This window comes from Canis lupus, chromosome 36 (assembly GCF_011100685.1).
Source record: "Canis lupus familiaris isolate Mischka breed German Shepherd chromosome 36, alternate assembly UU_Cfam_GSD_1.0, whole genome shotgun sequence".
Taxonomy (NCBI): domain Eukaryota; kingdom Metazoa; phylum Chordata; class Mammalia; order Carnivora; family Canidae; genus Canis; species Canis lupus.
The window spans coordinates 9,740,976-9,813,064 of record NC_049257.1 but is presented as its reverse complement, the minus strand read 5'-3'; positions in this window follow the sequence as shown (position 1 = coordinate 9,813,064).

Genomic DNA, 72,089 nt, shown 5'->3' with positions numbered 1-72,089 from the left:
AAGACAGATATGAAATAAGAATACAGACAGAATTTTACAAAGTATAAAGTGAAATACAATGATTTTATAGCACAATATCCATCTCCACCCCACCTATCACCTTTCTATCCACCTTGCTATCTACCATCAATCTTTATGTACAACTATTTGGTTAATTTAATTAATATTTCATGGAATATTAGAAACTAAATTTTTCTTTTTTAGGCCATAACGTTATATATGTATCACTGTGGTTTAATACATTTTTACATAGTATTTATTTTTCTGTATATTTGATCTATAAAAAGATCTGTGTTCAATACTCCTAAGACTTCAGTCTGATCAACTTTCTCCTGTATTTCAATTTTCCATGTTACATTAGTCAGCTTATGTGTTCATGAAATTGTGTATTCATTTTGGAAATAAACCTTTATTCATAAAAACTTATAACATTCTCATTCTTTTTAAATGACCTTCTGGAATTAGTTTTGAGGGTATTGGTGTTTGCCCTTATTTTCTTGCTTCCTTCCTTTCTTTTTTTCTTTTTCCTTTTCCTTTTCTTCTTTACCAACTGTTTCTTACCTCTCCTTCTCCCTCATTCCTTCCTTCTATCCTCCTTATCTCCTCTCTCCTTTCCTTCTTGCTATTTTTCTCCCTTTTTGGTGGGAAAGAAGATCTAATCTCAGTATTTTGCCTGTCTGTTTACTTTAATATTTTTTCACCTCATTTTGTTTAACTACAGTGAGCAGATAGAGTCGGTTTGTATTTTTTAGCCCATCTGAATGTGGTTGATTTTTAATTTTGGATTTTATTTTTTATCTCATTTACACTTACTGTGATAGTTGGTATGGTTTTTATTCAATTCTTATCTCTGAGATGAAAAGAATCTTAATAACTGCAAAGACAAACAAAATGCAAAATACTGTCTTTAGTTAAGTTTTCAAAACTTATTTAATTCTATGTTTTGCATTTTAAGTTCATTTCTTGACTATTCTCTCTGTCATGTATTTCTTGCTTTAAGTATAATTTAGACAATTAGACTGTTCAGATGACAATTAGTGTATTTACTTTTAAATTCCCATCACAAATCTTCGACGTAATATTCAGTCTTATAACTTTATTGAGATCACTTATTCTTTACATTTTAAAAAATGCTTTCAAATTCATTACAAGGTTTTTTTTTAATACAATGACTACTCCATATTTGATTTTCTTATATAAGCGTCATTTAAAAAGATATAATTTAAAGTAATACTTTTTTCATTCATGGCCTGAGAATGGGGAGAAACATGTTTTAGGCATGACATATGTTTTCAGGATATCATCTTTTTATTCATATATTTGTTCTACTTGCCCAATTATTGACAGCATTGTTTATTGATAAGAAAATGTAGTTTCCCCCCAAAGAGTAAGTTATTATTACTAGAAGAAAGAGGAAGATTGCTAAATAGGCTAAAAAGCAGATATCTCCTACATATATTGCATTGTTTGATCCCCAGTTACTGCCTATAAGGTAAACACTCATTAAAAATGCACTCAGTGGACACATTCTTTAAGAATTTTATCACATTTCAACAATCACTGACTTTCATTACCATAAAATTCAGAAAAAGTAGTATAATTTCTGATGAAATTGGAATCATATAATAGATGTGTCTGTGTGGCACCTTGGAAAAGCTTTATGTTCCATTTGTGTTTGTATTAGTAGTTGCTATTAATGGTGATTATAATCTACTTTCCAGGAAGGAAATAAGGAAGTAAAGTAAAATTCAAGTCCTCCAAACTCTTATAATTTATAAAAACTGGACAAATGAGGAGACACAGAATGAAAGTCACAGTTAATAGTCACAGTTAATAGTCACTAATAATAATAGATCATTATTATTAGTTTGTACAGAGAAAATATAATGCAATCCTAACTTCTCCAATTATTTTTTTCTTGGAGTTATGTAGCAGGGTTAGAAAAGACTGAACCCTAATTGTTTTTAAACATCTGTTTTTCTTGTCATATGATCCTCCAAAAAAAGGGCCATTAGATTAAAAAATGTTAAGGTGGTTTTCTTCAAATGAATTATTTCCTTTGCTTAAGGTACCATGAACGTAGCCTATTTTGATTGTAAAACCTTTGGTATATAAGAATTTTAACAGTTCTGAAACAAACAAAAAAGTTTCACTTATTCCAGAAACCCTGATGGGTTTTAAACTGTGTAGCTCACTTCTTTGTTCTATGTAACAAAAGAAACTTCTTTGGCTTTCTGACTGCACGGTTCTGGTTTGTGCCAGGTTACTACTGCCTTTTACAAGACAGAAAAACGTTCAGCACTTCTGACTCTGAGGGCTTATTCAAAGACCAGAGCCTTGAAAAGCATTGAGATGGCCTTAGAGCTAAATTTACATTATTTTTATGGTTTTGAGATTTATATTTTCAGTACTTCAACATTTACAACATTTGATAAAGGACAGTATTAGTTGTAGACAGAGGGAGCTTTAGAATATTTTCTATACTGTATGAATTGCTTAGCTACTCATCAGTGTCTTCCATATTCTTGGCCACTTATAGCATGAAGAGATTTCCACTAAGCCAATGAAAAGGTCAAATACTTTGAGAGTAAATAAAATACACAGTTGAAATTCCAACATTTTGTTTTATTGGCCAAGAATGTAAGGAGAACTGGAAAAGATAAATTCCTCCCTCCCTTCCTCTTTTTCCCTTCCTTCCTTCCTCCTTTTCTTCCTTTTTCTTCTCTTTCTAAGGGGGAGAGGGAGGGTGGAGGAGAGGAGGAGAGGGTGATGGAGTGGATGGGATTGAGGGAGGTGAGGGATGGCGGTAGTTCTGTGCTGGAGTGAGTGCGTGATGGTCAGTTTCTTTATTTCTTTATGTCTGTGAGTCTTTCTGCTTTCTTGCGTTCTGCTTGTCTTTCTGGTCTTAGGTTCTTTACCTTCCTTCCTTCCTTTCTTTCCTTTTTCTCTTCTCTTTCAATGTCCTCCTTTTTTTCCTTCTTTCCTTTCCTTCCTTCCTTTGCTACTTTTTAATTAAATTACAAAGAATTGGGTATGAGCCATAAGAAATGAAGTTAATTGGGGATCCCTGGGTGGCGCAGCGGTTTAGCGCCTGCCTTTGACCCAGGGCGCGATCCTGGGGACCCGGAATCGAATCCCACTTCGGGCTCCCGGTGCATGGAGCCTGCTTCTCCCTCTGTCTGTGTCTCTGCCTCTCTCTCTCTCTCTCTCTCTCTGTGACTATCATAAAAAGAAAGAAAAAAAAAAAAGAAATGAAGTTGATTGATGTCTGTTGTTTAAAATAGCAATATAACTATACCCTATATGTGTAATAAAATTTACAATATAACACATTACATAATATATTCTAATGTATGTAGTAGAGTTAATTCCGTTTTGAGGCATTTAGGTTTTTTGTACTATAAAGAATATTAAGTAACTTATACAGAAATCTTTGACAAGTTTCTGTTTTCTTCAATTAAATTTTTTAAAGTACATATACTAAGATAAAAAGTATGAATAACAAAAATGTGAACAAATTTTAAAAGATGTTTATTGCTGTTACAGAAAAACTATTGATTTATAATACTTATTTTGAACTGCCTTTATGATACTGCAATCATTTCAAGTAGTTTTCTTTTCAATTGTTTCTCTTATTGAAATGCCCAGTATCCTCCCCAACTTGGATTCCTGACACTGACAGCCAAGCTTACAACTCTGCATGCATGAGATAGGCTGATTCTATTCTGGGGAATTTGAGTAGCCAAAGAGAAAATTCGAAGTCATCCACATCCAACTTTCCTTAAAGAGATAGTCCTGCCAGCTGACCTATGGTCAAGCTCCCAGTTGACAATGACCATTCACCAATGCAGAGCTTTGAGTCAGCTTTTAGGTATTCCATCTTTCAATGTCAAAGGCCAAGGATATTTAGACACAAAAATCATAGACCAAAGAGACATACATTCCAAAAACCAAATGGCAGGTGTATCAAAAAGGGAGATCAGAGAAAGTAAAATGAATACAATTATCAAAGAAAGGATTCAGAACTTCATGTCATAGAAGGACATGAGTTTCTGTATTTAAAAATAAACAAAAAAAATTAAAAAAATAAAAAATAAAATAAAATAAATAAAAATAAACATATTAAATGGGAAAAATCGATCCACATTAAAGCCTATCATTATGATATATCAAAACACTGATATAAATGGGACAATTGCAAAAGGTCATTAAAAAAACAAGTAAACAAGGAAAAGTTCACATACAAAAAATCAAAAGTTCAAATGTTCATGGATTTCTCTACTGTGATACCAGAAACTAAAAGACAATGGAGCATGACATTTAAATATTGAGAGGAAAGGACACTTGGCCTAGAATTTTATACATAATTAATTATGTATAAAGTAGACAAGGATATTTTTAGATATTGGAATTCTCAAATTTGCCACTTATATAACATTTCTCAGGCACTGAAGGAGTGGGTAAACCAAGAAGAAAGAAATAATAGGATTCAGGAAATAATGGTTTTCACTCATGAAAAAGATATAGCTCTAGGATCATGGCAAAAGGGGTGGTCAGAGTGAGAGCTGTGCTCCAGACATAAAAAGCAGGTCAAAAAATTCCAAGGGATCTGTGTTCAAGATGAGGGGATTGATAGCTGCTGTGGGGTATTTGAACATATTGAGAAAATGTAGACAACTTGGGGAAGATTGGGGCTGAATTAGTGAGAAAGAGAACACAAAGGTATAAATAAGGTAAATATTTCCTTCAATGTAAACAAAATATTGTCCCTCCAAAAAAGCAATCTCCACTTGGTACATAGTTCACCCAGGAATACTGTTCACATAATAACAATAATCTAAGCATTGAATATTGATTCAACTAAAAGTATGATATAAAAATTTGAGAGGATGAGTAAACTTAGATATATTTCAAGGAGAAATAATTTTGGAAATATATAACTTGTTTATGTTTGGGGGTGAGTGATGTTCGACAGATGACTAAATTCTCATCTTCTGTACTAGAAAATCAATTAATAACTTCTAAAAGTAAAGAGATTTAAGAATTAGATGTAATGAATTTAACCAGGTCAAAGAGTTGAAAGCTGTTGCTTCTGGGGAATGGAAACAGAGAAAGGGATGGAAAAGATGATTATTTCATAATAAGTCTTATAGAACTCTTTAATATTTTAATCCATGTGAAGAAACTTCTCTGCTGAAATTAGTAACTTTTAAAAAATCACCAAAGTTCTGAATTTTATATAGGGCAAAACTGTGGTAAGATGTTTACTGCCCAGAGAATACATACAGAAGCAAAACAAAAGAAAAAAAAAAACATGAAATTAAGTTATAAAATAAAGAGTTTGTTACACAAAATTACTGTGCTTAATACTAGCTGCTAAGTTGTATCGACCCCATTAAACTGGGTGTCTTACCAAGCAGTCATATGTTTTTGAATAATTAATTATTGCTTACTGCGGTGATACATCATTAGCATAAGATAATGGCATTTTCAGATAGCCAAAGTCTCCTTAGGCAGACAGGGTCTTTGGCAAATAAATACTGTGTGTATGTAGACTCCAGAACAAAATAGAATTATGAATATTTTTAGGGATACTTACAGATCGCAAGAATTGGATAGCAGGTGCTTTTGTTTCAACTTAAAGTAACAGTTTGTTAATGACACATCCCATAATCAGATTTTTCTATCCGTGGATTTATTGGCTGAAACAGTTATTAATATGACAAATTTATTAGCCTGCAATGAAGAATGCCAACATTGAAGCACAGATGGTCTCCTCCAACAAGTGACAATTTGAAGCATCAGATTTATCATGAAACACATGAAACTGTTTAGAACTATGGTATTCTGGCCTATGAAGGAAAGAACAATAGGAATAGCAGCAATTAATTAGCAATAGTAGCTTTATAGTTTAGTCCGCATTTTAGGAAATCTTTGATAATGAACTTAAAAAAAACCTTTCAAAAAAGACTTTTTAAAAGTGCCATGTCAAGAATTTTACATCTTTATTGAACTGCAAACTAAAGCAGTTGTCATGGTTTGTACATTTGAATTATCTTATTTTTTTTGCAGAAATTTAGCAGTGTGTGTGTGTGTGCGTGTGCGTGTGTGCTACAACAAAGCTCATTTTTGAACACCCATCTAAGAAAATGCCAGCAGGAAAGTGTACCAGCACCTGTAGGAAATAGCAAAAAGAGCATTGTGGGTGATCCACCTTGTGGGGGTTGGTTGTTGGTGATAAAAATCAATTACATTCTTTATAAATACATTGGGGCTAGGGTGGGGTGGATGCATGATGGCAAGTAAAACACTACATTAGTGTCTTTAAATATAAATGATCCATTGAGTAAGCAGCACCAGCCACGACCCAGTTGTGGGACACAACTGAAAGATAAAATAAAAGATTGAATACATAAATGATAACCCTGGGAAAAATGATGACAACTAACTTAAGTGAAATTGTGCCAGAACTAGCCCCTTCATAAGCTGTTGTTTATTCCTTTCTCTTGCCCCATATTAATTGCCAGAAATCCGTTCCATGGTAGACTTGGATCTCAATAGTACTTGCAAAACTGGATTAAGACATGTCAGGTTTTAGTGTCAGTAGGAGAGGAACTGCTGTTCTAGCAGAAAGGGTTTACTTCTGTGGGTTACACTAGATTTCCAATATTATTCTACCTTAGTGAAGGAATTCAAAGGAGAATCCAAAAGAGAAGATAGTTTTGTACATCAACCACAGAAAACAGTCCCCGTGAAGTAGGAAAGCAAAAATCTGCAGTTTGATCTTGTGTGAATGAGTATGCTGATGGCCTACATGAAAAGAAGTGGCCTAAATCCTGTGTGATGAAAACACTGTTCACATATTTTAAGTTGAGTAATTGCTAGCATTTAATGAATATCTGGCTGTCTGTGTATCTATGTATCTGTCATCTATCTATATGTACCTATGTATCTATCATCTATAGATATATGAGCCTCTGATCTTTAAAAACAGTACAACGTTATTGCATTGTGTCCATTTTGAAGGTAGGGTAATGAAATGAGGAATTTGTGCTTTGAAAATATCCTTGTAAAAAAAAAAAAGAAAATATCCTTGTGGCTGCTCTCAAATTAGAAAAAGAAAAGAGGAGAGAGAGAGAGAGAGAGAGAGAGAGAGCGCACCAGAAAAAAAGGCTCTGACTATATCCAGATAAAGCATGATGGGTCTTGGGGAAGAGACATGCAGAGGGGAAGGAAAGTGGACATACAGTCTGTATTTCAGAAATAGAAATACATTTAGGTTTTTATAATATAAACGACTATCTATTACATAACATATACATATGTAATATATATTTATACATGTAACAAATACATATGTAAAATATATTTTAATATATATTGATTATATATTATATAATTAATAAATATATTAAGTTGAAAAGTTTCTCTCTTACTCCCATGGTTCAAAATCCCTGCTGCTTTGTTATCCTGAGCATTGCAGTTGCTAGGATTTTTTGTAATACCAGAATGATAGAAATATCCAAAAGACTGGTGGTAGTGGTGCTCTAATTGTTTCTTTTATGACATATGCTGCTTATAAGTTGCCTTGCTTAGGGAACAACAAGTGTTGGTGAGGATGTGGAGGAAAGGAACCCTTTTGTGCTGCTGGTAGGAATGCCGACTGGTAGAGCCACTGTAGAAAACAACATGGAGCTTTCTCAAAAAGTTAAAAAACATAAAGCTACCTTACGATCCAGCAATTGCACTGTTGGATATTCACCCAGAGAATAGAAAAACACTAATTCAAAGGGATACATGCACCCTTGTGTTTCTAGCAGCTTTATTTATAATAGCCAAAATATGGAAGCAGCTCAAGTGGTGTCCATTGATAGATGAATGGATAAAGAAGATGTGATATATATAGAATGTGATATATAATGGAATATTATATATTATTTTATAATATATAATATATAATAATGGAATATTATTCAGCCATAAAAATGAATGACATCTTGCCATTTGCAATGACATGGATGGCGCTTGAGGGAACAATACTAAGTGAAATAAGTCAGTTAGAGAAAGACAAATACCATTTGATTTCACTTATATGTGGAATTTAAAAAACTAAAAAAAATGAATAAAAGAAAAAAAGAAAGAGAGGCAAACTAAGAAACAGATTCTTAACTAAAGAGAACAAACAGATGGTTCCCAGAGGGGAGGTGGGTGGCAGGAATGGGAGAAGTAGGTGATGGGGTGTAAGAAGGGCACCGGTGATGAGCACCAAGTAAGGTAGGAATTGTGAAATCACTAAGCATACACCTAAACTAATGTACCATTGCATATTAACTGGAATGAAATTAAAAAAAATAAATAAGTTGCCTTGCTTAGTAAAATTCTTAGTTTTTCTGTATATGCCGACACAGTTTTACAAAAGATATTTGTCTTTATAAGTCCCTCACAATTGTACTTGTCCATTTTATGTTGAGGTTATAATAACTTTCAATTATATTTGGCAGCTTAATAGAAGTTTAAATTGGAGCTATATTTTTTAACTCTGAATTGCAGTTTAAGTCAAATAAGCTGGAATGTAGTGTTTAATTAGATTAACTTTTTCATTAAGTTTTTCATTTTAATTCCAGTATAGTTAACATACAGTGCTCTGTTGGTTTCAGGCGTACAATATAGTGACTCGACAATTCTTCACATTACTCAGTGCTCATCATGGGAAGTGGTTTCAAAATATGTACACGTCTGTGAGATTATTACGGATATCCAGGTAGTAAACATTTTCATCATCCCCCAAAGTCTCCTTGTGTCCCTTTATAATCTATCCCTCTCACCACCCCCATCCTCAAGCAACCAGTAAATTTACCTATTATAGCTCAGTTTGCATTTTTAGAACTTTAGGTTAATGCACTTACTATTTAATTTATTTTTTTGTCTGGCTTCTTTGCTTCACCATAATTATTTTGAGATTCTTCTATGTTATTATATGTAATATCTGTTTATTTTACTGTGTAAAATTGAGCAAATATGCCCCAGTTTGTTTATTCCCTTATCTGTTGATGAGCCTATGGGTTGTTTCCAGTTTGGAACTATGACAAAGTTTCAGTGAATATTCATATGCAAGTTTTTGCACAGATGTGTTTTCAATTTGCAGTCAATGCTGAGAAATAGTATGACTGAGTCCCCTTGTAGGTGGATGTTCAACTTTGTTAAGAAATGATCAAGCTGTTTTCCAAAGTGGTTATACCATTTTACGTTCTTATCAGCATTTTATGAGATTTCTAGCTGCTCTGTTTCCTCACTGAGATTATTTTGATCAACTCTCATGCTTATGTAATGGTGTCTCATTTTAACCAATTTGCATTTCTCTGGTGAATAATAATGTAAAATATCTTTTCATGTACGTATTGAGTATTCATATATATTCTTTTGTGTTAATTCTCATCAGATTGTTTTCTTATTATTGGGTTATAAGAATTTGTAATACTCTTTATACAAAATTTTTGTCTTATGTGTATTTTGAATGCTTTCCCTCAGTCTGTGGTTTGTTGTTTTATTTTTTATTTATTTGTTTATTTAGTTTTTAAAAGATTTTTTTTTTCATGAGCAACACAGAGAGAGGCAGAGACATAGGCAGAGGGAGAAGCAGGCTCCCTGTGGAGAGCCCAGTGTGGAACTTGATCCCAGAACCAAGGGATCATGACCTGAGTTGAAGGCAGAGGCTCAACCACTGACCCAACCAGGTGCCTCTGTTGTTTCATTTTTTAAATGGCATTTACCAGAGGACGAGGTTTATTATAATGATGAGGTCCAGTTATTAATTTTCTCAAGTTTGGTTCAAGTTTTCTATGTTCAGTTGTAAGACAACTTTGACTTTGCCAAAGTCACAAAGATTTTCTCCTATGCTTTTTTTCTAGGTATTTTATTATTTTAGGTCTTATATTTAGGTCCATAATCCATTTTCAGGCAATTTTGTGTTTGATGTGAGGTCTGTATTCACTCTTATGCGTGGATATCCAGTTATTGCAGCATAATTTGTAGAAAAGACTTTCTTATCTCCATTGAATTGCCTTGTTACTTTCATGAAAAATCAATTGGGCATATTATGTAGGCCCGTATCTGGAGTATTCTATTCCATTGATCTATATTTCTATGTGTTTCTTGTTCTGTTTTTGAAATACTAAGTTGTCTTGATTACTTTAGCTTTATAATAAGACCTAAAATCAAGTAGGGTTGGTTCTTATACTTTGTCATTATTCTCTAATTGCTTCTGTTAATTTGGGACTTTTGCATTTCCAAGCAACTTTTTAAAAAAAAATATTCTTTTAGGATTTATTTATTTATTTCAATGAAAGAGAGAGAGAGAAAGAGAGAGTGAGAGAGCAGTGGGGAGAGGCATAGGAGGAGGGAGAGAGAAACTCAAGCAGACTCCCCACTGAGCATGGAACCTGATGTCGGGCTCAATTTCACAATCCTGAGGTCAGACTTGAGCTAAAACCAAGAATCCAAGATTTAGCTGACTGTGCAAGCCAGGAACCCCTGAAACAAATTTTAAAATTGATTTGTCAAATTATAAAAAAAAGAGATGTGGAATTTTTATTGGAATTGCCTTGAATCTATAGACCAATTATCATGTATTAAAACCCAGGAACATGGTGTAAGTCTTCTTTAATTTCCCTCAGCATTTTTTTTTTGTAGTATTTAGTGTAGATGTCTTGAACATCTTTTAGTGGTATTTCATAATTTTTGATGCTACTGTAAATGGATTTTAAATTTTCATTTTCCACTAATTTTCTACTGGAATGTAAGAATAAATTATTTTAAGATGAATTTTGTGTCATATATCTTTGCTAAATTCATATATCAGTTTTAGTAGTTATTTTGTACATTCTCTGGTATTTTCTTTATAAAATATTATATCTACTAATATGTGGAATTTCACTTGTTCATTTTATATATTCATGACTTTTATTTTTTTCTCCTAGTTGTTATACTGCAATGGCTAGGTCATTCCGTGAAATAATGAGTTGAAGTGGTAAAAGTAAGCATCCTTACTTTGTTCCCAATCTCATGAGAAACCAATCTAGTTTTCACCATTAAGTATATTTTTTTAAAGAACCATTTATCAATTTAGGGAAATGCCTTACTATTCCTATTTTGCTGAGAGTTTTTATTGTTAAAGGATATTGAATTCTGTAAAAATTATGTAATTTTTCTCCTTTCTTGAGTTAATATGTAAATTACATTGACTGATTTCAGGGTGTTAAGCCAACTTTCTATTCTTGGAATAAAAGATATTTATTTGATCATGATGTATTGTCACTTTTTCTATGTTGCTTTATTCAATTCAATTAAATAATATTTTTAGGAACTTTTAATTTGTATTCATGAAGGGTATTCTATAATTTTTTTCCTACATTTTCTCAGGTTTGGGATTTGGTTTATGTTGGAATCATAAGATGAATTGGGCAATGAAACAGTCTCCCTTATTTTCTGGTAATTTTCCCGCTCTATTATGTTATTTGCATTTTCTGACGAATGAGAAGTTATTTAATTGATTTTAAATTAGCCCCCTTACAAGAGAACAATCTGAAAAAAATTATCTATAGTCACTCTCTCCAATATTTTCTCTCCCATTCTCTGTTGAATCTATTCAGATCTGGCTTTGTCTTCTTTGTACCAAACCTGTTCTTATTGAAGTCATCAAAGACTCCCATGTTGCTAAATCTATTAGTCTTTTTTTCAGCCTTTATTTTTATTTAACTAAGGCAATATTTTAAATAATTGATCCTTCTCTCTAAAGTCTCTCTTCACCTGGCTTCCAAGACAACACACTAATATGATTAATCTCCAACTTCTCTTGTGATTTCTTATGAGTATCCTTTGCAGTTTCTTCCTTAGCTTTCTCTCCCTTCTGAAAATGGAGTAGCCTAGGACTTTTCCTTGATCTTCTTATTTTTACCATTCATACTCTCATTCCAAGTGATTGCATCCAGTCTCAAGGCCTTAAATACCCAGAATATGCACAGGACTCTGAAATTATTATCTCTGTCCTAGACTACTTTTCTGAACTTCACACTCATATTCTACTGAAAGTCTCCACTTAGATACTTAAGAAGTATCACTTCATCTCCCTACTTTTTTCATCATACTCCTTTTTCTGGTGATACATTCAATCTTGAGAAGGCAGTAAAAAGAAGAAAAAGGGGGGCACTTGGGTGGCTCGGTAGTTGAGCATCTGCCTTTGGCTCAGGTCATGATCCTGGGGTCCTGGGACGAAGTCCTGCATCAGGTTCCATACAGGAAGCCTGCTTTTCCCTCTGCCTATGTGTCTGCCTCTCTCTGTGTGTCTCTCATGAATAAATAAATAAAATCTTTAAAAAACAAAAGAAGAAAAAGAGGCAAAGGTATGACATATCGAAAACAAAAACCAAGATGCTTGATTTAAATCTAACCATATTAATAAATTAAATTGTCAGTTGTCTAAATATACCAATTAAAAGGCAAAGATAGTTAGGATAAACTAGATTTCGGAGCCAAAAATAAGCAAAAACTGAGAGAATTTCTTGGAGAAATTGATAAACTTACAGTTATAGTTGGAGATTTCAACCTCTCTCTCTCTCTCTCTCAATAAATAACCCCTTGAAATAGATAATTGATAAGGGTATAGAAAACTTGAACACTACAACCAACTCATTTGAGGTAATTGGTATATTTATAAAACATAAAGTGCAAAATAGCAAAATAACATTTTAATACATTAACAAAAAATGAGAATACACTAACATTTTAAAAGATAGACTATATTCTGTGCCATAAATAAAACAAATATCAAACAATATACAAGGATCTAAGTCATAGAATATCTTTTATCTGACTATTGTGCAAATAACTTAGAAATAAATCAAAGAAAGGTATCTGGAAAGTAGCCAAATATTTGGAAATGAAAGAACACACTTCTAAATAATCCACAGTTAAATGAAGAAATAGAAGGGGAAATTAGAGAGAATTTTGAGACGAATAGAAATGAGATCATATCAAAATTTATGGGATGGTGCTAAAGCAGTACTTATTACAAAGAAATTTATAGCACTGAATGTCTACATTAGAAAACAGGACAGGTTTCAAGTTAATTACTTCAGTTTTAACTTTAAGTAACTAACAAGTACTAAGTAGCTAGAGAAAGAATAGAAAATTAAATACTAAGTGGCCAGGAAAAAACAAAGAGAAAATTAAATACTAAGTAAAGGGAGGAAATAAAAAATAAATACCAGAGTGAAAGTCAATAAAATAGAGAACAGAAAACAATAGAGAAAATCAATAAAAAATGTCTGGTATTTTGAGATAAGCAATATTGATAAACCTTTGAATTAACAGAGTGAATAAGAAAAAAGAGAGAGAACTCAGGTTTACCAACATCAGGAATTAAAGACACAGCATCACTACAAATATTAAAGATAATTAGGAAATTTATAAACAACTTTCTGCCAATAAACTTGATGACTTACATGAAATGGAAAAAGTTCTTGAAAGAAATAAACTATTAAAGCTTATTCAAGAAGAAATAAAAACACTAGTCCTGTATCTATGAAAGATATTGAATTTGTAGTTAAAATATGTTCCTGTGAAGAAAATTACAGGTCTAGATGGCTTCCCTAGGGAATTCTAACAAATATTTGTGGAAAAAATAATGTCACTTCTCCAGAAACACTTCAGAAAAAGAAAAAGAACATTTTCCCATTTATTCTATGAATCCAGCATTAACCCGATACTAAAACTACACATAGATATTACAATAAAACTACAGACTAATATCGCTCATGACCATACGTATAAAAATTCTAAATAAAATTCGAGCAAACTGAATCTAGCCATACATGAAAAGACTAATATGTCATCATCAAGTAGTGTGTATCTCAGAAATGCAAGACTAGTATAACATTCAAAAAACCTATTTGACTACATATGAGCCTAAAATGTTCCCATATATGCCAGGGTCTGTCTTTGAGCTTTCTTTTTTTATCATTTTATTTGTTGTTAATATTGCATCAATATCATCCTTTCTTATGGCTTTAAATATCTTATAAGTATTATATCTGGGAAGACAGGTAATGTCTTATTCCTCATTTATAAGGTTGGATTAATTTAATTTCCCCAGACCTTTATATACCCATGAAATTTTAGAGTAAGCTTTTTAGGTTACTCAAAAATATCCAACTGGAGGGGCACCTGGGTGGCTCAGTGGTTGAGCATCTGCCTTTGGCTCAGGTCATGATCCAGGAATCCTGGGATTAAGTCCTGCATCAGGCTCCCTGCAGGGAGCCTGCTTCTCCCTCTGTCTGTGTCTGCCTCTGTCTGTGTCTCTCATGAATAAATAAATGAAATCTTTTTTAAAAAAAGGCAAAAAAAATCCAACTGGAATTTTTTTTTTAAGATTTTATTTTATTTAGTCATTAGAGGAGCAGAGAGAGAGAGAGAGAGAGAGAGAGAGAGGCAGAGACACAGGCAGAGGGAGAAGCAGGCTCCGTGCAGGGAGCCCCACGCAGGACTCCATCCCAGGTCTCCAGGATCACGCCCGGGCTGAAGGTGGCGCTAAACCGCTGGGCCACCGACGCTGCCCTCCAACTGGAATTTTAATTGATTTTTAAAATAATATAGAATCATCTGTGGTATCATATAAAATGTTCCTTCATTTTTTCAGATAAACATCTATGATCTTGTTATGGCCTGAATGATTGTGGCCCCCTCCAAATTAATGTTGAAAATCTGACCCATAATGTGATAATATTTGGAGGTGAAGTCTTTAGGAGGGAATTAGAGTTATTTATTTATTTATTTATTTATTTATTTATTTATTTATTTATTTGGATTTAAATGAGGTAATGAGGTTGGGCCCCCATGATATGATAAGTGTCCTTATAAGAAAAGGAAGAGAGACCAAGCTTTCTTTCTTCCTGCCATGTAAATGTACACGAAGACAGTCCGTCTTCTGCAAGACACTTTACTAAGAACTGAATTTGCCAGCACGTTGACATTAGACTTCCCAGCCTCCAGAACTCTGAGAAATACATATCTGTTTTTAAGCCACTAGTCAATGGTATTTTGTTATTGTACTTGGAACTTACTAGTCATTTATTATAATTTTATTGTTTCCTCTAAAGAGAGTAATTATATTCTTGCTTTCATTACTTCTTAGATTTTTTATGATTATCTTGCTGTTATGACTAGTATCGTGTGTGTATGTGTGTGTGTGTGTGTGTGTGTTTATTTATTTATTTATTTTGTGTGTGTGTTTAAATCCCCACCCCAGGATTACGACCTGAGCCAAGACAGATAGATGCTCAACCACTGAGCCAACCCGGTGCCCTTGGGTCATATTTTATGGGATCATTGCTGATTTAAATACATGCTTTTAATTTTGTAGGTTGATTTTTTAGTTGGTAAACCTGTTAGACTTTTTATAGTTACTGATTTTTTTTAAAGGTAGATGTTCATATCTTGATAGTTTGTGTATTCTCTCCCAAATCATATACCTCATTTCTTTTCATTTCCTTATCATGTTGGCCAAGACTACCAGAGTAAATCAATCATCAAAAGTAGTGTGCATAAAGACAATAGGCATCTTTGTCTTACTGTCCATCTCAAGTTGAATGCATCCATATTCTAGTTTTCCCATTGGTGTAGATTTTGGTGTATCACATGTTGATAGACAGCTCCTAAAATGGCCCCTGATGATCCCTGATTTCTGGTATTAATGGTTTTTGTAGAAACCTCAGGTCTTTTCCTGAGGGTGGAGTGAGCTTATTTATTCACTTCAGATGACTTGGATATGGCACAGTGATAGGATGCCACTTCCAAGATTAGGCTATAACAAGGAGAAATCAGTTACCATCTCATGAAGCAGCCTTGTGGAAAGGCCCAATAAATAAGCTGGACGTAGATTTTCTGTGGTCAGTTATGTGGATGGGCTTGGAAGCAAGTTCTGCTGAGGCCTGTGAGTGGGTTTGGAAGTGGATCCTCCTTCAGTGAAACTTTGAGATGATTATGGCACTGGTCCACATCTTGATAGCAGCCTTACGAGAGGCTGAGAGAACCACCCAGCTTATCTGTATCTACTTGACTGATGCACAGAAAATAGAAGATAATAAATACTAGTTGTTTTAGTTTGCCAAGTTTTGGGGTACTATGTTATATAGTAATGAATAACTAACACATCTGTTTACCTACTGTTTAAGAGAATTCCTTGCTTTTTCTAGTTTGCAAAAGGTTTTTGAATCATTATTTAAGAAAACCATATTTTCTTAATAATAATGTGATAGAATGTATAATTGGGATGTTGAAAAACCCTTGCATTTCTGTAACATACTTTGCTTAATCATGATATATTTTCTTGGACTTTGAGTTAGCTAATATTTTTTTAGGAATTTTGTTTGCATGTTTATAAATGAAATGGCCTCATGATTCTGCTCATTTGCATTGTCTTAGCATTACAATAGCCTCTTCTTTTAGTCAATGTTTCAATAACTATGTTTTTGTTACTTGTCTATTTTTTCTTCTCAATTTTTTTGATTTCTTCCTTTATCTTTATTATTTCTTGCCTTTGATTCTTTAGGTTGTTGCTATTCTACAATCTTTTTTATGAAACATTGAGTTGGTTTGTATTTAATCTTCCTTGTCTCCTGAGTCATTTATTTATTTATTTATTTATTTATTTATTTATTTATTTATTTATAATATTTTATTTATTTATTCATGAGAGAGAGAGAGATGCAGAGACATAGGCAGAGGGAGAAGTAGGCTCCCTGTAGGGAGCCTGATGCAGGACTCAATCCCAGGACCCTGGGATCACAACCTGACGCTCAACCACTGAGCCACCAGGTGTCCCCTGATACATTTAAGCTATGGTTTCACTTCACCTCTGTCCCACATAGTTTGACATGCTCTGTTGTCACTGTCATTAGGTTCCAAAATGTTTCTTATTTTATTTTGATCCAGGAATTAATAGTATATTATTTAGTTTCCAATATATGTAGGAAATTAAAGTTATCTTTCTGTTACTAATTTGAATTTTACTCCATTGAGGACAGAGGACAAATGTATCATATTGTCCTTTGAGATTTATTACAGCTGCCTCGTGACTGAATATTTGAACTATTTTTGTTAATGTTCTGTAGATTCTCAAAAACAATATATCTTCTCTGTGAGTGTAAAGTTCAATATATAATCTCAAGCTTCTTAGTTATTTTTCAGATGCTTAGTATCTCTGCATATAATTTTATGTGGTTGCTTTCTTTGTATCTGAATGTGATGTAAGATCAACAGCTAGAATGATTTCTTTTAGAATTCTTTTACATTCCTTGATATATTACAAGGCTATATAGTTAACCCTGTATATGTTAGTATGCTCATCCTATGTATTTTATTCAGACCTTCTATATTACTATAACCTTTGTAATGTGTTCATATCTTTCCTTGTGAAGATAATATAAACATTCTGCAAAAAAAAAAAAAATGTAACCTGTCAGCTCAGTAGATAAGTAGGTAAAAGTTGTCTACTTAGATCTGGAAGGACCAATATGTTACAGTGAGAGTAAATAGTCTAGGTTTATAGATTCATATAGTGAATTATTCAAAGAATGTCCCAAATTTCATTTGGTTTCACACTCCGGAGACTAAACTTGAATCTGGTATATATCCCTGGTTTGGGAGAAAAGATGTGCAAATATGAGTAAGAATCCAGACTTCCTTGAACCACCTGCTTAGCAATGCTTGTGTAACTGTTTAAAATAGGACTCTATTAAAAACTCCCCTGTGAGATGTACGGCAGAGTCCTCCAGCTGGTAGTCTTCCTGACATCTAACTATGGTTCAGCGGTAGCTGCACTGAGGTGGAGCATGAAAAGCAAGATTGAATGAGGTACGGAAGTAGTTACCCCGTGTGGTAGACTGAGTGATTGAGCTGTTTAAATGAGAGGGTTACAACTTGGAATGAGACACAAGAGAACCTTGAATATCATGTAAAAAATAAATATTTGGTAGATACTTCTTTTCCTCTCACAATTGGCTTTAATTGGATTTTTAAAAAAATGTATATTAAAAGAAATTATTCATATTTTAGGCTTCCAGTGTGAGCGGAATGGTTCTGTTTGCATGTGAATTATGATAGTTTTATACTCATTCTTCTTTCTTTAAACACTGTTCCAATGTATTTTGATGTTTTTAGTGTATGATGTGTTAGTTTGAAAATACATATTTGAATGCAATTTCTCCCTTGTGAATCAATAGTAATAAGTTAAATCAGAAAATACTATTTCTCTTTAAAGCTTGGCCTTTCTGGGGCAAGTTACGGGCACTTATCTTGATGTTTTACTTTCAAGTTGTCTAAGCAAATTGGAAATAGTGCACTGAAGGCACTTTCATATGTGGTATCTGCTAAATGACATTTACAATTTATGTATTCTTACACAGAATTTTCCTTTCTACTTTTAGAGACTAAGAAATAAAATTTCTCCCCTGTTACTTTTTTTCTCTATTTGGCAAAGGTATTATTGAAATAAATTTTTTGGTACTGTAGATAAGCAAGATTATTATTTTATCCATCGAATTCCATTGTATGTCTACATTTGCTAGGAGTTTCCTTTTTTTGGTTCGACAGTGAGAAAACCTGTCTATCTTTAATCCAAGTAATTTCTTTTCAAAATAAAATGTCTCCTAACTCCCACCCCTGAAGGTAAGTGGTAAATTGTACAATCATACTTTTCATCTATATGTGAGATATTTACATTAAATATGCATGTCATATATAATGTATGCATAGCTGAAAGCAAAAACTGCCACAGTGTTAGAGAAGAATCATTTAAAGACTTTATTTCACAAAACATCTAAAATACCATAAAGAATTAATTAATCCTAATGCAAAGCAACACAAATATGCAATTGGCAAAGCTTATTTTTAAAGGCATAGCTTACAAAAATATATACATAAAATTTTCTTTGGGCAGAGTCCCATGACTCATTGTAAGCACAGAATGTAAAAGAGGAAGAAGAGAATAACTGGATACATGGATACATAATCCAGGCCTAATTTTTAAGGCTACTGAAAGTGAATGCATTGGTTTCATCATTAATTTGCTTATATCCTTGTTATTTTTTAATTTTTTTCCTTGTTATTTTTTAATACCTTTATTCGTATGGGTCAGGTTAAATATGATAAGATAGGGATAAAATGATTTTTAAAGATGGAGGAATTGCTCTGTTCTGAAGTTTGCTTAATAAAGCAGGGGACATCAGAGACAGGAAGAGAACTGAAAATCAGAGGACATTTGGTAAGAATGATCTCTTATTTGTAAAGCACTTGACAGATTTCACCCTCCTTAGTAACTGCTGATATGATCTTAGATGGAACATTTTCAGTGGTGGGACCCTGGTTAATAGGAATTAAGAGATGAGTGAATGGATAAAAAAAATCAAAGTAAAGAAAAAGACAAGAAACTTGCAGTGAAAGAAATGACATAGAGCAAAGATAGCTGGAGGACAAATAGGAAAAATAGGAAAAAGAACAAATAAATATGGAGAAATATTTAGTGGCCGGAATAATAACATTGAAGATGTTTATTTTCAAAGATTCTGTAATTATAGCAGCAAAGTTTCCCCTTAGAATGAGAGTCTACAAAGAGAGGGAAAGTTTATAATTGACATTATAGGAAATAGCATAGAAATTAAAGATTGCTGCAAAGGGCAGTAAGCACCCAAATGATACTGGGATAACTGGACACAGTATAGTGACTTTCCAACAATGCCTGGCAGAGAGGAAGCTGGAGCTGACACTGTGGGTGTTACCATTTATCCAGAGTTGGAAAAAATGTGAACTCTAGAAAAAGTAAAAATTGCTCTGTGAAGATAAACTATAAGAACGTCTATTTCATTTTGAATTTTTTTTAACCCTTGAGAGATAAAGGTTACTGCTTTTTAAGACTTAACCCCTGGAGCCTGACCACCCAGGGAAGGCACTAGCTTTCTACAAAGTTCCACGGAAACCAACTGTGACCCAGTGCTTCAGGCAACTGGTCCTGGTCAATGACAGGTTTGGATCCCAGGCCCACATCATGCATATGAAGGGGCTGGTGCTTCATCAGTCGTGAAGGCTGACACACTGGGCTTGCTATGTGGCCAAGGATCCTCTAAAAGACTTGGGCCCCAGCTCCATTACTACACCAGTGAAGGGACTGGTGTTTCCCCACTCGTGAAAGGTTATACGCGATGCTTGACACAACTTCAACTACACGGCTCTTCTCCGGCCCCATGATTGGGTCAGGGAAGGGCTGGTACTGCAAGGTTGAGGTTGGAGTCAATATCTGACACATGACAGTCTTGTTGTACCCTGACTTCTGATCATGCCTGTGAAGGAACAATGCATCCTTGATCTTGTGGTTTAAAGGTTCCGTGGTCCAAGGGTCTCTGATCCTCATCCAGGAGTCCTAACAAGTTTCAGTCCTCTGCACAGTATGTGATGGGACTACTGGGCCTAAACACCTGCCATAATGCTTGTCCTTAAATTTGCCTCTGTGAATGTTATCTATCATTCTGGTGTATGTGCAGGTGCTGCTCAGCCATTTTCTGACAATCAGAAAGTCTGGAGATATCATCCCTAGCATGAAGGAAGCAGATCTTTGTTATGGCTAGCCAGAGATAGGGAGATAAAGGAGGGAAAAGGGAGCTGAAGCCAATTGGCTTTTACAACAGGCAAGTATCAATGGACTTGGGACAATATGACATCAGCAGATGTAAGGGGGTGAGAGAGACATAAAGAGAGAGGACTGTCATCAGAGAAAATAATTTCCTGATTTGAGTTCACGCATGTAAGCATTAGTGCATTATATCAAGGTTCAAACCAAAGAGCTACAGAAGTAATGAGAAGGCAATACATTGCAAATATGTTTTTAAAAATGTGTAAAACTGAATTGTTTTAAGCAGAATTTATCCTCTGCAAAGTTACTTCTGACATATGTTTCTTTCCGGTATTTTTTAGTATATTATTTCTGGGCTCTATTATCAAAACATTCTAGTAAAGAGGTAAATAGATAAGTTGGTGAAGCAAATTTTCTTCAACTCATCTATTACTGACTGTAAATCCCTGCCCCCCCACACACACACACTCACACACACACAAGCATGCTATCACCTATTCTGAATTGAGGAAATGACACACTATCTGGTGGACACTCAAAAAAGAATCGTCGGTGCAATCATTAATGATATGTGCTATCATACAAGATTACTCAGAGAAGACTGCTGTATCTAGGGATTTTATAGTTAATTCATGGTCAATAAAAGCAAAATCAAATATCGTATCTCCTCATTTTAGGACACAACACATTTGAAATTAGGTACATTTGGATTTGATGGTAACAGTTATTAAAAATACTTTATGATATCCTTATTAACTCTAATTATAAATCTAAATGTTCATGGTGCAGAATAGGTTGTAGGGGAAATCCCTTTTTAAAACATGCGGTATTTCATCTATTATACTCTATTTAATTTGTCACTGCAGTCTTAGATTGTTGGATTGTCTGTAGGAATTAGCAAGTAAAGAATGATAGGGTCAGATAATGCCATTACAAATATAAGTTAACAACACACTTTAACGTTTTATCCTCTCTCTAAGGCCTCAAATTGCAATTGTCAAATTGCAGATCTTTCTCTGCAATTGTTTAAGTAATAACATGCCAATAACCAAACCAACCATCCAAACCACAAAATCAGCAAAACATAAGGGGAAATGTGAATCTTCACTTCTCTCTCTAGCTATGCAAATTCCACGTGGATTTTTTCCGGGGTACCTGGACTGTGGCTTATGCTGCTAGCATATAAAGGCTTCATTCCAGAACTAAATATCTGGTTCAGCCACTGCGAGTTATTATATAGTTTGCAGTCTTAGACAAATGTCAGAAAATGTAGACCCGTTTTAGTTTCGCTCACTTCTTAGGGGTGCCTAAATTGCAATAACTTGTAGTTGATAATTGCCCAAAGTTCAACATCGCAATATTTTTCCTCTTGGTGAGAAGGAGGGAAAAAAAAATGAAGGATTTTTCGTGTCTCTCAGATATATTGGCCTATTCTCCAAATGACAGGTTCCTGACTGATCAACGGTACCACCTGCTACTAAAGCTCAGTAATATTAGTCTGTGGAATGGTTTCATTCTCATCTCACACCTCAGAGATCTTGCGCTCAACCCCAGGCATCCCCTGTGTGTTTAAATCAGCTTAACGGCTCATACAGTGTGCTGATTTCCTTGTAGGCCTCTGTTTTCTCAAAAAGTGATCACCTTTTGCCAATGCCCTCAGGATTAAACAGGGCAGTCTGGTTTTCCTTTTCTGCATTGGCTATACCTTTGTAGTCAATAAAAGACTAACTAGAAAAGAATCAGCTGATGAGAGAATCAATCTTCTGGAAGCCTCCCCACAGTTTTCTCATCATTTTTGTGCCGTCTGTCATCTCAGATTGTAAAATGGAAACCAAAACTCAGTATGTGGGAAGACTTTTACTGCTCCTTGTTAACAAAAACAGTAAGACCAGGGGTTTTGATCTTACGAGTGTATAGGTAAACAGTAAGCTGTAAGTGCCCACTCTTGAAGTGGCTTTTCTCTGTTTCTAATGGAGGTTTGCAAAGAATTATCAAAGTGGTATCAAAAAGGTCTCCTAACATACTGTAGTGGGGATATCCATTCTGAGGAGGTCAGGTTAAATCTGAAGGTCTTACACATGACGATACTGGGGTATCTTATGGTACAGCAAGCAGTACTGTGTGCTTCTTACTAATAGAGAAACAGAGAAATATTTAAAAAAGGAACCTTTCTGCACTTTTATAACTGGTTGCATTGCATTAATTTATTTCTATAACGTTACATTTTGAATGAAGTGACATTTTGTCTCATTTTACTTTTATTTTAACAACTTTATCTCACGTAATTTGCTTTCTCGTAGAGTATTCAAAAATGTGTATGAAATATATTCAGATTACTTTGGCAGATAAAGGTCATTTCTTCATATAACCCATTGTATATATTTTCTCCAGCATCAGGGAATCTGCAAATCATTTTCTTCTTGCTTTTACTTTGTGGTTTTAGATCTCATTCGTAACTTGAAAGCACAATGAGCGGAGGGAATTTAAACTTGCTAACTGATCCTATTAAAACACAAAATAGAGTTTGAAATTTCCCCTTTTTTTTTCCTTTTTCGCTTGAGTTCAGGCTTTCAGCCGGTTACAATGCTATCAGAGCTGTTTAGCTACTCCCTCTGGTAATATATAAAATACATTTAATAAAAATAAAAATGTATTTTTAAATGTGTGAAATCCATTTTAAATTCTCTAGTATGAATTATGTTATTGAATTATGAAGTAGAATGATTTCATTACCTTTTTTTCAATGTCACTGAAGTGGCCAAATGATTAAATTGTTACTGCTTTCTGAAGCTGGGAATGTGGTTTGGTGAGACCACGATTGGCATTTTCCTACCACTTATTAGTTCACTTGTTACTGGAAATTTGACTGTGTCAATGGTGTATTTTGCACTGTGAAGATATTTAAATTTGTTTGATCTGTCTATGGATTTGTAGGGAAATAAAAGAATACCATTAGAAGGGGAAAGACATCTGTAGCGCTTTTCTAATTATCTGGAATTTATTTCGATTTAAATCATACGTGAGGTTAGCTCATGAAATGGAGAAGGTGGGGAATAGAATATTCATCTCATCAGTTTATTCTTTTCTATCATTGATACCTATTGACTGTTCATGACATTCTCATCATTACACTTGATTGATTGTTCATAAAATAGATAGCTTTTTTTCTGAACATTATTTAATCGGACAGCATTTTTTAAGATTTATTATTACTTATTTTTAGAGGGAGTGTGCACGTGTGCACCCACGCATGAGCCATGGTCGGAGCAGAGGGAAAAAAATCTCAAGCAGACTGTGTGCTGAGTGCAGAGCTGCTATGGGGCTCGATCTCACCACCCATGAGATCACTACCTGAGCCAAAACCAAGACTCGGATGCTCTACCGACTGAGCCACCCAGGCACCCCAATTATGTAGTACTTTTGATAATGCAAAAGATCACAGATTAATTGAGGAATCTGAATGAGATTGCACAGAATATCCTTGTGTTTTCCGTATTTCTTTTTTTAATTTTTTAAAAGATTTTATTTATTCATGAGACACAGAGGGAGAAAGAGGCAGAGACACAGGAGAGGGAGAGGCAGGCTCCATGCAGGAACCAAGATGTAGCACTTGATCCCGGCACTCCAAGATCATGCCCTGAGCTGAAGGCAGATGCTTAACTGCTGAGCCACCCAGGTGTCCCTGTTTTCCATATTTCTAAGCTTTTTTTTCAACATTTGATATCGCCCAATTTTCTCATTATAAATTGTTTCCTAGACATTGAGTTTCATATTAATTGATTGGTTGATTGCAGAAACACTTGCCATAACTAAAATTTCTTGAGAAAATAAAGATCCTTTTTCTTTCTCATAGCCCAAACTTAACATTATTTTTAGTCCTGTGTTATCACCAAACACCCCAATCTCATGATGGCAGGATCCTCACTGGCCATGTCATAATGGGATCACCTATATCTGGCATAGAGAAAGTGCTTCATTAGTAACTGTTGATTCCATAAAAGGAGTTTCTAGAGGATGACTTTGTCTCAAAGTCTAGAAGTTCTTAAAAATCTAGGACCTAGGATGTACAAACCGCTGTGATATGGGCTTCTAGGGTCTGCAATATAGTGTAATGCAATATTACTTCCTTCAAGGGGATTACCAAAAATAGTTTTTCACATTACTTAAAAATGGTTGGGATGGAGGGGTAGTACAAAGATTTTTTTGTTGTTGTTGTTTATATCGTATATCTTTTATCCCATGGCAGAAAGAATGCTGCCATGGGAGAATAATCTAGTTATGTCCCCACAAAACCATTGCTTGGAAAAACCAGTTGCATGAAAGCAGTAAGAAAGAAAATGAAAAATTCCGTCAGTGACTTTATATTCAAATCTATTTGTCTAATCTACTTCTATTATTATGGATCAGTATTGATTCTGATATTATATTTTTCTGATATTATATATTTATTATATATGGTAAGGTTGTCCACATAAATATTAATTAACTGAGCTCTAGTTAGGGAGTGCAATGCTATTCTCATTTGCATCTTGTAAATGCTAAGCTGCTTTCAGTATTGCTGTCAATATGGATGGAATAAGGTATAGAATTAAGCAATCAGGGACAGGGAAAATTGCAAGCTAAATGGAAAATTACTTAATATATAATAGGGAATATGTAAGTGCTATGAAAAAATAATGCCTTTTTTTTCCAGTTGTGTCTGTTGTATCTTACTTGGAGAAATTAAAAAGTCAATAACAAAAACCAGGAGAAAACTTGAATATTTAATAATTTAGAGGCCAATTTCAGAAAAGTTTACTATAATATTCCACATCATTCTTCTGTTTGACAGTGGCCTGTGATTTCCTTTTGCAATTAAAGATAATTTTCATGGCTAATGCCGTGTCTTTAAATTTTTCATCCTCTGTTTAGTAAAAGCTCATTGTATTATATTAAGCACTGTGTCCATCCAATAGAGCCAAGCCTTCAAACTTACATTGAATCCCTGTTAAAAATTTAATATTCAAAATTCTGTTGCTCTCTTTCACTGTTGCTATGGTAAACTCATGATGAGATATACAATTTGTCTGAAATAGTAAACCCCAAATACAAAGTTATAAACTAATAGAAACCATCTGTAATTATAGAGGCATCAATGATATCTGATCAAGAATGACTCCCAATTATGTTATTTACATTGTTAATATACATAATTAATTATAGTAATTTATTACGGCATTAATGAAATAGTAAGTGAAAATACATATATACTCTTCATTATGTTTCCAAAAAAGGAATTTAAAGCCAAATATGAAAATCCATACAACAAAATATAAAAGAACTTTAAAATTGAGTGAATTGGGGCAAAGAATAGAAAGAATCTGTGGGTGTGGGTTGGTACACAAAGCACAGGCTAATTTTGCTATTCTAGTAGAAATAGATTGCACATTGCCTTTAGCTTCCAAGTAACCTGTAAGGAAAAAAAACACATTATGAGTTACATAATTCATAATATCCATAATCTAAAAATAATCTAGTTGCCTTGGCAACACAGAGATACTGATAACAAAGATAAACTTCTTCTGGGTCTCCATTGAGCAGGCAATGTTTAACTTAGGGAATATTGCCTGCATTCACATCTCACAGGCAGTACTGTAACCAGTTTCATATGGTTATTTCTTATGATATCCATTAGTATAGACTGATGGCATCTTACCAAATTACGATTTAAAGAAAGCTATTTTACAGTTATGAGAATAAATAAATATTGATGTTAGCTAGTATCCCCAGTGTATTACAAAGCGGAGAATCATGCAGGACCCTTGTCAATTTTGCTCAAAATCAAGTAAGAGAGTAGTCAAAGTAAGAAAAAGCATTGAGGAAGAAAATGTCATAGATTATACATGTGGTGCTTAGTTGCCAAATATCTGCATCAGTTCCAAAATTTTAAAATACAAGATACCATTACGGTGGTTCAGACAGAGGCATGTGAGTGCAAATGTATCTTGTATTCATTTAATCTAACGGGGAATTAATTGACTTATATAATTGGGCAGTGCTTAGTCATAGCTAGATTCAGAAATTCATGTGATGCCATTAGGATTATATCATGATTTTTAATCTCCAGGCTTTGCTTACCTCTGCTGATATCCAGAGGGGTTCTCTCCATACTATGCAGGACTACATTACCTCCACTTGTTATGATATTCGGGTGTGTTTTCACCGTAGGTCAAAATTCTGACTAGATCTATTGCTCAACCAAATACTGGGGCCATACTGATGTGACTTTTGATTGCCCACTGTCGAAACCTGGGCATCAGAGGTCAGTTTCATGCACACCACATAGAATAAATATAATAAATAAATAGATTCCTGAAAGGTCTAATGAAAAGCAGTGACATTTGTTTATATCCTATAACCTTCTTTCTTTGCATTAGGGCATAATTTGGTATAAGACAAAACTTAAGGCAAAGAGTAAAAAAAAAAAAAATTAGGGCTACTTCTTGGTTCTTCCTGAATTTTCTTTTAAGCAGTATCTTATAAGTATCTTTAGCACTTTGTGTTAACACTTAAGTTAACACTTAAGTATCTTTGACACTTTTCTTTCCTAGTTTTTTAAAAATAAGCCTGTTCAAAGGGAAATATATTTCTTGATCTAAGATAGCTAATAATGTTCCCCATTATTCATTTTCCATAGTTTCCTTTTATTAAATGAACCCCATAATGTAATGTGGTATAGACTTCAAGCCTCCTTTGAAGCTAATTGTAGTTCTATGACTAAGTTCTTTCCTCCTGGATGTAGCATAAGTGATTATATGCAGCTTCTGGGACACCTAATTAAACAAAAAGCCCTTACGTGGGACAATCTCTAACCTCTCTTTTCTTGGGATAGTACAAAGGATTTATGAAGAGCTAGCTTTGACTTTGCCGGTGAGAACATTCTGGGAGGGATTCTTAACCTCACAAGGTTCCATGAACCACAGGATCTGTGGATAGAATCCAAGAGGGCATGAACCTGGAAAGGAACAATTATATCTTAAATTTCATTAATTAAAAATTAGCATTTCTTTCAATTATGAGTGTAGGTGAAAGCCATTGTATTCTTAGCAGTATCTGTGCCTTTTTTCATCTATACAATAACAGATATCCTTGTATCATATTATAATTGAAGACACATCAAAATATTGTTCATGTTTATTCCTACTGAAAATTTTGCTAGCTATTATACCAACCACCTAATCTTGATATTTAATGTATTAATAGTCACATGTATTGCTGTATCATGAAATTTTCTAATATTTTGATCAGATTTCTCTTTTAATATAATTTGGTTTCCTGTAGAGTCCTATTTGTTTTATTTTCTGCAATAAAATGCCAATCAAATAAGGCATTCATAGACTTTGAGTAAAGCCAAAGGGATCCATGGTTCAAGGTGATGGGAAGTCAGGTAGCAATACGGAGAAAGAAACTTCTGGATTCCTGACTGGGCTTCTAGAGTATAGTTGCCCTGCCAGCCTCACAGCTAGACTATTGCTGATGCTTGCTTTCTAGAGTTATCATAACTAGGTACCACAAAGTAGGTGGCTTTAAACAATAAAAATTTATTGTCTCAGAGCTCTAGAGGCAAAAAATTCAAAATTAAGGTATTGAATTGATTCCTATGAAGCTTCTAAGGAAGAATCCTTCCTTGTCTCCAGCTTCTGATAGTGCCCAGACATTCCTTGGCTTGTATATGTGTCACTCCAATCTCTATCTTCCTTTTCATTTGGTATTATTTCTGTCTATCTGTAGGTCTGTTCACCTTGTCTTCCCTCTTTTTAGAAAGATACCAGTCATATTGGATTAAAGGCCTACCCCACACCAGTATGACCTTATAAACATCCTGATTGCTCAAGCAATTAATTATTTTCAAGTTCACAATAACTATGTTCTCTGGCCAACTGACAAAATGATTCCTTAAGGACAAGAGTCCAACCCATACCCTATTTTTTAAGGTTTATTTATTTATTTGAGAGAGAGAGAGGGCATGTATGTGTGTGCAAGTGAGTAGCGGGAGGAGTGGAGGGAGAAGGAGAGAATCTTCAAGCAGACTCTCTGCTGAGCATGAGCCCGACCTGAAGCTGGATCTCACAACTCATGAGATCATGACCTGAGCTGAAACTAAGAGTCAGGTGCTTAACCAACTGAGCCACCCAGGCACCCCACTATATCCTATTTTTTAAATAAAGTCATATTGGAACATAGCCACATCTATTCACTTATGTATTGTCTATAGCTGTTCTCATACTACAGTGGCCAAATTGCATAATTCCAGTAGAGACTGTAAATCCCGTAAAGGCTAAAATATTACTATTTGATCATTTAGGAAAAAAGTTTGTCAACCCCTTCTCTAGGATATGAGAGAGATGAACAAGAGGTTTTACTTATTCTTCTACTTGGTCTCTGTATTATAAGGGTCAAGGAATCTTTTTAAATCAGAATGAAAACAATAAACAAATAGGAAAACATGAGGCAGTACCTTAAACTGAGCCTATGAATTGCTCAAAGCACAATTTTTAGTTAGGAGATGTATTTATATCTGTCATTGAAATCAATTATCTAAGGATAATACCAGAGAGGAAAAATGCACACAATTTCCAAGTTTCTGTAATAATAAGAAAGCAACAATAAATTGAAACTCCCTTGTAATAAGAAAAATGGTTATTTCAAATCAAGAGACTGAAATTCTAATAAGAACAATCATCGCTATAATTGTATGATATTTCATACTTCCACTAGCATTATTAATGGGACTATGGTTTGACCTGACAATGAGAATAGCTTCCCTTGTGGCATTTTGGCAGTTCTATTTCTGTTCTTTGAGAAATAAGGAGCAGACAAAGAATAAAAGTCCTTGCTTGAGCTGCTAAAACAATAACATAGTATGAAGAATTTCCAGTTACTCATGAGCTCAAAGGATCCCATTTTTATGGCTCCTTGAGAGCTGGAAGCTTGATGGACACTCACAGAAAAGACCTTAGTTCCCTTGAAATAAGCAGTCATTGGAGGGAATATTGCTGCATTTGGGCCCTATAGACAAGTGAGTATAGCAACGAAATTTCTTTTGGAAAGGAAAAGGATCTCTTATGTAAAGCAATCACAAAGGCCACAGGAAAGCAGTGAGTATGTCATGTTTGGGGTGCATTGTAGAAGCAATAGGGAACTTGCCAGTCACAGGCTTAACTAAGTTACTGCAGGTACTAGGACTTTATGGTCACACATCTCCTGGGCTTTCTGTTAAAAGAATATGTTCTACTTCAGAATGTTTTGGTTATTCTTTAACGAATATTTTTCAAAATGCTGGGGAGAAAAGCAGAAATTACAATATGGCTGACACTGATTTAAGAATAAGATTAGGACACAAAGATTGTACTATTGCTATAATTTAATGGAACTTGAAAAATGCTAGACAACAGAAGTCCAAAAGCATGAAAGACATTTTAAATGGCTAAACATTCTATCCGTTCTTATCCCAAATAATAATATTCCTTGACCGAACCCATAATGAATTATTGTCATTTTTTAAAAAGATTTTATTCATTCATGAGAGACACAGAGAGACAGAGAGGCTGAGACACAGGCAGAGGGAGAAGCAGGCTCCATGCAGGGAGCCCGATGTGGGACTCGATCCTGAGTCTCCAGGATCACGCCCTGGGCTGAAGGCAGGCGCTAAACCACTAAACCACCCAGGGATCTCAATTATTATCATTTTTAAAGGAATTTTTCCTTAAGTCATTATTTTGTCAATTCCCCCTCTCTCATTTTCATTCTCTCCTCTTTTTCTTATTGTTTTTCATAAAGAAAGATTCTGTTTGGGTATATTCATCTGCATAGAGGTATGTGTTACTATACACCAGCCATGTGAAGATATCTAAAGTATGTAGCAAAGACCTATTTAGATTCTTTTCTGAACACCACAGTGTGGACAGTGAATTTTAAAAGAGAGTAGAATAGTATTTAAGATAGAACCTTAAAGTACAACAAATAAGGCTCTGATTACTTAAGGCAGTCATTGGCCAAATTTGAAAGTCCAGGGAGGCTTCTTACCCAGGTATCCCCAGTCTGCACCATGCACACCTAGATCAGGAAATGGAATCCATGAGAGAAGGGAGAGTGAGGTACCCCAAAGGAATTAACAAAGCCTGGAGGAAGAAAAATGCAAGAGTTTTAAGGAACTGAGGAGTAGAACCTTCGATAATGGGAAGGAGTTTGATGGGGGAGTTAAACTGAAAAGAAAGGCAGGAACCAGAGTATAAAGAAACTTGGACACTTATTTACTATCACTTAGCAAATAATTATTATGAACCTATTAAGTGCACTCTGTAGGGAAAATGATCTAGAGACGATGCATAAGACACATTCTTTTTAAAAATTTTAATTCCAGTATAGTTAATATACAGTGTTATATTACTTTCAGGTGTATACTATAGTGATTTAACAATTCCACACATCACCCAGTGCTCTTCACAAGTACATTTCTTAATCTCCATCACCTATTTTCCCCATTCCCCCCCACCCCATATTCTTCCCCTCTGGTAACCATCGATTCTTCTCTATAGTTAAGGATCCTGTTTTTGGTTTGTCTTCTTTTTCTTTGTCCGTTTTGTTTCTTAAATTCCACATATGAATGAAGTCATATAATATTTGCCTTTCTCTGACTGACTTATTTCACTTAGCATTATATCCTCTATATCCATCCATGTTGTTCCAAATGGCAAGATTCCATTCATAAGACACATATTTTTTATTTCAAGCATTGTCCAGCCATGTAGTAGAAATAGGCAGATAAACATAATTTCAATACAAAATAAAATGGTATGGATATAGAAATTTGCTCAGCCGAAGTATGAGAATACAGAGAATAGATACTTTAAGGAAGCATTCCTGGGGGGAAATGATGTCTGGGGCAAGCTCTAAAGACTATAAATTTTTTTTAAAGATTTTTAATTATTCATTTGGAAGAGAGAGAGAGACAGAGAGAGCACAAGCAGGGGGGAGAGGCATAAGGAGAGAGAGAAGCAGACTCCCAGTCCTAGACACTGAACCATCTGAACCACCTGGTGCCCCTAAAGAATATATGAAAAAAGCCAGTCTGGTTACAAAAGTTGAGAAGGGCCTCATAGGCAGAGGAGCCAGAATGAAAAACATAAAAGAGCAAAGTGAGATAGAACCATGGGCAATTTGGTACTATTGGGGCATACAGAGTAAAATGGAGGTGTTACATAAGTTTATATATTCTATAAAGAGCCAGGTCTTTGAGTCTTTGAGTCTTTGGATACCAGACTTAGGAGGCCTATTGACAATAGGGAGATGCTAGATGTTTTAGGGTAATAACTATATATCAGATCATCCTGATATAGCATGGATAATAATTTAAAGTTAGCAGGACAGCAAGTACCCAGAAAAATCTGGAGGCTGTGGCACTATAAAGGGGGAAAATAGGAAGACTTGACCAGATTGATGGTTTTAAAACCTGGAAGCTCATCACAAGTGTAGATTTTATGTTTGTGTAACTGAGAGACTTAAATGGTACCATTGAAGGAAAGAAAGAATTCAAAGAGCTTTTCTATGTTGGTATGTGGTGAGAAATCTAAGTATGTGTGTTATGACTACTTATGTTATCATTATCATGCCCTTATGTATGTATAAAAATTGATCTGATATATAGAATTACCTCAAGTTTAAAGTGACAGGACAATCTAGTAGAAACACTGAGTGGGCAGTTAGAAATTCAACTGGAATATCTGGCAGACTCTTGTGATGTTCATAGGTCTTGAATTTAAATCCAATGCAAATTATACAAATTTCTAAACTGACTAGTGTCTAACAATTATTTACCAAGAAATATCTAATTATGTTTTGTAGTTTAGTCTTCCTTCAGCTGTAGTAGAAAAGACCATTTCCATATAGTGAATATCATCAAAATACTCAGCATTATATTACATTATTAAGAGACTCAATATGGAAAACTACTACAGAAATCAGAGATGTTGGCGACCTATTCTTTATGCGCATTTTAGGCTTACCTCATGTGCAGTAATTTTCAGCAATTCATCATTAGGAAGTTCACACATATCTCCTTCCCCAAACAGTGTCTGGACTATGAGCCCACAAGCCACTACTTTCCATTGGTTCTAAAAAATTGTTGAGAAGCTTGGATGACATTGACTCTTACTGCTGGAATATGAGTTCCAGAAATGCAGGGGACAGTTCTTATTTATCTCTATCCCCATTGCCAAGAACAATGAATATGCAGTCAATAAGTTTTTATTGAATAAGATGGTTAATTCATGTATTAATAATTTATTAATACAATTATTTAACAGAAATTTTTCTAATCGTTTACAGCTATTTGACTACTTTAAGGCCTTCAGTATCTGACATCAGAAAACTCTTTCTGGGTAAGTGAATGTTTCAGATAACTGCAGCTAATCTCTCAAACCTCTTTATTTGAACCACTTTTGATAAACATCTTTTCAAAATTGTATTACATGCTGTAGATAAGAGAATAAGGTTGAATTAATTTAACCGTTTCATGATGACTCAGGTCCACTATAATAAAAATTAATCATTGTACTTTACAACAAAACAATGCAGACCTCAGGGACCACTGAACTAGGCAAACTAGGTTTGTGTCTAATATCTAATGGACTCAAATTGCTGTATTTTTCTGGTTGGTCTTCTGTTCTCTATTGCAGTTCTTCTCTCACCTGTCACTCTCAGTTGCTGGGGAAACTAGACAAATGCATTTGTTAAAATAATAATCTTAATTTTAAACACCTGAACCAGTGTATTTGTTACATGGATTGTCCCAGGTAATTGATTTTATAGCATACTGACAGTTGGCATATTCCCCTTTCTTAGCACTCCTGGAAATGTCTGAAATGTGAAAACACTTCTTTTAGAGTTATATTGAGATATTTAGTTAATGGAAAATAGCACATAACTTACATATAAGTAATGTTTGCAGTTTGCAATAAACCTTGGAAGTTTCTGTATGATCTCCTCCCTCATAAATGTTCATGATGCATTTCTTTCTTGGGCTGTTATGGAAGCTTCTGTGGGTGTATGTGGATGTGTGTATAGAAGTGTCTTTGCTTTGGAGTTTGCCCTATTTATCCTGAGTCCACAGTACCCTCTGTCCCCTTCAAATTTGTATATGAGATATTTTCTTTGTGATAAACAACTAAATAATTTCCCAGGGTGAGTTCTTAGATACAGTACACATCATAATCAACAATAACATTTAGATCTGTTCAGCTGCATTACCATTCCTCCTGACTACTTTAGCTGTTCCTCCTCTCAAGTCCTTTGGTTTTCCTAAAATCCACAAACTACATGACCCAGAAGCTACTCATTGTTGACCTGATTTTGAGGTCAACAATGACCGGGATGTTGCCATATACAGTGGTCTAGCCTTGAGCTAGTCAAGCATGTGGTAAAGCGAATCATTCCTCTTTCTCTGAAACACGTTTTTTTACTTGGCTTCCGGAACCTCATCATGTTTTGATTTTCTTCCAGTTGATAGACTGCTACAACTAAGGCTGATTTTTGGTTCTACATCCTCTTCCAGATTTTGAAATGTTGAAGTGTTCTTTGTTTATACTGAATCTCCGTGTGACTTTACTCCTGATAACAACAAATTTGCATCTCCATCCTTGCTCCAAGTCCTGAGCATCAACTGCTTATTTATCATCTCTGCTTGGATGACTGAGAGGAATAGTAGAGGTACCTCCATACTTAATAGGCCTGAATTTCCCCCATAAAATGGCTCTTATGTCTTCCTCATCTCAGGAAAGAGCAATGCCATCCTTCCAGTTGTTCTGGCCTAAAAAGTCGGATAAAATGTTTATTACTTTCTTTTTTTCTTTCTCTCACACTATGTAGCCACATCTTCTGCAAATGCTGTGATCTGCCTTAGAAATATATCCAGAATCTGACTAGCTCTCTCCCCCCTGCTTCCCTGGTTCAAACTGCTGTACTTCTTAGACCACAGAAATAGCCTCTTGGCTATCTTGATGCTTTTATTCATGGCCTTCTAGAAGTCAATGTCCTCACAGAAGCTGGAGAGATCTTTAAAAGGTAAAACTGCAGATCATGTTATGCACACCGTTTTTTTTTCCCCACTCTCCAATGGTTTCTTGTTGAGTTATGGAAAAATCAAGGACCTCTGGCATGGTCCATAAGGTATGCTGTGTGATCTGGCCATTTGATCTCTCTGCGATCCCATTTCTATCTCCCACTCTGATGCAGGCACACTGACCTTTTAGCTACTCATCAGACAATTACAACTTTTGTGTTTACTGCCCTTCCTATTACCTCAGTGATTGGTTTCCTATATACCCACAGCTTACTTCCTCACTAACTAAAGCGCAAATGTCATCTTACCAATGTCCTTCCCTGACCATGATAGTAAAAGAGCATACACACTTTTTATTTTCTCCCATCGAACTCTGATACTTATATTCTGTTCATTTTGTATGCATCCATTTGTTCATTTTTCATCCAAGTAGAATGCAAGCCTCCTGAGAGCAGGAGTTTCATTTATTTTGTTTGCTGTCATATCTTTAGCACCTGGAATAGTGCCTAACACTTAACAATGCTCAATACATACATGTGGGATCAATAGATGGATGAATAATGGCCTTTGGGTCTCCCAGTTATTTGCTAGGTCCTTCTTGAGAAATGTTTTTTCTAATCTACCTGCAGACTCTTTTGGATTTGTACTATTTACCCTTTACCATTTACGTTAGTCAAACACACACACTAAATCAATTTGTTCTGTCCTGAGGATAATTCCATGCCTAACCTATAGGCACAAGATCTTTGTGACAACTACTTTCGCCGATGCTCAGGAGCCTTTTATTGCCTTATTTTGGGCTGGTGGTTTTGTTGAAGCTGATTGTGCTTATCTGAAGTCTGATTGTCAGTTAAGACAGGAATTACTTTATGGATTTTATTGTTTAAAATACTAGAAATTTTTCAGTAAATGCATATTTAGGAAATTATGTTTGATGTATATTGAAATTTTATGTAGCTCCATGGCATGACTGAGACAAAATAAAGGCAACTCAACTTTTCTTTCTTTTATGTTAATAATGTGTTTTTACAACACTTAGTAAAGTGATATTGAAATATATTAGAGATAAATTTAAGTGAATATAAACAGTGAATGGTTTAAAATGTGTTTTTTCATAGGTCTCATTTGGAACAATGAGGAATAGTGGAGAGAGTAGAAATTTCTGAAGCAGAAAGAATTAAAAGGAAAGATGAAACATTCATTTTTGTGTTGAAGAATGGCAAAAATTATATAAATGGAACTAAAAGTAAATGCAATCAATACATAATATTGTAATACTAGTTCCAATGCATCATTCTTGTTATAGAAGTGAGTTAATATATTGAAATCTCCTTGCTATTAAGGTTTTCAGAGATTGGCTTATACCCATAGTAAGTGTGCCATAGGCTTGAATGTAATTGTTTTTAGGGATAACATAGATATAAAATAAACAAATTTATAGAAAAATTTTATTACAGTTTATGAGTATTGTTTTTGTTGTGAGGCATAATCTTAAAGATATTCCAAAGAAAATAAGGTTTTATAAAATAAATGAAACAAATATAGAAATGTCTAGTACTTTAAATCAAAGTCAGGCACTCTATTGAAAACTGAATTGGTTGAGAACACATAAACATTAAAGACCTAGGCATTAATTAAATGCTGGCATATCAGGGGTATTAAAAAATCTCATCAAATGATAAGCTTTTCTTATATCTTGAGGCTTCTGTTATAATATCGGAGAAAAGAAAACATTTCTCATGGAAACAAGCAGACTAAATACCTCCCCCCCAACCACTCAACCGAATAAACAACAAAATGAACAAAAAATTCTGTTGCCTTTTTTGTTTTGTTTTAATAATAATTTAATGGCACACTTACTGAAATGTCCAAGTTTGGGTAGGATGATGGAGACTTCTTGTTTCCTAACCAAAATATCTTTTCCCATTTTCCTCTATTGACAGAACCTTGATTTTATTCAGGGAGATAATATATGTAGACTAAAAACAAAAACAAAAAAACTACATATCATGCCAGTCCTATGGGTAGGTCAGGTCATATGACATAGTTATAATAGAATAGAAAAGTGGTAACATTTGGGTTAGGCTTCTAGGATTCAGCTAGAAGCAACTTGTAACTTTCATTTTTACTCTTTATCCTTTTCCTTCTGCCAGAAAAAGGGAGAAGATGAGCAGAACTCTAGCAGTCATCTTGAGCAGAATGATGGGAGGTTGATTAGGAGTCTGTGTTATTGATTGTATCAGTCTTTGTTCCAATCCTGCATTACCTGTCCCCAAATTTCATTCATAAATTTTAAATTAAATCTCTAATTTTTGAAGTTTCTGTTACTAGCAGCTGAAGGCAATTCCGATATTTTGCAGATAATCTTTAAGTAAAATTTGACAAGGTCTCTTGCTTCTGTTCTATGTCATTTTCCCAAGTTTTCCTTCTCCCATATGTCATTTTTGTCATTAACCTGACTTTCTTCATGAAAATAAAAAGACTAAAAATTCTAGGCCTCACATCAGCACGTCTTGCCCACAGCAAAGAAGAGAACTCAAGTCTAGTGATTCATTTTGATTTAACCTAGCTGAACCAGTTATTGTGCAATAGGTATGGATTACAATATTTAGCTTAACTATTCTAACCCAGCAGCATACAAATGATGTAATATTTAAATATTTGTGCAGTGGGGTTCTGAATATGCTTTTGGTAATATTTTTTATATTACAAAAGCATACAAAATTATTGTAGAAAAATTAAAATACAGAAAAATATAAAGAACAAAATAATTACCCATAGTTCCAAGAACAACACATTTGCGACATTTGGGTATATCTTTTATATGTTTACGTATGTGAGTATACACACATATACATAAGAAGACACAGGTGTATTCTTTTCTTTAGTGGGGGCAGAAGACGGAGAGAGAATCTTAAGTAGGCTCCACGCCCAGAGTGGAGCTCCATGTGGGGGTTGATCTCACAACCCGGAGATCATGACCCGAACAGAAATCAGGAGTTGGCCACTTAACTGACTGAGCCACCTAGATGCCTGACACAGGTGTATTCTTTTTTTTTTTTTTTTTTTAAGATTTTATTTATTTATTCATGAGAGACACAGAGAGAGAGAGGCTGAGACACAGAGAAGCAGGCTCCATGCAGGGAGCCCAACTGGGGACTCGATCCCGGGACTCCAGGATCACGCCCTGGGCCCAAGGCAGGCGCCAAACCGCTGAGCCACCCAGGGATCCCCCCACAGGTGTATTCTTAAAGCGTGATGGACAGATTATGAAATTTGAGAAGTTAAAATGAATTATCACTTTATAAACCAAGCTGCGTAAGAATAAATTAAACCTATTAAAGAACTAGGTATTAGGTTTTGGCATCTAGTCAGCATACTGTATGGGTGTGTATAAAACTTTGGTTAATGTGTTATGCATACATATATGTTATGTTATTACTTTTTAAAAGATTTAATTATTTATTCATGAGAGACACAGAGAGAGAGAGGCAGAGACACAGGCAGAGGGAGAAGCAGGCTCCATGCCAAGAGCCCAACGTGGGATTCGATCCTGGAGTCCCAGGATCGTGCCCTGGGCCAAAGGCAGGCGCCAAACCGCTGAGCCACCCAGGGATCCCCTACTTTCTAAAATGTATTTAGGTTTAAATGTTCAGAGGAGAATCTAAATTTCTTTTCACTTCTCAAGGACTAAATAATTATCCTATGATGATTAATTCCCCCATTTCCTAATATATGATGGCATTATTATTTAAAATTTTTTTCTGTAAGTCTGCTTGCAGAGAATCTTTTCTTTTCCACTATCCATCTGTCAGTTCTTGATGCAATACTATATTTCTTTGATTACCATTCCCTTGTAGTTTTAATATTGCTTGACAGAAGCCCTCTGCTATCAATATTACTTTGCAAAAACTTTCTTAAACATTTTAAGATTTTTAAATACATCCTAGATTCATTCTGTAAAGTTAAAGATTATAAAAACTGGGCTTTTTCACTGGAATTACTTTGTAAATCTGTAGGTTACTTTTGAGAAGTAACATTTTGTAGTATTCGGTTTTTACATTCAAAACGGTGGTTGGTCTTCATATATTCAAATCTCCTTTGGTGTCTATATCCCTTAGACACCTCGAAGGAGAGAGCACATCTGCAGGAGGATTGAGGAGGTTGTCTTGAAAGGACTGTTTACAAAGATACGGAAGAGAAGAGAAGTAGGGATGGTGAGCTACGTTGATACTGGTAATGGCACTGAACCATTATCATTCCTAGACTGGAAGGGGTGAAGAGGGGCAGTAGTTACCAAAACTCTCTGAAACTCTTAACCGTAGAAGAGAGCTACCTGACAGGAGTGGCAGCTTCCAGCTGAGACATTCAACCATCTATAGAAGAGAGAATAGAGAGAACAAATATCTGAGGGCCCTCTCAACCACCATTTATGTATGTATCTGCCATCACCTCCCACCGGGTGAACTCAGGAGGGAAAGGAACGAGGGTGGTTCAGTCTCTGGAGATCAGCCTTGTGAGGCCAACCCAGAGAGGAGACAAGCACAGAGACACTGTATCTAGGACAATGTTTGGCTTTTGCGGTTCCAGCATGGGAAAGGTGATGGTGGAGGTTCACAGCTCCAACAGGCCTTTCTACAAGGGATTTATCAAAGACGTTCATGAAGGCTCCCTCACAGTTGTTTTGGAGAACAACTGGCAGCCAGAACACCAGGTTCCTTTTAATGAAGTTAAACTACCACCACTATCTTATTAAAAAATAGGATAATGTCTGTTCTTCAGTTAAGTTTGTGGCTTCCTATAAGTCCTTTTTTTTTTTTTTTTTCCTATAAGTCCTTTACATTTACCTTGTGTTGCTCTATCAAGTTAGAATCCCTAGAGGGAATCAAATGACACATTCAGCTGACATTTTGAGCTGTTTTTTCAATGAAAGGACAGTTTATAGGAGCGTGGGTATAATATGTTTGTTAATAAAGGAAACAGACATGGTGTGTAGGGGTGTCTGGGGAGAGAAAGAGTGGGGAGTTGTTACCTCTCTTAGGCCTGAAGGAGCAATATAAATACAGTCTGTTCAAAAGCAGAAGTATTTATTTTAAACTGATGCTAGAAATGATAGTGCGAGTATCGTTTATGAATTGAGATGTCAAAGTGATAATTTTAGGATTAAAATCAGCATTTTCTGCTGATTTTGCTCAATATGCAAATGTTATTAACTTTGTATTAATAACTTCAAGAGACTCTTTCCAGATGACTCACATAAAATATTATTTCTCTTCCCTGAATGGCAGTGTCTACAAAAAGAGTAACATGTACTTTATTTATGATTGCTAGGAGAATAGTAAATAATCATCCAGAAGTATAAATCTTTTAAGGAAACTTCTCTAAATGGCAGAAACTTTTAAATGTCCCCTAGACTTTACTGTTTCTCTTTTCATTTTATATATAGGACCGAAGATTTTTGGCAGGGCACCTCCTCCTAACTAGAGACTAGATTTTCTTCACTTCCTTGTGTCTAGATGTGACCATGAGACTAAGTTGCTGTGTGGGAAATGAAGGGAAAGGGGACTTGGACACCTTCCGAGTTTTCCTCCTACAGGGGAAAATCAATCATTTGTAATCATTGTAATCAATCATTACAAAATGATTGAGTGTGAACTCCCCTAGTCCTTTTCCTATTCCCTGCAGGTTGGAGTGTGAGTGTGTGACTGCCAGGTATAAGCGTGCAGATAAGGGCACTGCCTAGGGGAGGGGAGGGGATGGGAGCAGAACAGAAATGTGTTAGCCCCGGTCCTCTTGAAAGTACACACTGAAAAGGGATTAGATGTGCAAGAGATTTAGTTTAGGAAATACTTCTGAAGGAGAAAGGGATTCTGAAGGCAGAAGGATGGGGCAGGAAAAGTGAGACTTCACCTGAGAGACGGCAGGCACATTATTAGGAAGTTTCAGCCAAGGTTACAGGGAGTCAGTCTTCTTGCTTACATTGCCTGTTGGACCCATTCTCTGCAGGAAAGGGCTAGCACTGGTACTTCAGTTGTACATGGTCGTTGGTTGGCAGCATCCTGGGGTAAATGCAGCCTCGGTGGTGGTTGTTCCAAAGGGTCACAGCTGGAGTGATTGGTCAGCTATGCTTCTTGCTTCAGGATATCTGAGTGGTGCAATTTCATGGCTACTGTGAGAAGGATTGGGGGTCCCCGGCTAACTAAAGGAGCAGAACTGCTTCCCTATCCTGAAACATTTTCCTCCCTCTTTGACTGCCTTGTTAGAGGAAATCAATTTCTTTATAGTGGTTACAGTATTAGAATGTTAATGAAGGGGCACCTGGGTAGCTCAGTCAGTTAAGTGACTGACTCTTGGTTTTGGTTTATGCCGTGATCTTACAGGTCATGAGATCGAGCCCCACATCAGACTCCCTACTTGGCGGGGAGTCTGCTTCAAGGTTCTCTCCGTCTGCCCCTCCCGCAACTCTCTCTGTCTGTTTCTCTGTCTCTAAAATAAACAAAATAAATCTTTTAAAAAAAAAGTATTAATGAAAGATTTTGCATCCTTTTGTTGATACTAAATCCTCAAAATCTGGTATATCCTTTACACTACCATCATGCTTCAATTGGGTGCTGATTGTTCTCTGAAATATTTGATCTGTGTTTAGATTTCATAAAGGTTGTAGTAAAAAGGTAAACTTACATACTGATGTTGCTCCAAATATCCTTAAAATATATTGAATTTAATGTGTTTTTAAATTAAAATATAAATTAAGTCCAGTAAAATGAAAAAAAAAAAACTATCAGTCCTCCATCACACTTACACAAGTGGATAGTGGCTTCTATATTGTATAGCAAAAATAAATTAAGCCAATTAAGATAACTCCACCTCCTTTGTCTGAGTGGTTCTTTTAAGGCAGAAATCTACGTTGATGAGTTAAGGAGTCAATGTGTGGCATTTCTTTGCTGTGGAATTCTTTTGTTGTTGTCTCTTAAAGTGGTTGGTGTAAACTCTACAGTTGGTCATAGGATACCATTCCTGTTGCAACTTCCTGCCATTATAGTGCAGAAGAAGCCACAGATGATTAGTATATGAATGAGGATGGTTATATTACAATAAAATTTTATTTAAGGACGTTGGAAGAATTTAAATTTTGTATAATTTTCACCTGCCTCAAAATATTACTCTCCTTATTATTTTTCCAACTATTTAATAATGTTAAGACTATTTTTGGCTTCTGGGCCACACAAAAACAGGCCCTGATCCAGCCTTTTCCTGCAGGTCTGATTTGTAAACCCTTGCTCTGTTGTCTTTGAGATGGAAAAGGAGGCAAATATCTTACAATCTTGAGAGGATGCCACATGGAGATGAAGCTAATATTCAGAAATGGGCCAAGGTGAAAGACCTCTGGACAAATGAACTTAGATTCTTTACTGGACTGTGTCTGAAGACCACTTTCCTTTCTATTCTTCTTGGTTACATTAGTCAATAAAGAGCCTTGCTTAAATTTGTTTAATTCTGATTTTCTGTTACTTGAACTATAAACAGTCCTAACTTTATACAATGTCCTATTTTACTTTTGAGTCAAGTTCTAAAATGCATGTTTGTTATACTTAGGGAACTCAATATTACTTGATGTACTTAGTTTTGTTTTGTTTTTTTTTTAAGCGTTGCAATACCAACCAAACTTCTCAATGGTATGGTAGCAGGTACCTAACATGTACGGTGTATGCTGTCGCATATAATGTACAAGACGCCATTTACTCTATTGAGAGTGAAGACTAGTGAAATAATAAGCTTAGCCATAAACCAAATCTTCTTAAAACTGACCTGTAAGTTTTTAAAGATATATCTCCAAAATTAGTCCTTTATTGAATTAAAAAGTCATTTTTAAAAATTCAGATAAATACATGGAGACTCAGAGGAGTTGAGTCAATTGCTGAGATGACATTACTTTCACTGGCCAATTGGGTTTTGAGACACCATCTGGTTTGTCTCCGGAAGCTCAGACTCTTTTTAATGTACTGTGCTGTCACATAAACGTGTAACTTCTGAGATGGATCTAAGCTTTTTATTTTTAATTTACTAATTTATTACAGTAATACAAAAAATGAATAACTGGATTCAAATTTGAGATAGAGAAGAATAAATTCTACTTCAAACCAAACTGATGAATTTTAGAGTAAAAAATTATGTGTTGAGCTATTGTTCAAAAGGTCAGAGGAAATTGAAAAATTGTCAAGATACATGTTAAAAATTTATTAGAATAATAATGACTTTCTCCCTTACCAATGCTTATCAAAATTAAAACAGTATATTAATTTTCAAAGTTTTATATCAAATTAAAAATAGGTTGAGTCAAATGATCTCATCAACATTTGCATGAATTCCACTCTATAAATTCTTGATAAAAATTGTAAGTATCTTTTTGTCCTTAAAGATTTATTTAGGAGGGCAATTTTGCTACTTTTTTTCTGATTTAAAATAAAGTGACTTCTACTCTCACAATATATTTCATATACTATTAAATATTTTTATGTTTTTATTTGAACACTGGCCATAGAATGAATATTCTAAGTCATACAAACTGTAATAGCAATGCTAATATATCTTTTTATTTTCTCATTTGAAATAAAATTTTTATGGTTGTCTAATAAAATCTTGAATACACTGAATATTTGAGTTTTCATAGAGAGCAGCCCTGGAACTAAAATCATATCTATTTTCTTGGTAGCAGAACCATCTAATTCAGTTCTTATATTTGTATATCACAACACATACTTATTGAATCCTTAGCCATAATCCTAGCAAAAGCAACTGTGAATCTATTTGATTGCTAAGCAGGAATATTTTACATTATGTTGAAATGATTTATCAATTAAGGTGAATGTCCACTGTGACTAGTAAAGTCTGTTCGACAGTATAACCAGTTCCTGTGTACAGACAATTTTAATTAAAAAATCTTATTTATTCATTTCATACCATATAGCCACTTTAACATAATGAATTTCTCAATTTTCAACTAGTTTCAAATTGTCACAGTTCACGTTATAGCCCAGTACTGATTTTTGGACCATACCAGTCCATAATGTGTAGCAGGAGACCATGGTCCAGAATTCTAGATAAGAATCCAAGCCAGTCTGATGGCCACTTTATGCTTTTCAGCAACATGAGACTGTGCTCTAAATGGTCTTCTCTTTACAAGTTTTATTTCTTTAACAAAACAAAAGGAGCAAAATAATCCCAAGAATCCTGCAACCATTAAGCCATTGAAATAAAATTGGTATCTTGAGGGGAGTCACCTTCGTTCACTGTGCATTTGCTCCATGTTTCAAAGAATGATCTAAATAGTACTGTAAAATTAAATTTTTATTTAGTGCTGATGAAATATTTATTTATTAAAAGTGTAGTCATCTGCAATCAAATTTTTACTTCGGTCTCTATATTTGGAATCTGCTGATAGTTACTGGAAGCTGTTTGGGGATTGGAACACTCAGCACTATTGTATTGTGATCAATAATTAAATTTAGTGCTGACATGCATCTAGTTTATGCCGCAGTCTCTGACAATCCCATCTTGCAAAATTAATCCTTTCCAATTTATTTAATAGAGGACATGAACAATAAAATAATTCAGATGAGTACCAATGTAGGATTATTTCTGGTCAATATTACTTTATTATAAATTGGGTCCACATACTCATTAGTAAATTAACTGTCAAATCTGAAAACAGCCTTTTTTTGTTTAAAGGTAATTATTGGTACTGAAGACAAGAAGGCACTTAACCTTGCTGTACAGTTGTCCTTACCACAGTGTTTTTTATTCCAGGCTATAACTAACCCATCAAAGCTGCAGAGAGAAAATAATTAGTGATATTAAATGGATAAAATTTTAACTATTACAAAGCCATCACTGTTTAGATACAGAGAGTACAACTAGACAATGATGGAGGCTTTTATAATTATTTGAAGTCTGGGTTTATTCTGGAGATATTTTTGCTTTTGCCACCTGAAAACTCTGGAAAGAAAAAAAAAAGCATTGTTATAGTGTTATGGAAAGAATTCTATTTAAGAAACATAGAAGTGGCTGGTTTTGTTTTTTGTTTTTTTTTGTTTTTCCCCTCACGAAAGTCTTATAAAAATTGCTTCTAGTTCTCTAGGAGGTTTGACAGTTTGTAAGTTCTTTTGAGAATATGTCTTTAGGAAAATAAAGTCTCTCTCATGTTTCCTAATTTTTTGCCAGATTAATTAACCAGTTCAAGCACTGCTTGAATTCACTAAGGTAGTTTAAACAAGTGCCTTACACATTTTATAAGGTACTCATTTTTCTTCTTTGCTTCATTATTTGCACACAAATTTAGAAGGTAGATATCATCCCAGTGTATCAATGCAGGGGAGCACAATGAACACAACCAGATTTTAAATATTACTCTTGTAAACAGACTTAAAAATGCAAAATATATGGTTATTCTACAGAATAACTGGAATGGATACCTTCTTTCATTATACATGTTTCTATATGAGACAAGTAAGAAGTATTTTTTGATATTTGTGTCAAATACAAATTTGATGGAGAAATGCTGAGTCTTATCGTATTGACCGCTGCTACACCTTTCAAAGAATTGAAACAGAGTGAAGAGAAAGTGGCATATATTCATTCTATTGATGTTGCATGCTATCAATAATCTGCACCTCAAGAAGTCCCTAAATCACATTTGTTAACTGTTTCATTTATTTATTAAATGGTTCAGAATTCACAAAAAAAATGCCAATGTGCTATTTCTATCTTGGAAATATATTACACCTACATCTTAATCACTGAGCTTGTATTCGCACTAGAGAGTCCATGAACTAAATGATTAATGAAAAGCTAGCTTGTTAAATAAAAACATGTTGACTGGAATAAATGACTCAAGTTTATTCAGTTTATCCTTTCATTCTCAGAAATAAGATGGAAAAAAAAAAGATACACTAAAAGTGCCTTGTAGTTATCAAAATTATTGTCATGACTGAATGGTGCTTTAAAATCTTCTCATTGTTGTACTACTAGGTATAAAATGGCTGCATATTTGAGATTGTTAAGAATTATCATTATTTTATCATGACGGGCTGTGCAGAACACTGCTGAGTGATCAGGGGCTTGGAAATATTTGGTTTAATATACTCTTGCCTAGTTCATAATGTACATTTTAGTTCCCTTCTTTTTCCAAGCTTAGGCTCCCCTTGTCACTGTGGTGGTGTGGTGGAAAGCTAGAGGTAGAACCAGCTCCTCACCACACTTGAAGAAGTCACGCAGACCATGATTCTTTGTACTAACACATGTTCTTTGCTTCCATTTGCTGCTGTGTGGTTGACTATGTGCTACCTTACACCACAGTGCGTGCTTCTGACTCATTTCCCCTGTGATTTCTAATACTATCTCAGCTCATTGTTTTGTGAGAATGAGAAAAAAAAATCACTGCTAACCAGGCTTAAAATAAATTTCACTATTTATTTGTGATGCTTGCTCAATTGCCATTGGCATCAATGGCGTAATACTTCTTAAATAATAGCTCCCTGCTAATGACAATCTTATATAGTTCTCAAAATCAGTGAAATACAGCCTCTGAGGGCAGCCTGGATGGCTCAGTGGTTTAGCGTGGACTTCAGCCAGGACCTGATCCTGGAGACCCAGGATCAAGTCCCATGTCAGGCTCTCTGCATGGAGCCTGCTTCTCCCTCTGCCTGGGTCTCTGTTTCTGTCTCTCTCTCTCTGTGTCTCTCATGAATAAATCAATAATATCTTAAAAAAAATACAGCCTCTGATCTCTACGAATTTGCCACCTACAAGTCAATGTGTATAAATAAAGACTTATATGATTGCAATTTGCCGAGAATTGGTGTAAAAGGAAAACCTATATATAAAGAGGTTTTGTGAAAAATGAAAGGGGAGGCATTAATGGTCTCCTCTCCCATTGAGTCAGAGAAGGTTTCACTGGCTCGATCACAGACAATCATGTGTAGAGCAGTGGCTCTGTCCAGCCTGGAGCCGCAGAGCCCTCTGGGAATATTGAAGAAGGGAAGAGTGTTTGCCTGGTAAGTACTCTTGATACCTTTTCTTTATCGGCTAGGTTTTCACTTGCACCATTTGGGGAGGATGAGAACCAGCTTTGTGTGAGCAAATCATGAAGGTCACGCATTTTTAGGAGCAGGTTTGTTCGGAATGTAAAACCAAAATTATACTCAACCATAGGGTATAATACAGTTTTGTAAAATTTGGTTGTTAATTACAAAGCCGGGCAATCAGAGTTGGGGCACTCAGGCGAAGAATCAAATGACAGTCGTTGTAGACAACCCATTTCATGCAGCTTAAAAGACAAAATCTGTACAAAAAGGGAGGCTTCCCTTTCTCCTGCTGGCCTTTCTCAGTGGTCCTCAAAGCCCCTTGCCTCACTCACACTGCCTCAGCTGTACCAAGCACCTCACTCTGCTAGTCACCCCAGGCATCCTCCCACCCCAGGCCCCTGAACAGAGTGGTTTATTCCTTCACCCTCCACAAGTCTTACTTTGACCAACAGTACCTTGCTGTATTTTTTGTCGATAGCACCTTTTAGATAAAATATAAACTATATGGGGGGTGCCTGGATGACGGTTGAGCATCTGCCTTTTGCTCAAGTCGTGATCCTGGGACTGAGTCCCGCATCAGGCTCCCCACAGGGAACCCGCTTCTCCCTCTGCCTATGTCTCTGCCTCTCTCGGTGTGTCTCTCATGAAAAAATAAATAAAATATTTAAAAATATAAACTATAGGTAATATCATTTATATGCAATATAAGAGATGTAATTACATATTTGTATTAAGTATAAACCCCATGAAACTTGAGATTTCTGCAGTGGTGGGCCAGTATGTATTTATCAATCAGCTCCCTGAGGAAGGGGTTGGTGGAGAAGAGCCCTGATTTATAACATAAGATGATGTCTGTGGTATAAGTGTTTCCATCATGCCCTTTCAAGCTACCAAGTTTTAATGAGCAGCTTGCAAAATGGCTCAAAATGTTAAAATAAGCTCTCACAAACCGGTGCAAGCTGGCTTTAGCGTACTATTGGGTTTTTGTCTGTTTTGCTCTTGGGTGCATCCCTAACATCGAACAGTGCCTACCTCTTTATAGATGTTTGATATTATTGAATGATTGAGTGGAACCTAGGAATTGATCTAAAAGTGACCAGCAGAACGCATAAATCTGACCATGATGGCTTTCTGCTTAAAATCCCTTAGAATATAACAATACAGTATTAGCAGGTTGGGTAGAGCGCACAGGATTTGGGTGCTGCCCACTTGAGCAGCTGTCATCACCAGCCCCTGTGTGACATTTTATGATATTGCTAAAGAGAAAGCAATGATCTTTCCCTGTCCATCCCGCATGGCTTCATTCCTCTGCAACTCCTCACATGCTTCTCCCAAAACCTGAAATAGCTTCCTCATGTCAACAGCCTTATAAACAACTGAAATTCTTGCAAACCTACATGGGCATCACATTTTCAGTAAAGCTTTCCAGAATACTCCCTACTCTTTTCAATGTGCAGAGACAGAGTCAAACAGTTCCTCATCACTATTTTATCTATTCTTCATACATCTTCGCACAGTTCCCAATTTTTTCCTCTGCACAGATAGCTTTTTCCTTTTTGTGTTAGATTCAGCTTTAATGTTCATCTTTGTGCCTTAAAGATGTTTAAATTATACAAGTAATACATTCTCTGTTTTAAGAAGTACCAAAAAGAAAGACACAAATAAATTAAAAAGCAGACGTTTCCCTTGAATCCTGTATACATTCAAGTCCAGGGCTAATGACTTGCAAAAACAATTTGATATCTGGATTATATCTCCAATACTCAAGAAATTACTTTCCACTGTTAATTCTGTAAATATGCACATATCTTTGTCACTAGACTGTGAGCATCTTGAGAACAGGTTGTGTCTTTCCCATTTCCTGAGACCCTAACACAGCACTTGGCACACGGGAAGTCAAAATAAATGCTTGGTAATGAGACCAGGACAGCCATGCTTGTTAAGACCGCTGCTGCAGAGAAGAGTATGACTGTTGATGTGTAGAGGTTATTCTGGAACGATTGTAGAATGACCTTCAGTAGCCAGTCTTCATTTTTTTCCAGACCATAAAAGATACAGCTATAATAATACTGACTTTTAACTGTCTTCTAGGCTCTCATTAGTGGAGATCTTGTCCGAGAACTGTTTTTAAGTGTCGCTGATGAAGTGGGTTCAGAACCCGGATGTGAAGTCTATAATGCAATGAAAGTATGTGATTCTTATCCTTGCTAAAATGTTTATGGAGGGCTGCTGGATAAAGGTACCTCATTATACAGAAACTGTGTATCACAATTACTGGCTGCATAATGCATAAATGAAATCAGTGATTAGATATGCATAATCTTAAGATTTAATTTACAGAATTTAATGTCTGTGAACAGAGGGAAGCGAGACTCGGAGCTAGAGTAGCTGAATTTGAATCATAGTTATAATCCTTAATAGTCATATGAACTTGGGCCAGTCCTTTATCTCCTTAAGCTACAAATTCTTAGTCTTGGAAAAGCAAGAACATCTCCCTCAAAGTGTTAAGAAGAGTACTATTTCTTTAGTTTAGTTCCCCCCCCCCACAATTATATAGTACTGTCTACATGCCAGATAATGTCCTGTCCTAAGCATTTATACACATGAACTCACTGATTCCTCTGGATAATCCTGTGGGGTCAGTACAGTTACCATCAGAGTCACTTTACAGATGAGGAAACTGGTACATATTCATAACCTGCCCAGAGCCTCACAGCATAAGCCATGAGCCAGCTCTTGGACCAAGGCTGCTGTGTTCTGAACTACCCTGTGATCATATTTTTGAAAGTATTTTATGAAATATAAAGAGCTTTGGAAATGAAAAGTGTGATTATTTCAAATTAATTTTTCAGTATCAGTGTTTACTTCCTTTAAGTTGCTTTTTTTTCTCCCTTTGCTAATAAGCTGTAGGGCCAAACATGAAAATAACCCTAGCTACTGTGATTTAATATTTTGTGACAATATTGTTGTTATTACAAATAATAAAATGTTATGTGAAAAGCAGAATTTATCTTTGCCCAGAAGTAAAGGGCAGAGGGTAAGTAGGGGTCAGTGTGGAGAAAAGTCCAGGCTGATTCATAAACCTTTAATAACATTATGCTCTCAAGCTCTTGGACCAAGCTTGGGATTGGGAATTATTTGATAGTTACTAGGAGCTGCTCATTTCCAAATTCCATTTGTATATAAACTAAAATAAAACAGACACGCTGCAAATTTGGCCTGCATCACACTTATTGTCTCTATTTCCCTCAGCATCTTATATTTAAGAATGTAATTTTGGGGAATTAGTAAAGAAATGTTGCTGATCCTTAAGACCTAGAGATACAGTCTTACTTAGTGATTTAACATAATCTATTGGGAGGACTTTATCCAATAGGTCGCAACCAGGTAAGTCAATAGGTATACATTTCAGGAGGTTCTACTTTTCTATTTTTTTAAAATAGGTATACATTTCAGGAGGTTCTAATTTTCTATTTATTTATTTGAGAAGGCGGGGGGAGAGAGAGAGAATGAGCATGAGAGGCAGAGGGACAGGGAGAGAGAATCCCAAGCAGACTTCTCATAGAGCATGGAGCTCTATGTGGGGCTTGATCTCAAAACACTAAGATCATGACCTGAGCTGAAACCAAGAGTCAGATGTATAACTGACTGTCCACCCTGGCACCCCAGGAAGTTTTTATAAGAATATCCAAGTGGGTAGTAAGATGACAAAAAAGTAGTTCAGTATAGACAAATGCAAGATAAAAATTTGAGAATAAAATAATCCAAACTAGATTTATAGAATATATCCTGCATTCATAATGATAGTCAAGAGTTACTAAATTCTATTAAAAATCAAATTTAATATATCACTATGATTAAAAAATCCAACAGAACGTTAACTGTAATATAGAAGGACACTGGAAACAAAACATAAAATCCAATCCTACAAAATCCTGGGACTTAACATCTAAGGTACTACTTGAAATTGCTGTCACTAGACCTCAAGAAAGACTCACTAGAATCCTAAAGGGCACAGAGAAAAGTAGCAGAAATCATCAATGGAAGCGAACCACTGAAACTATGGGTGTAGGCTACCTGAAGAAGATTAGTGCACAGTAATCATTGCAAAAAGGCTAAAAAATGATTGAAAGCTACAAACCCATTTAAGGAAGAGGCGGCACAAAAATATACCCCTTAAAGCTTAAGAAAAATAAACTTAGAAAAGGTAAAAGAAAGGATAAACCTATAGGCTGAGAAGAAATTTAAGGAACTTATTGTCCTGATTCTCAAAAGTCAAATAAATTCAAAATATATTTAGATAATTCCTGTTTTAAATATTTATTTATTTATTTATTTATTTATTTATTTATTTATTTATGAGAGAGGGAGAGAGAGAGCTGCAGGAGAGGGTGAGGGAAAGACAATCTGAAGCAGACTCTGCTGAGTGCAGAGCCTGACGCAGGGCTCAATCTCATGACTGCCGATTAGGATCTGAGCCGAGACCAAAAGTTGGCCTCTTAATCAACTGAGCCACTCTGGCACCCCAGATTTAGATTAATCCTTAAATGAGAAGCCTAAAGTGGATTGCTACAAGATATGCAAGTGTGAAAAAGAGGCATTTTTAAATTTTGAAGAAAATGGGTACAACAGAATTTTACATGATGTTTCAATATTTATGTAAGAAAAATAACCATGGGTCTAATTTAATCAGGACAGGCTGGAGTCCTTTCATTATACCAACTTGTTAAAATATTTTTATTCTTTTCCTTGGGTGCATATGATCTTCATTGATTAGACCCCAGGGCTATACTGTATTGCAGTTGGTTTGAGCTAGATTTTTATGGCTAGATTTATGACATAAAATTGAACAAAGCAAAACACAAGCGCACACACAAATCTTGACAGTTGATACTATGAAGTACTAGAAGTGTTCCTCGGTTTTGAGATGAGGCAAATCTTATGGTCAGGAGTTAAAATAGAAAGCATTCAAATGAGAAAAATAATTTATTAGGGAGAGAAAGTGCAATGGCTTTGGAGTCATAAAGACTTACATTTTAATTTGTCATGTGCTTCTTAGATATTTGAGCTTGGGCAAGTTAATTAACATTCTTGAGCCTCTATTTTCTGATCCATGAAATAAGCTGATTATTAGGATTAAATGAGAGAATCTATATAAAACACCTACCCTAGTGTTTGCTGCAGAGTAAACACTCAATAAATATTGGTTAATAATCATATTAATGACAGTAAGCATAAAAATAACATCAGATACACTCAAGAAGAGGGTGGCAAAGACTACTCATGAGTGCTCTGAGTACATGAGTACATTCATAGAAGGGACCTTAGACATTATCTACATTTGATCGTATCACTGTATAGTTCAGAAAATTGGAGTCCATAGAAATTTAGAACTTTTTCCCCCCTTCATTAGGTATTACAATTCAGTCAGTGTCAGTGGCGAAAGCTGGGCATCTGGAGACTTAGGTTTTCTAAAGTGTTCTCTGAACACAACCTGCAGATGCATTTGAGGCATAGAAATAAAATTTTAGAAAGAAAGCAGATTTGGTGTGCTTGGGTTACTATCGATTGTTATTCTTTGATCACTTGTCATGTTCCAGTTGCTTTTTCCACATAATTAAAAAAAAATTTTCACAATGATCTATTGAGACAGGCATGGTTGTTTTCCCTATTGTACAGATGAGGGAACTGAAGTATAGAAAGGTTTAGTGGTTTGCTCCAGTCTTACATCTAGTAAGTAGTAGAACAAGATTTTGAGTCCTAATCTGATTGACTCAATAGATCACGCCCTTAACCCATGTTCTACACTATTAGAAAGGAAAAAGATAATCTTGGAAAAATGTCATTTTATCAGGGTTATCCCTACAGCTAATACTTAGAGGCAGGTCAAAATAGATGATGTAGACATTTTCTGCCAGACAAGAGGCTTGGTTTTCATTTTATTACAGTACAGTGGAAATATCTGAGTAGGTCCAGCACTTTATTGCCATCTGTCTCTTTCCCTTCTCTGCAAAGTGTGGTAATTATACTTTAGCAAGATGTTTGGGAACTTAATTAATATTATTGGTAAAAGATCTTTAGATTAATGACCCAATTTTGTTCCTAATAAACACATCTGGACCTGTTTTGCTGAGCTTACAGGATTCTTAAGAGAAGAGATCTTATTCATAATAATCTATTTTTGGTCATCATCATAATTAAATATTTGTTTTTGCACTGACTGTGTAAACATCTAGGCTAGGTACTGGTGGTTCCGACACATAATTCTTGTCTTCAAAGAGCTTATATTTAGGGAGATAAGCCCTTTCAATATAAATAATAATTTTAAATAACAATTGACAACAGTCAGATAATGGAAGTCATACAAAATGTGAATTGTTAAGATGGAACAAACACAATGTCTGTGTTGGCTGAGGGTTAATTCTGATTAACAGCTTATCAAAAACAAATTGATATTTTTGCCAGATGAGAGTACAACATCATACTTATTTTTGGTATTATTGTTATTTTTAAAGATTTTATTTATTTATTCATGAGAGACAGAAAGAGAGACAGAGACAGAGGGAGAAGCAGGCTCCCTGAGGGGAGTCTGATGCAGGATTCGATCCCAGAACCTCGAGATCATGACTGGGGCTAAAGACAGATGCTCAACCTCTGAGCCACCCAAGTACCTTTTTTTTTGTAGTACTAAAAACAGTATTTTGGGTGCTGGGTGGCTCAGTGGTTGAACATCTGTCTTCAGCTCAGGTCATGATACCAGGGTCCTGGGATCCAACCCAGCTTTGGGCTTCCTGCTTGATGGGAGTCTGCTTCTCCCTCTACCTCTCTCTCTGCCTCTGCCCCTCCTTGCTCATACTTGCAGGCACTCTATCTCGAGTAAATAAACAAAAAAGCTTAAATGACCAGTATTTTATTAAGTATGTTCTTTTTATTTTTTTAAAGATTTTATTTATTTATTCATGAGAAACACAGAGAGGAGAGAGAGAGAGAGAGACAGAGACAGAGACAGAGACAGAGACAGAGGGAGAAGCAGACTTCCTGCAAGGAGCCCAGTAGGGGACTTGATCCTGGATCCTGCTCTCACACCCTGAGCTGAAGGCAGACACTCAACCACTGAGCCACCCAGGCATCCCAGGTATGTTCTTTTTAAAAACAATGGTACGTTCTATATTTTACTCAACTGTATACATTTAAAATGTTTTATTTTTAATTGAAGTATAGCTCACATACAATATTAATTTCAGGTGTACAACAAAGTGACTTGACAATTACATGCATTATGAAATGCTCACCGCAAGTGTAGTAACCATCTGTTACCATACAAAGTTATTAAAATATTGTTGACTATATTTCCTGTGCTGTAATTTTCATCACTGTAACTTACTTATTGTGTAATTAGAAGTTTGTACCTCTGAACATCGTATCCTTATTATTAAAAGAAAATATTCCATTTTACTGTGCTCTGTTTTACTGAGACTATAGTATATGTTTAACTAAAAGCCACCAACCTGGAATGTCACTTCAAGGCAAGGACATTCACTGTAAAATGGGTGATAGATTAAACAATGAGATTTTTGTGTTTTGCAGTGAGCTGGTGGGAAGAAATCAAGAACAGAAGGAAGTTATTTCTAATACTGTGTGATATTCGTAAACAATAGCTGTGATCTTGTTTCAGCTTAGAAACTGAAAAGATTATCAACAAGAGAAAGGAGTGTGATACAAAATCAGTGCAAAATTTTAGCAAAATCTGAGACTGCATAGCCCCAAATATTTGTTTTCCAAAATTTTAAAATAAATTCTCTGCAAGGATGATTTTACTATAAACAAGTTATTAGGTTTTGCACTATTACTCTAATTTGGGATCCTATTTATAATAGAAAAACCTTAAAAATAATTTGTTCAATTAACCCAATTCTGATATATGTGGGACAAAATAGCAACCTAGATTATACATTTAATTCTGCATTCTTGAAGGTGGCAGTTAGGCCTTATACTTAGACCTTCATTTATTACCATTGTCTTCTAACTAATTCAAAGAAGTAACATAATTTGAAGATCACGATCTCTTGTGCATTGCTGCCAAATTACATCTCTTAGTTGGCAACCATTGTACTTATCGTTTCCAACATGAAAATGTGCTATTAATTAGATCACTGAATCAACTCCCCTGTTGAGAAAGAAAATGATCCCCAGGGAGTACAAAGAAAACTAACCTGTCAGTGGAGCACATTTAATATAGGAGTCCATTTCGAAGGAAACTATAGACAACCTTACCTTGGCTGCCCTTTTCTGGAATCCCTTAGAAATGGAAAGCCTGCCATTGTTTAAGAAAGATCTAGATGTACTCTTGCTTGAAGGGACCAGGAAAGTCAGTTGCATTTTTACAATTTGCATATTTCCATTTTGATATAATGTGCATTTAGCAAACCATCATTGTTGTTTACCTGTCTCCCCAGCTGGGTATGTGTGTTCTAAGAAAGCAAGGGTGAAATCATATTAATTTCTGTATCTCAACACTTGGCACTATTACTAGCATCTTGCAGGGGTTTAATAAACGTTCATAATTAATGCCTTATTTCCTTATAACTTTTTCAGTCCTGTGTTTCTATCTAAATCAACCATTGCTTAGGAATGGTTTCTGCAAGTGAGATAATGCATATTGCCCATGACTACATTCTTGCTTTTCTGATTCTCAGACTATGTAATTTTCCATATCTACATAGGATGTATTTTTAATTTATCTATAATATATGGTTTATAACACATAGAGTGAATGATTACATGCTTTAAGAACAATCCTTAATCCAAGCTTTCCTCAAGAGCTAAATCCTCTTTAGTGTCATCTATAATACTAAAGTCAAAATATGATTAGATCATCTGAAGGCAATTTTCCTCAACCACAGATTTGCCAAGTATGCCTCTCTTAATTTTACTCAGAGAATATGCCTGTTGTTACAGAAAAAGAAAATTGGAGTTCTCTGGGCCTTATGCGAAGGGTTAAAACACAGTCATTAAAATTTAAAAATAAGAGCAGTGGCTAAATTCCAAGCCAATAAAAAAGTTACATGCTCTGCATGATTTTTAATGGCTATGTAGTAACAGGGAGGCTATTCAATTATGGTAATTTTAATACACTTGGTGTCCAATCTCCTTTGCTTCTCTTATGATTAGAGACTAACATTATCAATTCAGCATAGTATTTTTTTTCATTTCAAAATTTCAAATATATCTATCTCTTAAAACTTCAAATGAATACTATTATTTTAATTACCAGGAAAGATCTATTAACTTTATTTTCTCATATCATAGAATCCTTGATATAGAAGACTTGACATTATCAGCTAGTTGAAGACTACTGCTTTTAGGTAAATCATGATTATGTCCATTTTAGAGACAGGACACTAAAGCCCAAAAAGATAACAGAGTTGGGAAAAGAAGAGAAATTAGATCTCATGGGGAACTTTCTCTTACTTTTTTTTCTCCACCTGACAGTTGGTGTCTAGTGAAATTCATCTCTTCATTACCTATCTTAGTTTCCTCTGTAGCCTCAAATACTCTTTTTAATCTGTTCAAATGCCTGTGATATGTGGTATGAGGTTGTTTCTATCAATGCCACTTCTATGCCTTAGGTCTTCAATCTTCTTTTTAATTAAACCCAAAAGGCAGAAAGAGAGAAAGGAGTTTATGTTTCACAATTTATATTCCATTGTCAAAGATTCAGAAACATCTGGAACCAAGGTCCTAGGCATTCTAAGTTCCTAATATTAGTATACCTTATATATTGTCAGTCTAACAAAGATGATTAATACAGATGATAATTCCAGTATTAACCATCATTCCGTAGTTACATATCACTTACAACCTTGAAGAAAATATAAAGAATCAAAAGCACTCATAAATTTCCATGGAAGCTTCATGTAATTTTTTTTACCTTGATTGAAACATGAGGCCACTTCAGAATGGCATTCAAATATTTATCTCTTGGATAATATAGGATAATAAAATCTTCACAGTGTATACATACTGGTGATAGTGATGTCTGTGTCATGATGAAAACAACATACCTGATGTGGTTTCATGCAAGCCTATGACAAATGGCCACTGAGGTCCATAGAAGGATAAAGCCTATCCCAAGGATAACTGTTCCTTTTAAGGAAAAGTTAACAGATTTAGGTGTGAATGTCTGTGCACGTACAAATACACATCCACCCACTAAGAACTGCTATGTTCCATATGTCCTCACTAGACGTTTTGTCCAGAAAATTATTGAAAATGTGATAATTTCTCAGCAGAATATCCATGTTCTTGGCTCCAACCTTTAGATTAGCAGATCCGGATAGGTTAGGCTCATAGTAACGAAGTAAAACTAAACAAAATCAAAGAGAGAGAAGTATTATCCAGGATGGCTACATGTTCATGCACAGTCAGGAAAAGAACTTTGGCCATGACCAGAATACTGAATTCTCATAACCTATAAGCAAGTCCATACAGAATGTTATATTATCATTGTGGGAAATATGAATTCAGAGCAAGGGAATTTAGTTGGGTACTTCCCTTTGTGTGGTCATAACATATCAAAGAAAATAACAACATAGATAATGCTGAAGATACACTGACATATTCTTGATATTTTTTTCAAGGATACATGCTAGTCATCCTATTCTGTTAAAAATAATGCTTTCTTTCATATGGCAGACACTGTCTTTGTCCCACTTATATCCTAGGATCTTACTTCTTTAGGAATCCTTACTGACTTCTAATTACAAGTATGTTGGAGGACTTGTGATGCTCTACCCCAGGCCTGGCTGGTTGAAAGTCCCAGGGAATCCTCAACAAATTACAGATACAATTGATGTATAAATACTGTAGCTCCTCTGTCTCACATTTTTGATAACCCTAAGAGATATGTGTGTGGCGTGTGTGTGTGTGTGTGGTGTTTACATTGGTTACTACAGCTTTCTCTTAGGTTTGGGCTTTAGTTGCTCACTGTCTTAACTGGTTTTCATGGTGGTCCATTTATTGGCTGTCTTCCTTTCCTGTCATCAGTTCCTCCATTTTCCAAATAAAACACTTGCACTCAATCTTTGCTCAGAGTCTACTTCTAAGCCATCTGAAACCCTTTGGAAAGGTAAGACATATTAAAACATATATTGATTTGCATACCCGGTTAGTCATATTTTTCAAAGAGTATACTCTGGTCACCTTAACCTGCTATTTGTATTAATAATCCTTAGAGTAGATTTACTTCTGTAAATGAGTGATCTATCTTATGACTTGTTGATTTTTCCTGAATAAAATACTTAGATAATGACACTTATTCTAATTCTTATAAGTTTCACTACCAACCCCTATGTTTACTGCATCCCTCATACTACCTTCTTTTTTCACATATTTATACTCAGTATCTCAGGTGTGATCCCATTAACTTTCCCTTTTCCGGGAGGTATAAGTCTTATGCCCCTTTGGTTAGCTTCTATAGCTTTGTGAATAGCTTTCTACCCAATATTTGTGATAATTACAACATGTGCCTTCATCAGTTTGGCCTCTCTCAATATCTTACTCAAGTTTTTTTTCTACCTCCTGCCCTGCTAACTGATCTTCTCTTCTTTAAGTTTCTCCATGCAAACCCAGGGATTCTTGTCCCCTGTCTATAAATTCCCAAAGTTCATTTAGTCTAATCCCTTTTATCAGGGAAGAAATGTCAGGAACTGTATGAGATAATTTAGCTTTTGCACAAAGATGGCACCTACTAGGAAGATGTGGAAGATGTGGTTGACGTAAAGCACAGGTTCAGTTTAAGTCTTAATTAAGGAAAAAGGCTAACCACTGGCTAGGTAAAGATAAAACTTTTTGAGAAACTCTGTTAGAAACAGTCTGGTGCTCAAGCCAGTCGAGAATGAAACAACAGAAACCTGGGATAGTGAACAGAACTCTGAACCCAGAGGGCGTTGAGAGCTATGGCACATGCCCTTTTCTTGCTTCAGCCCAGATGAGGGAAGATTGGGAAGAAAAGTGACCGTTATGTTGGAGGAAGGGGAGTGCCCTTCAAAGTGTGAGAGAGTGGTAATTGTGGAAGTATTTAATTGGTTCTCTCTGCTTCCATAATTTTGATTTAAGCTAGCATTAACAATTTTGACTTTCATTGGCTGGTATATTGATAGGTAAGATAAGACAAGACAAGAAAAGGAAACCTGATTTTTAGGAGTTCATGTTCATTTAATGTAGAACTTCTTAGTCAATCAGGATAACCTCAGTTAGATAATAGAATGTAGCCTATAATTACAGACCTTGTGTTAAAACGCAAAAACTTATGTAAGTTTATCTAAAGGATGAGTTTAATATTTTGGAATAGTAAATATCTGAGAGTCAATTACTTCTAGACATGGGACATTGCTCCCCTGACCCGTCTCCATCTGCCTATCTGTCCATCCCTGTGAGTACCTGTATATGCACCCACACCCCCCCCGCCTTGGTATATGTTATGTTAATTGAATACCATAATGAACTGTGTCTTCCACTTTTATGATACTTCAAATACCATAGATGCATACAAACAGTTGTGGAAGAAGATAATTATACAATTTAAATAATCTGATATATTTCTGGGATTACTTAAAACCAGAATCAATAGATACAGTATAAAATAACATAGTAAACATATTTATTTGCCATTGAACACCAGTTACACTAAATTCCACTCCTATACAAAGTTAGTTTACTGGAAAACTCAATTTGTATATTAACTAAAATTATGCATTAATTTAGCCTATAAAATCACTTTTACTTAGCTGTAGTTTAATGTTTTCTTTGACTTTATGAGGTTCTTAATAAGAAAGAATCAGATAAAAATTGTTTCCACATTTGCTATAAATTATTGTCAATGCTACCTTAGAAGGTCTCATATAACAGACTTCTCTTCTAATTTACTGCCAAAAAATATTTCCTTCTTAAAAATTTAACATTCTTCTGTGTTACATGTAACCAATGTATTTCCCTTTTCGCCCTTTCTAAAGAACTCAAAATTTAAATTTATACAAATTACAGTGTTGATATTATTCTTTAAATAAACAGATAGTAGTAGAAATGTCATTTATTATAATGATTTTGCAGTATTTTTCACAATGTTAACAAAGCAAACCTTGTGGGTTTTTTTAGAAGTTAATAAATCTTTCTTGATTGTATTGATAAGCTACCTCCTCTGAAGGAGCTGTTACCAACTCTCTTGTTTGAGTCTGCAGCACTACAAAACAATAGCATTAACCTAGGTTTCGTGTTGAAAAACTTCCATTCATCTTAGTGGGAAATTAATTTTAAGCTTACTTGTAACCATTTAGAGATTTGCACTCCTAGGTCACTTGTCCAATATGCCAATATTCTGCTTGAAGAACTGAAGCTTAATTATAAGCCTTCTTGGATGTTAATCTTCGTTATTTAACGAGTCCCTCATCTCAGAAGCAGGGCTTTCTGATTGGCTGCTTTAGAAAGACTAAAAGACAACAAAATATAAAGATAATCGTCAACAATTTATTTTTGAAACAAATAAATGATAACATTCTACGTTATTCCTGACAAAAACCTTTATTAAAATAGGTAGTATCTTCATTAACACTACACACACACACATATACACATGCTTTAAATGCTTGTGCATGAGTAAAAAAGTTTTTTCAATTGAGAAACATTATATTATCACCACTATCCAAAGCATTTAATCAAGAGAATGAAATTCTAAGTACAAATATGGAAAAGGAGTGACATTATTATTTTTCATTTATATATATATAAACTTTAAAATAGCTAAAATTAAAACCTCAATTAAATCTTCAGTGCATTGTCCATAGACTTATTCTAAAAGTCGAAAATTTTAAAATACCCATTACTTTTTATGTACCATCACAGTTGATTCTAGGCAGTGTTGCAGTATCTTTTGTTTGAGATAATATTCAATTTACACCATTTACATCCACTCTCTAGAGGGAATATGTTATACCTTTTCGTTTTCCATTTTTCTGGTATTTGCTGTTTCCAGATAATATGTTAATTGATTTCTTAATTGATCTGCCATAGATATTACTGATTACCACTTGCTATAATAGATGGTGATTACCTATATCGCTCCTGCTTTCTTTTCCTACATTTTACCGAAGGCAGTATGATACTATTTTTGGTAACATCTTTCCAATACAATTTTAAGTGCCATATTTATATGTGTGTGTATGTATATATTGAACAGAAGTAGTATATTTTGATTTCCTTAAGAAGGAATTAGCTGCCATAGTTTCCCTATCTTCTTGACCCCTTACATTTTCCCTTCTGTCATCTGTTCACGAATTGCTACATTGCTAAATCTGATGCTATTTAAATGCATTGTATAAACCACTTTATGTAGAATTACTTCCATATATGTACGCATGTGTATTGTGTAATTACTAGCAGGATGTTCCTCCATGTTAAACTGTGATTTTTCACTTGTTAATGATTTGAAGGAAACTACTCAACAGTGTATTTTTTACTTCAGGCCTTATAATTCTGTTTCTAGAGGCCTGATTTGAGTCTTTTTTTTATAATGTACATGCCTCTACTTAACATGTTCAATCTTTCTTCTACCTTTAGAATATATGGAATACAGTTTTAGTATTTTAAAACTTTTTTGTTTACTAATAGCATATATATATGTATATATATATTTTGCACCACTTGGGGGGCATTTTTGGTTGACTGATTTTTCTGCTTATTCTATTGTGTTTTTTTCTTCTTTGCATGCCTGATGATTTTTTTAGTTGGATAAATGGCAGTTACTGAGATTTTTACCTTTTTTGTGATTTTTTTACATCACATACAAAAATTTATATATTTACATTATGTATATTTTGTATCCATATATACATACATATATTTATATACATATACATGTATGTTTATGTATATAAATATATATTATATGTAATATATTCTATTTATATATATTCAAAGATATATTCCATTTATATATATTCAAAGATATATTAACTATATAAATATATATAGTATGATCTATATCACACAAAAAGCTAAAAATCACAATGTGTATCATCTATCTATCTATACATTTATTCAGCTTGCTGGGACTTTATTCTGGATTGTAGTATTTGGAAACAGTTTGATCCTTGTAGTTCTCGCTATAATGTTTGTAGTCAGGTCCTAGAGAGGTATGGTAGTGGTGACTATAACTACATCAAAGCACAAAATGCAAGATGTTGATACAAGAAATGGGTACGTCAGAAAAGATTCCATGAGCCAGGAGGGCCTAAAACTCAAGTATCTCCATCATAGAGAAGAATATCAATCATTTCATGGCCAAAAAACATCCTAGTTTGTGGCTATCATATTTACGATGGTGGTCAGGTGATCCTTTTTATTTTCCACTATGTCCATGGATTCCGTATCACTGGCCTGATTCTCATCTTTGTCAATCATGGCAAAAGGCCACATTCAAGTGGTCTTCTTTGGAGGTCACTCACTCAGTTCTATGAGCATCAGTGAGAAAATAGTTGTTTTACTCAGAAATATTATTTTTCATCCATTTTAGGACAGCTGGCTACATATACAAGTTATTCACTGGGATATCAATAAGTTCTGAATCTTTGAAACATGATATCATGAAGATGGTATGATCAGTGTCTGTTGTGCATAATGTATTTATAGCGAGTTTGGTCAAGATTAGGGCTTAGCTCTTATTTTTCTTTTTCTGCCAGGTCTAAGGAAAGTGTGGGACAGAGTTGGCTGCAGCAATTGTGCAGACATTTATCATGATTAGAAACTCCAATAGATTATCATTGATTTTCTTCAACCACTGAACAATGTAAACATTCTCCTGTCCATGCACACTCTTCCCAATTTCCATACTTGTCTCTTAGTTGTTGAATTTTTCAGTTAACACTTTACCTAATTCCATTCCCAAACTGTAGGCAATTTTCTGAGATGAATCATGGTAGGAGCTGCAGCTACAGGTTTTGACATTTTGACCATCTACCTTGGCAATGCTGTACTCAGGTAACACTGCTTTTGATGCAGACAAAACCAAAGTCATATCATACACTAATTGCTTTTCTATTGTTTTCTATTGTTTACATCTTGACCACATAATCATTGTTCATTGTACATTCAAGTAGCATACAACCATCATATCTTCTTTTGCTTAAATTTATTTTTGTTTTTAATTGATTTTAGACTTAGATAAAAGTTTCAAAAATAGTATGGAGAATTTCTGTACATCCTTCACCCAGATTTTCCTATTGTTAACATCTTGCGTACCCATCATAAAATGATCAAATCTAAGAAATTAACACTGGTACATTAATATTAGCTCATCTACAAACTTTACTTAGATATCATATTTTTATTGGACAACATTTTCTTTAGTTTCTTAATGCCTTCTTTTTTCATACATTTTTGGCATATTTAAGGACTTTTAAATGCATGTTTAAGGATTCCCAGTTGATTGATAATAAAATAAAATCTTTGACATTCCTTCTCTCTTTCCCCTTAGAAACCTCCTTCCTTCATCTCCCACTGGGACTAAATTCTCTCTCGGCCTAGGCACATCATGTCATCCTACAGCTTGTCTTTATTGCTCTCCTGGTTTGTACACAAAATTTCCTGAATACCACATTATCCTTTTTTTGTGTGTGTGTATTTTTTGCCTTTACTTAGGTAGAACAAATTTTAAATAATTTCAGAAGAACGAGTTAGGAGGTAAATTATTATTTCTTTCAAATCTGAAATTATAGTTATTTTTACCCTCACAATTGAATCTGGGTATAGAAACCTAATTGAAATTTATTTGCCCACAGAACATTGTAGTTTTGTCTTCTTTCTCCTAATATCCATTGTTGAAGACGGTAACTCTGATGCCAGCCTGAGTCTCACTGAGACATATTTTTCATTCTGGGGGCTTTTCAAATGTTTTAAGTCTGCATTTTGAAAGCTTATAATAATATGTCTAGTTCTGATTCTTTCTTATTAATTGTGTTGGACACTTTCCATTTAAAGGCTTGTGTCCTTTGGCCTTGGGCAATCCTTTGCTAATTATTAGTTACTTCTTGGAATTCCTAATAGCATGATTATAAAATTTCTGGACTAATCCTCTATACCTTTAAAATAATTTTTATTTATATTTTCTGATTTCTTTTCAACTTCTTGATTATTGATTTTTCTCTTCAAACCCATCTATAAGATTTTTTATAATCACATTTTTAGCCTGTAAAATTTCTCCCTCCTTCTCTGTGATTCCTTTTCTATTCATAACATCATATTTGTGTGTTTGTTTCATGGTTGTAGTATCTTCTTAAATCTTTCTGAGTATACTATTTAGAGCTTCAAGCAAACTCTTGTATTCATTAAATTATGTTTCCTCTGAAATTTCTCTTTTGTATTCTAGAATTTCATCAAATGTCTCACAATCCTTATTAGATTATTCATAGTTAAGAAGGAAATGAGAGAAAATCTGCTTGTCTTCTGGCAGGCTTCACTACCTAGGGAGTTGTCAATGAGTCTGCCATTGGCCATGCCTGTGGCCCACCCATAATGAAAATGCTACTGTTCTGTGTGCTCCAGCTACACACTTTATCTAATTCCCTACCCTCCACAGGTAGTTTGCTCACTTCCTTTAAGTAGAACATTTGTTCTGTGCACAGAAAGTGGAGGAAGTGAGAATTCAATTTAACAGTTATGTTTTTGTCTTTTCATTAGGCCTTATGATTTCAACCCCTTGTTCATCCCCCCACCCTCCTCTTCCCAGTTGTACTTTGCCCTTGCAAACTCCAGGGTTCTCTACTGAGCTTAGGTACTGCCCCTCCCGCTTCTGATTGTGGAACCCTTTACAAGGATCCAAGCAGTTGGTCATGTCCTGCTTCATGAGTTACCAATCGTCTATCTGCTTTCCACTTTCTAGAAATGTGTGGTAATTTTTTTAGCCACTTATAGACTTTTCTTCCATTTGTTTTTATAAATTATGGGTTTATGGCTTTAAAGTGTTATATAATATTGTCTTAATTGGATCTTGGATAAATCATTGTGTGCCACAAATCCACCATCTGGACATAAAAGCCATAGATTTGTGTTTCAAAAACAATATGCCTACAGCACTAAGGTGAATATATTGAGGATAAAGGAAGATAAAAAGGGGGAACCTGTTAGGAGTATTTTGCTAATGCAGCGAAGGAGTTACAGAATTCGGTGGTGTACTGGCAATGAACGAAGAGAGGAAAGGGTGGATTCCAGACATAAAAGAGACAGAAGGGAACTTAATGTCAAAATAAATGGAGTGTATTAGCTTGCTATTGCTGTAATAACAAAGTACTACAAATTTGGCAGTTAAAAAAAATATAGCCATTTATTATTATCTCACAGTTCAGAAATCCATGGTGCTCCCCTGGGTCCTTTGCCTCTAGTCTCACAAGGCTGAAATCAAGGTGTTCAGGAGGGCTGGAGGCTCCAGGAGAGATTGTCTCCAGGCTCCTTAGGCTGTTTACTGAATTCTGTTCCATGTGGTTGTAGAACTAAGGTCTCTGTTTCTTGTTATCTATCTTATGAGGATGTCCCTGAACTTCTAACAGCATCCCTGTGGTCCTTCCACATAGCCCCCTGTGTCTCAGAATCATGGTGTGTTGGATTCTTCTTGCACTGCTTCATTTCTCTGATTGACTCTTCTGCCTTTCTCTTCTATTTTGTAAGGGTTCATGTGATTGCATTTTTTCTACCTAGATATTCCCCCTATTTGAAGGTTAGCTGATTACTTACCTTAGCTCCATCTGCAACATCCCTTTATAGAACTTCCTAGATTAGCATTTGACTGAAAAATTAGGGTACAGGGATCTTGGGTGAATGGGAATCTTTGGAGTTTTTCCTACCACTGGGAAAAAGACTGAAAGGGAAGTATAGGAGTTGACTTCAGATTTCTAGTTCGGATGATGTCACTTAATTAGATTCCTCAATGTGTATGCTTGAAGAATCCTTCATGTAACACACATACACACCCAGCATTATAGCATGAGGAAGATTCTGAGAAATGAAAAACTTTAATCTTAGATTACTACCCTTGAATCATTGCCTGCTATTTTCTCCAATTAAATGAGGACGGGAAAGGTACAATAGAAATCTAAGAAAATAAACCAGCAAGCAAATAAGTAGAGTTTTGAGCTCTACAACAGACTTAATAGTTTTCCCTAATCTGGTCCCTCCCCCTAAGGCTCCTTAACTTTGTAGAATTAAGGGGTATATCCCAAGCAGAAAGCACTCCCAGAGGGAATCAAATGGGAGAAGAGAAAATAATGTGGGTACCAGAATGGAAGTCCCCCAAGACCTACTGAAGCCTACAAGAGTCTATTGCAGGTCTCAGAGACTGGCCTTCTATCCTTTGCACTCAGCAGGTAAATACTCTACTCCCTCCACTCAATCTCCTAATTTCTGTGGTCTATCCTTCTTTCCCTCTCTGTTTCACTGCAGATAGTAACCTAGAGACTATCAACTCTTTTCCTGGGACGGTCGGGGTGACAGAAGGGAGGATGAGAAAGGGTGCATGAGAACAAAAAAGAAGAAGCCAATGTTGCATAAATAGGCATTATTGATATATGCTTTCTTTTCTACACAGTTATATAGTTTCCTTTGAAACAAAGAAAGACAAAGACAAAAGTATGTCTATACCACTTTAGAATTTAAGAAGTTGCCTCTTTGTGTGTGTACATGCGTGCACCTACACCCGTGCGTGTGTAAATTAGCATTGTGTCCATAGATCTTTTTGTAAACCCTGTAAAACAACATATCTGGTTGGCTTTGAGAATAGTGGAATAAATTGCTTTCTATAAACCAGATATTGTATTTGGTAAACATATAAAAATAAAGCTTGTGCTTTCTCCAACAATAGTACCTTTGCTTTTCACAGAGAAAGTCTTCCCCTGGGAACCTGCCCTATGCCAAGACACAGCCCTCTCTGTGGACATGAGATTGCTGTTCTGTGGATGTTTTTAACAGGGCTAATTAAGTTCATTCACAAATCCTCTTTATTAAAGATTTCACACCGAAATATCTCTAAACATGCAACAGGACACTATTATTGAAAAGTCTTTGTTTCTAATCACAATACCAGGGTGATAATTAAAGACATTAGGAAGTGCCCTCATGTGGGTAAGGATTAAGAACACCCTCTCTAAGTGCTAAAACCCTGCAAAGGGACATACTTGGAGTACAGTGCTCTATCAGCACAGATCCTAGGAATGCTTTTTGTCAAAGTCTAGAGTCCAGATACTATATTGTGAAGTTCATAAATGTCTTGCCACTTAAGCCTTTTTTGTTAATGCTTTTCAGAATATAAATGCATTCAGATTATGTGAGAGAGCCCTACTTTGAACAATACTCTGTTTACAATTGCCAACTAATTTCTCAGAATAAAAATCAATCTGTTAGGTGTTTGAACTGACCCTTGTGTTATTATTTAAAAAGTGCTGTGGATGGGTGATGCTAAAATACTTGTCTCAGGAGAGCTATTGTTGAAAAATTAGTGTGCTAGATCACATGAAAATATCACAAAGCCGTTTCTCGAAAGATTAACAGTGGGCAAATAAAATATATCTTAATTGGCATTTGCTATTAGATTTTACATGCCTGTTCTAAAGTCGCCTTTGCCTCAGTTTTTAAATAGAGGAGTTTTGTTTTGATACTTAAGAATTTCAGACCAGGCATTTTCTCACGTTCTCTGTGAAGTCAATTTAAAACTACATTAGCAGTACATGTGGATTTAGTCAGAGAATCAAGATGTGAAATTTTGAACATATTTCTCCAAAGGTAGACTCTTCAAATGATGACTGTGAAAGTAATTTATTCCAGCCAAACACACTTCCACATATTGTTAACAGTACTATGTGCTTCAACTCATTTAACAGCTTTTTAATTCAGTAGTTATTCAGATTTAATAGAGCCATTTCTTCATCATTTTGCATTTAGTGATAAATGGTGCCAGAATTTATGATAAATTAAACTGCAAAGGACCATGTTAAAGTTATCTTAAGGGTTTCACATAAAAGGAATCAGCACCTATTTTGTTCAGAACAGCCACCTGAAAGTTCACGTGGTGAAAAGAGCTTCTGACTGGGTATAAACTATGAGCTCTATTTGAAAGTTAAGTTTTAATTATACTTTTCCCTCACCACTTACCATTGGCGGTGGCCATCCAGCTGGGGGACTGGCAACAAGGACGCTTTAAACTAGGGGTTCTTTCTTGTTTTAATATTGATTTAACAAGTGGAAGGACATTCATGTGGAAGCTTTGATGAAAATCCTTACATAACAAGCCACCAGATACAGGGGGCAACTTTGTAAAAGTTTGGTGAAGAGATGAGGCATCAAGGGGCTAGGGAAGAGATAAATTGGGCAGGGCCAAGTGGTGGGACAGAGGAGAGGTGTAGTTGGACAGCCCTGCCAATTACTAGCCCTATTATCCTTTCTCTTTCCTACTAATGCACTCGCTTAACAGCTACCACAAAGGGAGATGAGGAGCTGAATTCACAGGCCTCTCCCTTTTTCCTTTTTCCCATAGGCACATTTTGAAAATGAAAAAAAAAAAAAAAAAGTGATCCCTCGACTAAAGTAATGAAAATGGTTTGCAACCATTAACTCTACAGTTTTCCAGACATGTTAAAAAGTATAAACTAGCTGAATTAGAATTTTTTTTGCCTTAAGCATCTTTAGCTCCAGACAGGCGAGCTGGGCTGGTTGGTCAAACAAGGGGCGCTCTATCAAGATGAGACTATGCAAATGGAAAACTCTGTCCTGAAGGTTAAAAACCCTTAGGTCACTCTCGATAATCAGTGAGGGACCAGGGAGCACCTGCCCACAACACGTTCATTTGAACTGAAAGGTATGGTTCGGCTCCCAAAACAGCCATGAAAAACATACCCGTGTCCATAACTCTGCAAGCAAAATGTTTGTGAGTGAGGGGTGCAGAGTGCATTTCCTCGTTTGAGAAAAGCACAATCCTGATCATTAACATTGGGGTTTTCTGAGTTAGACTTTTCCTATTACTTCATGATTGTTTATCTGCTGTCTTTTTTTTTTTTTTTAAGATTTTATTTATTTGAGAGAGAGGGCGCACAAGCCAGGGGGAGGAGGTGGAGGGAGAGGGAGAAGCAGACTCCCGCCCTGTGCAGAGAGCCCTGATGTTGGGCTCTATCCCAGGGCTCTGGGATCATGACCTGAAATGAAGGCAGACACTCAACCACTGAGCCCCCCAGGCATCCCTATGTGCTGTCCTTTGATTCATCTATTATGGAGCACCTTTTATGGAGAACCTATTACGTGAGAGGTGCTTGCCATATGAACTTGTAAAATGGTCTCTTCAGTGGAGAAGCACCCACACTGGTATAGGATAAGAAGTAGGGATTGGAGGCCATTCTGCTCCCACCAAGCTAGAGGGATCAGTTGCGAGCTGGCTTAGTGGTTGGCCACCCAAACCAGCATTTGCTTGATAACTTAAAGGAAGTCTAAAAAATTTTGGAAAGTAGCCTGATACTCGTTAGCCTTACCTGAACCTTCGCTGGACCTCTTGTCTTACGGTCAGAGTTGGAGCCTGTGTTCCTCTGCACATACAGTGTGTCTCTATTCATCTCCACCTGTTGCTCTTTCTAGGACTTTGGCAGCAATTGTTAGGTGCTACCTCTGTGCCAGGCGGTGTGCTAAGCACTTTATATATCATCCTATTTAGTAGAATTTTTTTAAAGATTTAATTTATTTATTCATGAAAGACACAAAGAGAGGTAGAGACACAGGCGGAGGGAGAAGCAGGCGCCATGAAGGGAGCCCCATGCGGGGCTCGATCCCAGGACCGCAGGGATCATGCCCTGGGCAGAAGGCAGATAGATGCTCAACGGCTGACCCCCCCCTCCCCAGGCATCCCCTTTTCAGTAAATTTTAAAAGATAGTGGATTGGGGATCTGGATGCTCTGATCACAAAACTAGAGGTAAATGGCTTCCCATTTCTACTTGAGGTCTTCAGAAGGAGAGGAGTTGGCTAGAAGGCCCTATCCGGCTGTAACAATTCTACAGTATCGTGATTCCTGATGCCTCCTAAGTGCTTCATGAGGGCAAAATTAATTGCTATTTTTGTTAACTATGTCACCTCCTCTGTCCTATGGATACCTGATAAGAGGAAAGGAATTGAATAATTACAGACTACTTAAAGAAATGAACTTCATTTTTAGCAGATGGACTAGATGCGGAGACTACAAATGTACCAGTTTATTTATATATATATAAAAATAAAATAAAAGTTTTATTTATATATATTTATATATTATATATATATAAAACTGGTACATTTGTATATATATGCATATATATAGTATATATATAAAACAAGTTTATAAATATATAAACTATAAAACTATGTATGTGTAAAAACAATTTTCCCAGACAGAAACATTTTTGATTTCTTAATAATTCCCATAAGGTATTCCTTAGCTGCAAATTTTTTAAAGATAAATATTTAGCTTCAACAGCATGATTTTAAGCCCCTAACATATAGGTACTCCGAACTTCCTAAAAATATTTTTCGCTATCATGGAAATGTCCATTTTAGGAGCATCCATATACATACTTAACGTGAAAATAGCACATTGAGGATTTCTACTCATTAAATTGCCCATTGCACTGTCCAGAGCCACTTGTCCACCTTCTTGTTGTGTATGCTGCTTGTTATCTTTTTTCCTGGGCTGTTTATTCCGCAAAGGGCAATTGCAAAAGAGTTGGAAGCACTTTCTAGTGCTCGGCCATTCTCTAGCTAAAGTTCATGCCCCTTGGTTCTCATATTTAACAGAAGCTCAGATAGCCTGCAGCATCTGTCCTTTTGGCTCCCTTCAGGATTGTGTACATTTCTTTGTCCTATCGTCATTCCTCAAACCACAGAGTTTCTTTAAATAGCATCTCTGTCCCGGTAGAATTATGGGGAACTATCATGCCATAATTTGAAGAATATACTGCTTCTGAGTGGATTTTCCTAATTGACTAAAATATTTCAGACGTATGTTTTATCCTGTTTCTGTTAAGAGGATGTAGAGTGTGACCTCATTTCTGCAAGGAAATTAAAAGAGGGAATGTTGTTTCTCTTTGCCCCTATTTGGTTAGTGCGAACAATTTCATTGATGGAGTAATAATATGACCTCCCCCCAGATAATCAAAACACAAACCAACAAATTTGGTTACCTTATAAAAGGCAAACAAACATAAAAACTGAAAAAGATTCTGCCACGTTTTACCAAAAAGTGGTACTGACACGTATTTTGAAAGAGTAGCCTGTTGTCATATTCCAGATAAATGATAAATACATGTGTACGTGCATCCTCCATAAGTGAATAAACAAATAAGCCACAGTTTACATCTATCATTATGTTTATCAAAGAGAGAAATTCCAGAAACATGAAATTCACTCTTACTTCATTTGTCCCTAGATTTAGAAAAGCTATCTCTCTTTAAAGATAATAATTCTAAAAGAGCTTCATTAGTATTACATACTGTTTGGGGACTTAAAGTTGGAAACAGTTTGCTGATCCTGAAAATCTAAACAACTAGTACAGAGTCAAATTTTCCTTAAGTCCCCAAATTTTTCACACAAGGGCCAAGAAGTATCTCTACAAGATTAAACAGTTGTTTCACTCTTCATCTGGAGGCAGTGATGAAGTATCATCGGGTCTGGAGCCTGTTCCTTTTTCCGCGTTCAGTTTTTCTGAAGGCACATTTGTAAATGGAGAATTCTTTTGAGATTCTTCTTGTTCAGGCTCAGATTCTTCCTTTTACAGTGAATTGCAAAATGCCATTTAACTTCAAGGTTTCTCATCGGGCAACTGCACTGCTACCCACCTTTTTATTGACCGCCTTTCCTTGGTTTTTTGTTTCACCAGCAAGATTCTCACCTTGCTGCGCATTCTTTCAACGTGGCCATCAATATATAAAGTAGAGAAATCTTTCTAAGTCCTGATGCTTACAGCGGCATTCCACTTATCACTTCTTTCCATCCTCGGAGGAAAGCTCTATCGGAACTGCCTGAAGTGGCTGTTGATGGTGTCTTTACTGCTGTTGCATGGAAGCCTGTTTTGAATACTATCATTGAAAGCTTCCTGAACCTCAGTAAAGGACTGTCAGGTTAGATCAGCTCTATTTATGCTTCTTTGCTTCGGTATCTATCTCTCCCTCCCATTTCTGTCCT